Below are 70190 nucleotides of genomic sequence, written 5' to 3'. Positions count from 1 at the left end.
CGAATTAAACTTTTACAGAGAGGCTGTTATGAAAACAATATTTATAGAAAATTTTCTGGAACTATTCACGTAGGCAAAGTAGAGTGAACATAACATTTTATAAAGAAATATGAACTCTTCTATATAACCATGTTTTATATTTTAAAAAAGGTTATGCTCGCGTAAACTGCGGATTAGTCTTCATTTTAACGCTACATATATAGAGTTATCATCTTTCAAATATTTTTAAGCTTTTATTGTCACTTTCACCATGACACATCCAGAAAACAAAACAAAAATGTTTAATAATATGCCTACAGTTAGCAGAGCGAATCCGAATAAACATCAATATAACCATAAAAGTTTACTTTCACCCTCATGCGTACATGCTAGAATCCAAGCTTTTTCTTCTAATAAGCCATCTAATCACAACTATTTACAAAATTATAAGTTGTTAGTAAAGTTGCAATTTTGTTTATACAACTAAAATTGGTATATTAAAAGTACTAACAAAACTAAAATTTTGTTAGTAAGGTTTTAATTTTGTTAAATACAACTAAAATAAGTACTAAACGTACTAACTTAGTAAAGTTGTAATTTTGTTAATACAACTAAATATTCAGATTTAAAAAGGTCAAGAAGATAGCGTAGGCGAGATGAGTTACAACTACGCTTGTGATTATTGGTCTTCATTAGTCTTAGAAGTAGTCAGAGAGTATTAAAATAAATTTGACAAATGTATTTCTTTTTCTCCCTTTTACATACATATGAAACAAGACGATTCTTTTTTTTTTTGGACCAAGCACGATTTCGCAGATGAATCTGAATCAAAAATACGAAGTATCTTAATGATACTTTCGCGAAGTCTTCCGTTACATCGTTATCAAGAAAGGTAATGCTATAAATCTATAATAGTGTATATTCTACATAGAAATATCAAATATGTTACACCGTAAGTTTAACATGTGTTGTATTCGTTCGAACACTTTTTTGATAAAAGTTTATTGTTCGACTTATACGAACTCTTTTTAAAAAAAAAAAAGATTATTTTGAATGACATATAAAAATAAGTTTCTTAAATAAATTTATCAAAAGAGCATAATCTACCCCAATTTGGAAATTTCCCTTGTGTCAGTGTACTTTGAGAATTCTGCAATATGTACGGCCTCACACGCCTCCATCAAACTCGAGATAGTCATAAGTCATAACTTAATTAGTTGATATTTTTTCTTGTACGTATGTTAATATATTGGAATCACATTTATCGTTGATCAATAGGGGTGTTTATAAAATTCAAAGAAAACAACAATTCTTCAAATTCAAAGTAATTGACTTCAAAATACGATTTAATTTCACACATTAAACTTCTCTGTTTTGTCTGTGACATTAACATCTTAAATGCATAATAGCCATAGGTATTAGTAGGTAATAGTATCAAACAATTATACGTCTATTGAATGATAAAAAGTCTACGTTGAACATAAATAAACAGATACATAGATCTTTGGGTAATCCTAGAATATAAACAAAATACTCCATTTCCATTAATTTTACAATAATTATTCTTCCCCATCTTAGTAAGAAGAAGTTTAAAATAAAACACATCTATATATACATTTTTCAAGTACATTTAGCAAATAAATCCTGAAGTTGCCACCTATTTACAAAATTGCCATTGGTTAATTATTAATTTGTTTTTCATTTAATTAATTAATATTAAGTTTCTATATTTGGAAACAAGATTTCCCATCCTAAATAAATTTCCAAAAAAATTGGAACCACTCCCTTTAACATTAAGTATTAATTTTATAATTGATTTAATTAATATTAAGTTTCCAATTTTACAAAACAATATTTTCTGCATATACAAATTTCCTAAACAATCTGTCTAACCAAGAAAAAAATTGATTTTCGATATTGGAGGAGGATCTGTGGCCGAGATTTTTGATCTCAACGCATTGATTTCTCACTAAAATAAATGTTCAAAATCAAATATAAAATATATCATTCAAAAAAACTAACGGTATGATTTTAAAAGGTAACAAACATATTTACCATTCAATTTGATATCTTATTTAAAGAATAATAATAAAATATAAAAGATATTGCTTGCTCACAGATTTACTTTTATTTTGTATTATGTATTTAAAAATAATTTTTACTTTCACGGATTTCATATGATGAGTTTTTGCGGATTAAAATTTTTTGAATATGTTGCCTGACCCGCCTAGCATGGCGGTTTGGAATATAAAATCAACACTAAAACTATTAGTTTATCTCATATATACTATAGATTTGTAATCATAGTTTTGAAAATTTACTTATAAATTATTTAGTATATGAACTACAAAATATTACACATACTATAACATATTCTTAATATTCCAAAAAAAAAATACACATAAAAATATCACTAACATACTATATAGGCATATACCTTTGTTTAATTCTAGAGAACAAAACAAATCTAGAATTTTATATTCTATCTAATAACAAATTTAAGTAATTAGGTTATAAACTTTATAAAATGTTTGAAGAAGAAAAAAAATTCTAAACAAAATTCAAAATTAATTAGACAAAAAGTTAATTAATTGAAAATTTGAAAACTAAATAAATTAAAAATTATTATTTAAAATACATTAATTTCTAAATTAGTCCCCCGGTGTACCGCGGGTGAAATCCTAGTTTACTTATAAAAATTGATAACAGTATTTGTTAGGTTCATTTATTGATAACACAATTTATATTAGAAAAATACTCGACTAGTTGTCCTAACCTGTATAAAAGCAAATAATAAATTATTAAAAAGAATTTTATTGCACCAAAAAAAAAAATCTAAAAGAAAATGAGAAAGCTGACTATTCATCACAAAACTGTGATAAATATTATTATTAGTGAAAACTTTTTTTTGCTCAAATCGAAAAGACCATTTACTATTATTATTTAAAAATTCGTGTTCTTGAAAGCATTGCCTTTTTTTCTTTTTTACCGTTAAAATATTAGAATCAAACGGCCGCATAGATCATAGATACGAAACAAACAAGCGTCAGTTGTTATTGAACGTCGTGCTAATGTTATAAATGCAATATATAGTATAGAGTTTTAGAGTGGGGACTTTTGTAAAATCTAAGAGGACCGTTACGAAGAAGAAGAAGAATCTGATTTTTACTACTACCATAACTATAAGCTTTTAAGGATCTGTCTTTACGTTGGTGACAGACGCATACATCCAATCAAGTCTCTCCACCTGTTCGGTCCACTTCTTTAAAATAAATAAAAACTCAGTCACAGACGTGAAATGAAAGAAAGAAAGAAAAAAAGCTAAGGTGGATCCGTGGTACTACTACAGCTTCTGTGATTTAACATCCACTGAATCTCGTGATGTGTGAATCCACCACTTGAGCCAAACCTTTTTAGCTAAATCAGTTTTAAAATAAAGTTAATTATTAGTGGTGTGTAATCGTGTAATCGAATATGTGAAGTAGTAGTAGTATCCCTTTTAGTGTTATTAAGCTACGGTCCATGTTCTAAACTTCTAATACAACCAAAACTTTCTCAGTTATGATGATAGTTACATATTGTTTACATGAAAATTAATATTTTTGACTTTGTTTTTGGAACAAAATTGTTGATACAAACTTTCGTTGACTTACTTCTTTATGTTAGTTTATTTATGGGCGAACCAAATAAAAAGACAAGAAAACCACTTTTACCGTTTATGTACCTTCATTTTAACTTTTAAACTTGGGAAAATTATAAACAAGGGATCTTTTTCTAAAAATTTGGCCATCTACACTTTTTTTTGAAGATTGTCAATTGTGACGAAAATACCCCTACTAATAGAAATAGTGAAATTTTTAGGAGTTTGAACCAATAAACAAACAGAAAACCCATGTTAGTATACAACTGTGAAAAAAAAAAATTTGAAAAAAAAATGTTTTGGGTGTTAAAAATCAGTTTGTAAATTGCTGATTTATGGTCTAAATTGTTTAGAATAGACTTTCTACGATTTTTTCTCTTTCTGAAATATTTAGATTGTTCATTCTACAGTTTGTAAATGTTCTACGAAGTTTAGACAGAAAATTTGTTCTAAAAATTTCAGAACCTGAATTTTGTATGTTCTACAAAATTAAGAATATGTATTCTACGTTTTTCTTCATTCTACATCAATTCAGAATTCGTTTTCTACGTTTTACCCTATATACTAAAATAAGTATAAGATATATCATAGAAATTTTTAGAATTTGTAATCTGTAAACCTTAGAATACCCTAAAAATAGAAAGAAAATAAATTAAATAAGGAAAGTGAATATTTTTAAATATTTTTTAAATATTCTTAATTTATGGTTAAGATTTCGTAATTATTGTTTAGATTTGTTCTAATACATTTTAGAATGCATATTCTAAATTATTTAGAAGATAAACAAATTAAGAAAAATCGACATTATACCTTAACGTGATCGGTCACCATCTCTTCCACCTTCCACAAAAGCTTTCACTTACCTGTTTATGATGCAAATCTATGTTACTTGTGGTGTATGGACACTGGATGCCAAGAAGGAGTGGAGATTTATTGATGATGAAGAAAAACGTGCTAGATTACTGACTTTGCAACCCACTACATCTCTTGAAGAGTTGAAGGTTATGGTTTCAGAAGACTATGAAATAGAGCAAAATATATTTGATGTGGAATTCAGTTATCTACCCACAGAGGTTAAAATTGATTGTCCTCCTGTTGTATTGACAAATGATAGAGGTATGAAAAATTTTCTTGCATATCTGAAAAAGATAAACATGATTCGGTTGTTTGTTACATTCAAAAGAGTAGTTGATGGTGATAGGAGTAAAGTCCAGTTCGATCTGAATAAGTTCCCAGCTGATAGTAGCGATGGTTGTAATGTGGAAGTTGATGTGGGAAAATCAGTAGGTATTATTTCAAGGAATTCACCTAAGCTGACTAATGATTTATTAGAAAAGCGTACTGATGTTAATCTTGGTGATGCTGCTGTTTAAAGTTGGAAGATTCAATGGTAAAAAAGGGTGAATATTTTGAAGGGTTTTTTCTCAATTTCTCAATCCCTTTTGTTTTCTTAATTTGTCGAGACAAAGTCATAATTTCATTATTTTCTCAAGACCCATTACGAAAAATTAGTCCCACTAGACTTATTTTCTCAATTTCCTTATTTTGATTTTTACTGATTTTAAAATTTCAGAAGACAAAAAAACAACAAATTTTATCTGAAAATATAACTAAAGATATAATTAGCTATTTTTATATCCAAAACTCTATATAACCAAACTTTTTAAAAAAAAGTATAAATGATCAAATTTTTGGAAAAAGATCCTTTATTTATAATTTTCCCTTTAAACTTTTGTATTATTTATAATATATTTGTTTTGGCGAATCTTCATCGATTCTAAAGATAATGACAAGTTAAGATAAAACTATGTGTTATGTGTGTAAAGGTTGGCCAAGGAGAGATAGATGGGGCAAAATAGAACTAAGTCTAAATTGAAGTTGGGTCATTGAGATAAAAAGACATAAGATCGTATAAAATATTACAAAAAATCTAAGCTAATTTGTCCCATCTTTTGGCTTTATGAAAGAGACCATATAACATATGATATGTGTACCCTTTAATTTGTTTTTTGTTCTGCACATGTATATGTAGTTATATGTACCCACACACGCACATATAGATAGAAAATATTTAATTGTAGAACAATAAGAGTCCAATAATAAGATGACATGTGCACCTATATGTGTATGTGTTTATGTACATCACCATGTCAGTAACGTAAAGTATTTCATTAGTATTTATTTGCTTACAAGTCATATTGGCAAAAATCATAGCATTAAACTATAAAGTCCAAGTTCATTGGATTCAAACTTAATAATAATACCACTCTCAGAAAACATAACAATCATAAAAACCAAACAATTTAGAATTTTTTCATATATATAAAAAAAGAATTCCACCGGTCACCCTAATTTCTTTATCTTTTCTCTATTCATTTACAATTTCTCCACAATTGTTAAGAACACTAATACGAACCACAATTTAATTACATATATTTGTTCAAGATCCTAAAGTTACTTCTTGAACTTTTGTACATTGTTAGTTTAATCTGGTGTCGATACGTAAATCATGTAGTTTAGTGGCTACAAGATATTTTGATTATATATATATATATATATATATATATATATATATATATATATATATCAAACAGATCAATAATTATAATATATAAGATCATTTGGGCTTTGAACCATTTGAAACAATAATACCATGTTCCTTTGAGTGTCTTAGCGACATCTTCTGCAGAATAGTCATACCAATATTTGGGAAATAGTACGTAGATATATTTTTATGATGTTTTCCATAGAATCTGGAGAAATGTATAATGGTAATTTGGTATAATTGATTTGGAATATTTCGATTATTAAAAGTCTTAATAGAATCAATCAAACTCTTATCAGTTTGTAACAAATAGTAAACTATATCCAAAGGTAGATAACATGTCAATTGTTGATGTCAAATTTTTTTTAATCAACAACACGTGATAGAATGGACTTACGTGTTCTTTTGCTCTTGCATTATTTATATTTCTAAGTCAACCAGAGCGACTAGGGTATCCAATTAGCGAAACAAACAAAAAAAATGAAAAGAAAACCAAATACAAAAATAAATTTTCATAAAAAGCAAAGAGAGTTTTAATAACAAAATAGGAAAGATATGTATATATATACATCCGTAGACTTCATGCTATGTTCCGATCATGAATCTTTTTCTACTTGCTTAAAAAAAAAGTAAGAGTTGATTAGCGCACAATGTAGTCATGTAGAATTGATCCAATTAAACAGTAGTATTTACCCCATACTACTTTTGTTTGACTTTGATTTATAATGAGAAGTAACTTTAATTTAACAATAACATTCAAATTTGGGTGAATTTGTCAATATACCACCATTTTGTGCATAGTTTTTGAAAATGCAATCATTCTGTTTTCAAAAATACCACAGTTTTAGGCACAAGTTTACCAATTTGTATTCACAAATCAATTTTAATTTACAAGCCTAGATATATATATATATATATATAGCAATAAATTTTTTGAGGTAGTCTTATATTTTTCTTTTAATTGTGAAAATATTTTTGACATTTTATTTTTAAAACGGGTTTGCTTTCAAACTTTTAAACCAAGCATTCTGACTAAATTGAGAGCATGCACTTCCATAAAATGAAAACTATATTCTAGGTCAAACAAAGTTGAATCTTATAAAATCTGCTTTGGACTCCAGTATTACTATGTTACCTTAAATAGTACACACCTTATTCAAAATCCCAGAAAATTGTAATGCTAATAACAAATAAAGTGTGGAATTGCCCCAAGAATGAATGAATGAAAGTACAAAAACTTGAATAAAAATAGCGAAGTTTCTTAATTGAAATTGGGATATCAGCTATAGTTTTTCAGGTAAAATATTCCAAAAATAAACATGTGATCATGTGGTATTCGATATTCAGTATTCAGTCATAAGGATATCTTTAGGGTGATAAAAATAAGCTAAGAACCTAACATGCCATTTTAATGTATATGTAGCATGATGTATTATGTGATTGTATGTCCATACATCCATCAAGGAAGTAGAGACACATTGTCAGCTATTAAATTACAGATTGGCACCACTATATAGACCTAATTTTATTCTTGTTATATATATATATATATATATATATCCCTTTTTATATATAAGTAATCCAATTGTGGTATGATGCATGTGTATTCTTCTTGAATGTATTAGGTGTGGCCAGTGGCCATGCTTGTGTGCATCTGTTTATGTCCCACCACTTTCTCGCATCTCATTATAATCAAAATATAATTTGCCCATGTTTAAACTTTTCTAGATTCTAATTATCTATCGAAGTAAAAAAAAAATATACATACAAAAGAGTAGAAGATATCTTATGGTAGATTATGTGAGCCAAAGATTGATGTGTTTCAGAATGTTGTGCTCATTTCAAGGTCAGTAGATCTTCTCAATCGAATCACATATAATAGTTATAAGCTCGTTAATTGATATAGAATGGAAATTGGAATTCTCAAGGATGCATGTACTATTATTTTTGATTACTTAGTCTCTGATAAAATAAGTTTGCCAAAAAAAAGAAAAAAGTCTCGGATAAAATATATAGACCTCTATATACGTTCCGCATTCATCATGTAACTTACTCTGCTTCAAACATATATATATATATATATATATATATTTTTTTTTTTTTGTCAAACATTCAATTTCTCATTTCTCGAATTAAGGTTCATTACACAAAAAGGCTTCATTTGCAAGGGAATCAGCCTGTCGATTGAGGTCTCTAGGCAAGAAATTGAAAGAGCATAAAGTAAATTGCAGAGATAGATTCAGGATATCATGTAGAATCTCGTGGAGTTCCTTTGATTGAGTTTCCCGATTGAGTGCTTTGACAAGGTTTAACAAGTCAGAAGCGAAGATGATGTTGGTGAAGCCCGATTCAATGGCAACTCTTATTGTCGCCAGAGTTGCTACTGCTTCGGCCATCAACGGAGAGGTGACCTTCATAGAGGACGTCGCCCCTTCCAGTATTGTACGATCGAACGGGTTACTAAAAACCCATCCAAATCCCGCGTGTCCATCCGCTCTCCATGCGGCGTCCGAGCAAACCATAAATGCTGAATCTCGATTTGGGAAACCTAACCTCTGCCGCGAAATGGAAGGTACAGTCTTGGAGTTGCCCTGAGCTTCTTGCCATTCGCGACATCACACTATGGCCATGGTCAAGGCGTCTGATGCTAGGGTTCTTTCTTTGCTAAATAAGAGCCGGTTTCTTGCTGTCCATATCATCCATAGGATCCACGGTGCAAGTGGACCCAGGTTAATCCCCGTGGGTGGGAGACAAGTCAGTTTAGTGTAAGCGGTGATGCCGGATTTGATTGTAGTAACCTCCGCTGCAACCAAGCGAGTGGACAAAGGTGCTAATTTCCATAAACGATCAGCAAAAGGACAATGGAAAAACAGGTGAAGTGATGTCTCCTCCGCTCCACAATGAGGGCAATTAGCATTGTCAGCTATATGTTTCTGCACTAGTTTAGCTCCCAAAGGTAGTGCTTCTTGTGCTAGCTTCCACAGGAACATTTTGATTTTTGGTGAGCACTTTAGAGCCCAGATTGCTGAATGCCATTGAAAGTCTGTTACTGGTGGAGGTACTTGGGCAGCATCACCTCTCTCTCGCTGGTTTAGCGTCTCAAAATAACCTGACTTTGACGTATATGTTCCAGAAACTGTTGGAAGCCAAGCCCAGGTGTCTTCACCTCCTGTTGCACTTGGTCTGATTTTCAGGATGTCTTCTTCATAGTTTGGTAAAATTTCTTTGATCAGGGGCAGATTCCAATCTCTGGAGTCCTGCAGAATTAGATCTGCAACCTGTAGCTTGCTGGCTTGGGCTGTAGGTGGTCCCATGGGGCATTTGGGGGAGGTTAAGGATAACCAAGGGCTATACCATAGTGAGGTGGTCATTCCATTGCCTATTACGCGTCCCAACCATTGCTTTAGAAGGTCTCAACCTATACATATCCCTCGCCAACCATGAGACGCCGATCCTGCAACAGAGCATTCCAGGAACAGATCAGTTGAGCAGTATTTCCCTAGTAGCACTTTCGAGAGTAGGCAATTCGGGTTAGTGAGGATTCTCCAGCTGAGCTTAGCAAGCAAGGCATCATTGAAGGTTTTGATTTCTCTGAACCCCAATCCTCCATTTTTAAAAGATCGTGTCATCCTTCTCCAGGATATCCAGCACATCTTTTTCCTTCCTGAGTTTGAGTCTCACCAGAATCTGGTCAGAGCAGATTGAATTCTTTTACATAGGCCATTTGGGAGTTTGAAGCAGGTCATGGTGTAGGTAGGCATGGAGGCAATGAGTGATCTTAGCAGTGTAAGTTTTCCAGCCGATGAGATAAATCGTGAAGACCAATTAATGGCTCGTTGGTGAATGCGATATACTATTTGAGTAAAAAGGTCTTTCTTCTTTCGTCCAAACAACTCAGGAAGGTCCATGTACTTTCCTTGTCCTCCTTCCTTTGTAATTGCTAGATCTCTTTTAACTCTCTCTTTTGTTGCTACACTTGTATTTTTTGAAAAGGTGATTGCTGACTTTTCCGGGTTTATCTTCTGTCCCGAGGCTTCCTCATACTTACTCAATATATGTTTTAGTTTCAGACAGCTCTGTTGGTCCGCTCGACAGAAAAACATTGTGTCATCTGCAAAGAGTAAATGATTGACTCGGGGGCTAGCTTTGGCGACTCTGACACCAGGGAGACTGCCTTGCTCTTGAGCTTTGTTGCATAGGCCAGAGAGAACTTCACTTCAAAGGATGAAGACATAAGGAGAGAGTGGATCACCCTGTCTGATCCCTCGTGTTGGTCTTACCAAACCCAGAGCCTGGCCATTGATGAGGTACGAATATGATACTAATATGATGCATTTCATAATCCACTGAGTCCAGTTCCTGTGGAAACCCATTCTTTCTAGTACAGCTTCGATAAAGTCCCACTCCAGCCTATCATAGGCTTTACTCATGTCCGTTTTCACTACCATTGAGACCTTTACTTTTGCATTTGATGTTTTCAGGTAGTGGAGCGTCTCATGGGTGATTAAGACATTATCCGATATCACTCTATTAGGGACAAAGGCCGACTGGTTCTCTGAGATACAGGTATGGAGGATCGGTTGGAGACGTTTGGTCAATATTTTTGAAATGATCTTGTAGTATACTGAGCAAAGGGCGATCGGCCTGTAATCTCAAACTTTTTGTGGGCTTGTTATCTTGGGAATAAGTCTAACATGCGTGTGGTTTATGTGTTTAGGCAGGATTCCCGAAATGAAAAAGGTTTGGATCTCTGCAACTATCTCATTTCCCACTGAGGTCCAGTTTGACTGGAAAAAACTAGCCGAGAAACCATCAGGCCCCGGGGCCTTGGCAGAACACGCTTGTTGGATCTCCTCTGCTGATGGGATCTTGATTAGAGTTTCATTGTCAAGTTGGGATATGCAAGGTGATATTGCCTCTCGCACCACATTTGTCCTATTTCCCTCCTGAGAGGTAAATATTTGCTGGAAATAATCAGTTATAGCTTGAACAATTTATTTTTTTTTGAACACTGGAACTCCATTTGCTGATTCCATAACAGAAATGTTATTAAAAGCTCTTCGTCCTTTTGTTGCAGCATGGAAATACCCCGTGTTCTTGTCTCCCAAGGTGAGCCATAATTGTCTACTTCACTGCTGCCAAAATGCCTCTTCTTGTTTGTAAGCTTCAAGGAGTTTTTTGTTTATTAGGGCAATATCCTCTTGTTTGTCTGCATTATCAGTCATGTGCTCCTCTAGTCTTTCCTTTAGCTCATTAATTTCCTTTTGACTGTTTTCATGTTGCTCCTTACTCCAAGTGATTATGGCATGGTGACAGACATTGATTCGATCATTCACTGAACCCAAGGGAAGCGATTTCCATGCAGCAATGACCAAATTCCGGACCTCTTCATTATATTTTAACCGCCTATCATATCTAAATAAACTTCTTTGTTTTTTTTGATAGGGTCAAAAGAGGTTACCAGCGGACGATGATCAGAGCCTTCAAACCTTAGATATTCACTGCGGCCTGATGGATATTCTACAACCCATTCACTGTTTGACATGGCCCTATCAAGTCTGCACCTTACTAGGTGAGTATGTTTTTTCTCCCTCCAAGACAAAAAACACCATGTATGCTTTAAATCATATAAATCAAAAGATGACATAAATGACCTCAAAGCAGTAAATGATCCTTCAGATCTTGGTGGACCACCAACTTTTTCGGTGTCATTAATGATATCATTAAAGTCACCGGTAAGTAGCCAAGGCTCACTCCCAGAAGATGCAAAGGTCTCGATCTGGTTCCATACTGTAGCTCGTTTTGTCTGTTCTGGTTCACCATATACGAAGGTAGAAAAAAACACTTTGTTTTTTGAAGTTATCTTTGTGTCAATGAAGTTTGGGCACGATTGTAAGATCACAACTTCTACACTTGGTTTCCAGAAGAGAGCAAGTCCCCCAGCTGTTGATTGTGAAGGAGGGACCAGGTAAGAGGAGGGGTAATCCATCCAGTCTAGATGTTGCGATATAAATTATGATGAGTTACGTGTCTCCATGAGGAAAAGGATATCTGGGGAAATCTTTTTCTTGATTTCCCTTAAACGCTGGCCTGTTATGGGATTCCTCAACCCACAACAGTTCCAGCTCAAAACTCTTAAGGAAGAGGAGTTGGTGGATTCTGAAAATCCACCACTCTCTTTTTACTTGCCGGAAACAAGGTAACTTTGGGTTCTGATCCTTTTGAGTTTTTTCCTTTCCCAGTTCTTGAGGGCCCTGCTTCATTGAGGTTTGTTTTGTTCTTATGTTCTTTAGGTTTGCTAGCGCCCCCTACAGCGTGCCCTTTCCCAGATTGAACCTTGACAGCTTTCTTTGGTGAGCCTAGAGTAAGGTTTCTCTTCTGTGACTTTGCTCCCAAAAGTATATTATTTGTCCTTGATGTTCCTTTTGGTAATGGTGGGCGTCCTCGGCCCTGCTTTTGGTTCTCCATTTCTTGTGGTATCAGATTACTTAGGGAGCCACTGTTAGGATTTGTGGGATTTGACACTTGGGGGTAGCAGAAATTGGTTCTGTAGCTGCTGCGAGAATGCTATCGGCCGTATTTGCCATCAGGTTACAACTTTCTCCTTGGATAACACGCAGTTTCCTTGCTGCACTCTCAGTTTGGTCCACGCAGGATGTGTATTGAATTGTAACCTCTCTGAGCTCATTCATGACTTGTTTCCTTGACAGGGTTGGTATTGGTGGGGGCGTGTTTGGCTCTGGACTCGTTACTGATCTTTCTGAAGGAGGTCGTCGTGATCTGGAGGAGAGTGAAGCAGGGGAGGTTTCCTGCCTTTTTAGAGTCGTGGGCGTGTTTTTTACCCTCCATTCCAGGTTATGGCGCCTGAGGTAATCCTCATTTCCTCTTTGTGACTAGCTTTGTTGAGAATCTCGCTGATAGGAGCTTGATTGTCGTTCTGATGATCTTACAGGTGATCTGCGATGGGAGCTAAGGGGGTGGTTGTTAGATCGAGTTGTCGTCTGGAGTGTGACCTATCCTCAGAATTTGTTGCCTTTCTCTTCCAATAGTTAGACTCTTATTCGGGGCGGAGTCTGTGTTCAAGGATCCTTGAGTTAGGTTTTGGTGCAGTGAAGTTATCTTGTGGGGTGTAATAGTTTCTTGATATTGGTTTTGAGGCAGATGGTTCCGACTGTACGATGGATGGAGCTCTTCATTCATTGAGGACGGTCAGACCTGGGCAGTCCTTCTTCTCATGGGTTAATCTGTGGCAATGAAGGCAGTGGTTTTTGAGGTTCTTATACTCCAGGTACACTAAGGCCTCCTTGCCGTTTGCAAATTCCACCACAGTTTCTTTGGTTAAAGGTTGGAGTCTATTGATAAGCACTTTAACTTTGACTGTTGCTGGGGTAATCTCCATGTCTAGATACTCTCCAATCTCTTTCGCTATTGTTTTCAGCATAGCCGGCTGCCAGAAGTGTTTTGGGAGACCCTGTATGATGTGACCCGAGGACACGGTCACGGTACGTTCGCGGTATGGACGCGGCTTGAGCTCTCGGCCAACTTTCAGTCGGTGAAACTTTTCACGGCCGAGGTTCTGGGCTTCGGATCTAGGGGAGAATCAAACAAGGGAAACGGAGTTTGAAGGAATTCAAACGAGCCGTTCAGGAGATACTCCGGGAAGCCGCGAACGGTTCAATTGGAGAGTACGGATGCGGGACGAGCGGGTGGAAGTCTTCGAGGGAAACGATGGCGGAAAGACTTGAGGTGATTCGAGGGGACTCGAGAAAGATGAAAGAGGATATATGGAAACGTGATGAGAGAAAATACGGATGGATCGTTGGACGACACAAGAGGTTTGGCTCTCCTCTTGATACGGTCGCTAACAAGGGCGAACCCGGTTCGCGACTTGTTAGGGTTTTCTCAAGGTTCAATCCCAGATTGAAGAAAGAGAAGAGTGAGACAAGTTTCAAGAATCTCTCTTGAGGAAAAGTTTTATTTTCATACAAGTCTAAGGAGGAACAAGGGCTTAAGGAGAGTTTAAATAGCTAGGTCTAGATAGGAGCTTAAGGACACGCGGATTCATCTTGATCCGCACATCGTCCTTTTGACGTGTCCCCTTTACAAAGAGAACACATCGCCACCTTTTGACTAACACGCTTAGCCACAAACACTCTCCAACGTTCACAAACATAGGATCAAAAGAGAATATTCTCAAGTTCAAAATTAAACCAAAAATAAGAGGGAAAGAGAGATAACCGCCTTGGCCTTGCGCGTGAAGCAACTTAGCCTTTAGGCGTTTTGCGTTTTAGCTCCATGCCTCGTTAAAACCTCCTCCGGTAAACCCATTGGGACAAACCCGGAGTGAGGAAAAAGAGTACACTTCCTCGCTTAACGACTTGACCGTCCTCACTCTTGGGTAAGAGTGAAGACTAAGCGGACTGAGCCTTCGGAGTCTTCGTTGGGTGGCTGGTGTCGGACGTAGGTTCGGACAAATAGGTTGAGCCGCTGTTTGGCCGCCTTTGCTGAGCTCTTGGAACGTGTGGTGGCTCCGGGGAGGATCGTTGGAGCCTTGGCCACGTCTGAAGAGGTTGCCCTGGTCGCGTCCGGCGTGTCTTGGTCTTCTTGGCTGAGGTCGCGTCCTGCGATCACATCATTCCCTCCCCCTTGAAAAGGTTTTGTCCCCAAAACATCTTTGTCTTCACCTACATCAAACGGAACGAGGTCAGTGACATTGAATGAGGTGGATGTACCAAACTCACCTGGAAGCTCAAGTCGGTAGGCGTTATCGTTGATCTTCTCGATGACTCGGAATGGGCCATCTCCTCGCGGGCTGAGCTTGTCCTTGCGTTTCTGCTGGAACCTCTCCGGCCTTAAGTGTAACCAGACCCAATCACCAGGTTTGAACAGCATCGGTTTACGTCCTCGGTTGAGGAAGCGTGCATACTGCTCGTTCCTTCGCTCTATGTTGGCTCGGACCTCCTCGTGCAAAGCCTTGACCATTTCTGCTCGTGCGACTCCGTCTTGATTCTCGGCTTCATTCGGTGGTATAGGGAGGAGATCCAGGGGCGTCAAAGGCTTGAATCCGTATGCGACCTCGAATGGCGACCTTTTCGTAGCTGAATGCACCGCTTGGTTGTATGCAAACTCGATGATCGGAATGCACTCGAGCCAGGAGCCTTTGTTGCTGGCGATAGCTGTGCGGAGTAAGGCGCCTATTGATCTGTTGACGACCTCCGTTTGGCCGTCGGTGTGAGGGTGAGCCGCGGTGGAGTACAGTAACTTCGTCCCGAGCTTGCGCCAAATAGTTCGCCAGAAGTGACCAAGGAACTTGGGATCCCGATCGGATATGATGGTGCGCGGAACGCCATGAAGCCTTACGACCTGACTAAAGAACAAGTTCGCCAATCGCACAGCATCATTGTTTTTATTGCATGGAATGAAGTGAGCCATCTTCGAGAACCTATCAACAACCACCATGATACTATCTTTATGCGCCAAAAGGGGTAGGCCGAGGATGAAATCCATGGAGAGATCGATCCATGGTGCGGTGGACACGGGCAAAGGCATGTAGAGGACATGCGGGTGAGTTGTCGACTTGGAGGTGCGACAAGCTATGCAACGGCCGACGTGTTTCTCTACCATACTTCGCATCTTTGGCCAGTAAAAATGCTCCTTGAGCACGGCCAAGGTCTTGGTGATGCCAAAATGACCCGCTAAACCTCCACTATGGGCTTCCCGCACTAGCAACTCCCGGATAGAACCATTTAGTATACACAGCCTTCTACCTCTGAACAGGAAACCCTCGTGAATGTAGAACTCGGTGTAGATTCCTTTCCCATGGTTCTGGAAGCAATCTCCAAACTCAGCATCTCCAGCATAAGCATCTTTGATGCTTTCAAAACCCAATACGCGCGCGTCCATTGTAGTGATTAGTGCATGCCGTCTTGACAAGGCGTCGGCGACTACGTTCTCATTGCCCTTCTTGTACTTAATGACGTATGGGAACGACTCAATGAACTCCAACAATTTCGCATGACGTCTCTTGAGGTTGGTCTGGCCGCGGAGGTGCTTGAGGGTTTCGTGATCAGTATGAATCACAAACTCTCTCGCCAATAGATAATGTTGCCAAACCTCCATGGCACGAACGAGGGCGTATAACTCCTTGTCATACGTAGGGTAATTAAGCGTAGCTCCACTAAGCTTCTCACTAAAGTACGCCACCGGTTTGCCTCCTTGAGTCAGGACAGCTCCGACTCCAACTCCCGACGCATCGCACTCAACCTCAAAATTTTTGTTGAAGTCGGGCAATGTAAGCAAGGGTGCTTGCGTTAGGCGTTTCTTGAGCTCGGTGAACGCCTTGTCTTCTTCCTCTCCCCATCGAAACTCACTGTTCTTCTTGATCATGGAGGTGAGAGGCGCGGCGATCGTACTGGAATCTCGCACAAACCTCCGGTAAAAACTGGCTAGGCCGTGGAACGACCGGACTTGAGTGATGCTCGTTGGTGTGGGCCACTCCTCTATTGCGCGTATCTTCTCTCCATCGACCTTGAGGCCCTGCGAACTCACAACAAAGCCTAAAAAGACCAATTCAACAGCAGCAAACACGCACTTTTTCAAGTTTGCGTATAGTTGCTCTTCGCGGAGGGTAAACAAGACAGCCTCTAGGTGTTTTACATGATCAGTCAAACTAGAGCTATATACCAATATATCATCAAAATAAACCACTACGAATTTATTGATAAACGATCTCAAAACGTGGTTCATAAGGCGCATAAAGGTAGAGGGGGCGTTAGAAAGACCGAATGGCATTACCAGCCATTCGTATAAACCCTGTTTTGTCTTGAAGGCCGTCTTCCACTCGTCACCCTCCTTCATCCGAACTTGATGGTAGCCGCTCTTCAGATCGATCTTTGAGAAGACACTGGCGCCGCTAAGCTCGTCTAGCATGTCATCGAGGCGTGGAATGGGGTGGCGGTATTTGATAGTGATGTTGTTGACGGCTCGACAGTCAACGCACATCCTCCATGATCCGTCTTTCTTCGGGACTAGTAGCACTGGTACAGCACACAGACTCAAACTCTCTCGGACGTAACCTTGAGCCATGAGCTCTTTGACTTGTCGCTCAAGCTCCTTCGCCTCTTCGGGGTTGACACGGTAGGCTGGCCGGTTGGGAAGCTGCGCTCCTGGGACTAGATCGATCTGATGTTCGATACCTCTGATCGGTGGTAGGCCTTCGGGGAGTTCTTCGGGGAACACATCGGCGAATCGCTTGAGGACGCCGCGTATGACCTCCGGTAAGGCTTCGAGTGAACCATCAAGACCTGAAAGCAATGCATCTCGAAACAACATCAAAATCACTTGGGCTGAGTCCTTAAGGGACTTTCTAACATCACCATATTGAATCAGGAAATTCATTTTATCGTTCGAGTCTTTAGACAACTTGTCTTGCATTTCATGTACTTGCGTGGGGCTCAAGGGTTTCAAGCAAATACGTTTGTTGTCATGAACGAAAAAGTATTGGTTAGTATGGCCGCAGTGTGTGGTGCGCTTATCAAACTGCCATGGGCGCCCCATTAAGAGGTGGCTAGCTTGCATAGGCACCACATCACAAAGAACTTGATCCTTATACGGACCGATACTGAATGGGACCGTGACTTGTTCCTTTACTTGGATCACGGTCTTATCATTTAACCATCTCAAGCGATAAGGGCGAGGGTGGTTTGTGGTTTCAAGAGAAAGTTTCTTGACAAGACTGGAACTTGCCACATTAGTGCAAGAACCTCCATCTATTATCAAGCCACAAACGCGACCACTTACAGTGCATCTCGTGTGGAAAATGTTGTCACGTTGGTTGGCGTCATCCGTGGCTACACCGGCGTTCAGGATGCGGCGTATCATGAGCAGTTCTCCGACCTCGGGTTCCGCAACAGCTTCTTCCAGCTCAGTTTCTCCTCGCACCATTTCTTCAGTGGCCTCATCGTCGGACTCGATCTCGCCAGCCTCAGTCAGTATCATCGTCCGTGCGTTCGGACAATCACGAGCGTAATGGCCTCTCCCTTGACACTTGAAACATACAATGTCGCGGCTCCGGACGTCGGTGGTGTTGCGTCGCGGATCTTGGCGCTCATTGGTGGCCGGCTCCCTAGGTTTGAACCTTGAGTCCGCGCTGGTCGCCTTTGGTTTTTCCGGCAATCGATTTGATGGCGACGCGTTAGGAGTCCAATTGGTAGCTCCTTGAGTTCGGCCACGAGGCGCAGAGGCGCTCTTCTTCTTGATTTGAGTCTCAATTTGCACCGAAAGATGCAATAACTCCTCAAAGGTTTGATAGGGTTGGCGCTCGATCTTGCGTGCAATGCGTTCTTGCAATCCGTCCAAGAACTGAGCCATGAGTGACTCTTCGGAGTCATCGACTTGCAACCGGTTGCGCAAGTGTTCAAATTCTTCGTAATATTCCTCCACGTTCCGTGCGCCTTGCGTTAGTCGCCGAAACTTCTTCTGGAGCTCGCGGTGGTAGTAGGGAGGCACGTAGCGCCTTCGCATCTCTGCTTTCAAGACCTCCCAAACAGTGATAGGTCGGTCGCGGTTGCGTCGTTGTTCAGCTTCCAGTCGATCCCACCAGGTAAGGGCGTGATCGGTGAATTGTGCCACCGCATATTGGACATTTCGTAGCTCCGGATAGGCATGGCACGAGTATAAGTGGTCCATGCGACTTTCCCATTCAAGATAGGCCTCGGGGTCTGACTTGCCTGCGAACGTTGGTGGAACCATCTTGTGGCTCGGCTCATAACGTCTCGGACCTTCGTCGTCTTGATCATCATAGCGGTGTCGTCGTCTAGGCCTCGGTTCAAAGTCCTCATCGGACTGATCACTCGCCGGCTCGCGTCGTGGTCGCCTCGCGGGTAACGGATCTTCGCGAGGAGGATTCATAAGTTCAATCCTCGTGAGGCGATCAGCTAGTTGTTCTAGGCCGGTTCGTAATGCGGCGAGGGTGACACCAATCTCTGGTGGCGCTGGTGGAATTTCTTCGGCCATCGTACGGACTGGTTGTCGGTGACGTGGTGTGGCTCCGCGGTATAGGTTTGAATTTAAACCTCGCAAAAAGAATACCACACGTGAGTCTCACACGCTCAAGAGGACCACACAAAGATTCGTTTCACTAACAATGATTGAGGACAACTATGACACATGCAATCCTATGACTAAAACAAATAAAGCAAAAGCAAAAGTAAAAGTGCTACGCGACAAGAATTGCTTTATGCCTAAGACCGGAAACACAAAAACTAATCGCGAAACTAGCTTTATGGATCTAAAAGTGAGCTCGCAAGAACACAAAGGAACAGAGATATGAACACGAAGAACAAATGCGAATTCTAACAACCTAAGCGGACGAAAGACAATCCTAAGCATGCACCAAATTAAACCAAAAAGAACAAGCGAGTCCTATGGAGCTAAAAGATGCAAGCTTTAAACTCAAAGACTGAAACTTTAAAGGAACAGAGAGTTCTGGAAAGAAACAACCTCGTAGGAGCTTTGAAGCTCTGATACCAAGCTGATGTGACCCGAGGACACGGTCACGGTACATTCGCGGTACGGACGCGGCTTGAGCTCTCGGCCAACTTTCAGTCGGTGAAACTTTTCACGGTCGAGGTTCTGGGCTTCGGATCTAGGGGAGAATCAAACGAGGGAAACGGAGTTTGAAGGAATTCAAACGAGCCGTTCAGGAGATACTCCGGGAAGCCGCGAACGGTTCAATCAGACAGTACGGATGCGGGACGAGCGGGTGGAAGTCTTCGAGGGAAACGATAGCGGAAAGACTTGAGGTGATTCGAGGGGACTCGAGAAAGATGAAAGAGGACAGATGGAAACGTGATGAGAGAAAATACGGATGTATCGTTGGACGACACAAGAGGTTTGGCTCTCCTCTTGATACGGTCGCTAACAAGGGCGAACCCGGTTCGCGACTTGTTAGGGTTTTCTCAAGGTTCAATCCCGGATTGAAGAAAGAGAAGAGTGAGACAAGTTTCAAGAATCTCTCTTGAGGAAAAATTTTATTTTCATACAAGTCTAAGGAGGAACAAGGGCTTAAGGAGAGTTTAAATAGCTAGGTCTAGATAGGAGCTTAAGGACACGCGGATTCATCTTGATCCGCACATCGTCCTTTTGACGTGTCCCCTTTACAAAGAGAACACATCGCCACCTTTTGACTAACACGCTTAGCCACAAACACTCTCCAACGTTCACAAACATAGGATCAAAAGAGAATATTCTCAAGTTCAAAATTAAACCAAAAATAAGAGGGAAAGAGAGATAACCGCCTTGGCCTTGCGCGTGAAGCAACTTAGCCTTTAGGCGTTTTGCGTTTTACCTCCATGCCTCGTTAAAACCTCCTCCGGTAAACCCATTGGGACAAACCCGGAGTGAGGAAAAAGAGTACACTTCCTCGCTTAACGACTTGACCGTCCTTACTCTTGGGTAAGAGTGAAGACTAAGCGGACTGAGCCTTCGGAGTCTTCGTTGGGTGGCTGGTGTCGGACGTAGGTTCGGACAAATAGGTTGAGCCGCTGTTTGGCCGCCTTTGCTGAGCTCTTGGAACGTGTGGTGGCTCCGGGGAGGATCGTTGGAGCCTTGGCCACGTCTGAAGAGGTTGCCCTGGTCGCGTCCGGCGTGTCTTGGTCTTCTTGGCTGAGGTCGCGTCCTGCGATCACATCACTGTATTTCAACCCAGAAGGGAATCTTGTCCGGGAAAGTTTCAGAGATGACAGGTTCCCACTTTTGAAGTATTACCATCCGTTGGTCAAAAAAATAAGGTCTGTTGTCCATAACCTTCTGCATATCCTCTTCGTATTCAAAGGAGAATTGGAAACAGCCTTTACCAAGATCTGCCCCTGTTGCAGTGCCACGCAAGTTCCATCTGTTTGAGATAAAGGGAAATAGAGACCATAGGCGCTGGACAGCCGGGTTGGTAAGTCTTCCTATCAAGGTAAGAGCATTTACTTCTATAAGTTCAGCAGTATCTAGATCTGGAGCTCGGATTCGTTTCCTTGATGGTGGTGCAAAACCATGGTCTACACCTTTGCCTTTGAGATGATACGGTATATTTCTGCTCATTTTGTAGGGTTTGGGGTTTTTGGGCGAGATGTGGTTTGACAGAGGTTTTAAAACAGGTTTCAAGAGTTTGCAACGGTTTCAAACGGTTAGCAAGGTTAATATTGCAGATACAGGGAAAGAGAGATACTAGTCGTGATGATGACAGCCCGAAGAGTCCAGCTTACCACCAAGCTTTAGAAGATTTGTGATGTTGAGCTGCCGGAAAAAGCCATCCTCTCGCCGAAGTTCAAAATATTCATGCTGTGGTGGTTGAGATCTGGATAATAGAAGGAGTCATACTTCTATTAGTTCTCTCGATATGCGGACCTGGGAGCGTTTTGGGGACTAGCCTAGCTAGCATTTACCTGCGTAACATCTTATATATATGTATATCCATCCTTTTTATTTGTCAACAAAGTTTAATTAATCAAAACAGTTTGCATTTGTACAATACCTATATATGTAACATCGTATAAAAGAAATCGATCTTACAGTACATGTTAAACAATCAGCGTTCAAATATACACTTAGATAAGTAAATCTGCTTTGTAAGATTTTTTTTGTGTGTAAAGACATAAAGAATTAGGTGTTTTTTTCCTAACATCATTTGGACTATATACGTACTGAATTCGAAAGATATTTTTAAAGCATCTTCAACATGATCCTTTCTCCATATCTAACCTTTTAATTGATCTGATTTTAGTTGCATATGAATAAGTTCCTTAGGTATTTCTCTACAAATTGTGACAAAGATCAAACCGTCGGAAAGTTTTCACCGAAATCGATATTGCAAATCATGTGGATAGGTGAGTGGTTTTGTTAACATACTAAATTGAGTAGAATAAAAATAGTTAAAAATAAAAATGGAAATATCAAGATTTAAAAATTATCGTATGATAATCCATTACCCACACTGGCAAGGCTATTTTAAAAATTCGAAACTTCTATTCTATTATATCGAACGTATCTATATGACATATATATATATATATATATATATATTCCACCTGCTGAATAGAAATGTTCAGTCCCAAAAAAATACTCAGATGCTATACGGAACATGAATAAAAAAATGGATCCTATTTTAAAGATTACGAAAATGACAATGATATCAACTCTTTAGACGTGTCGCTTTGGCACATTAAAAAGTGTTATATTTTCTTTTTAGGCTTTGTGAGCAATGGAACGGTTGTTGCCAACCTTATGTCTTTAGGTGAGATTCTAGGTCGCTATGTATAAAAGACTTATTCCATTTTTTTTTTTTTTTAATATTTATCTAAATTAATTTCTTTGAAATCTTCATTTTCCCTATTTGCTTAATTTTAGCATATTGCTATCTGGCTAATGTGAGTTTTGCTAATTGTTTTATTCTAAAAGTTTATTCATTACAATCCTAATGAGTCAGTCAGGGAGGCATTGTCTATGCTCCAGTTTTAAAAAAGTTTTAACACGAAACCTAAATAATCATTTGTTTTTCCAAATGTTAGGATGTCTAACGACCTACAGCAGCTTTTTATACAGAAATGCTGATATTAATTTCTTGGGAAAGAAATTATCATAATCAAGTGACATTGATGCACTTAAAACAAAATTTGGAGATTGGAATAGATTGAAGTGACTCGGCTAAAAAAGTTTATTACTACTATAGACCTTAGCCTCATTGTATGTTGGAGCTTGAAAGAAAATTGTGTCAATGGACCCAAAAGGAGAAAAGAGATTATTATAAGCAAAAAGCAAATGGAATATATTATGTTTATTTTTTATCTTATAAGAAATTATTGGTTCTTAAAAAAAAGGAGGTTATATGCTATATGGAGCATCTTGAGAACTTTGATTTTATGTTGGATTCTTTGATTGTAACCAAAGATGGGCACTTTTGTGCCCACTTCTCACTTTCGAAACTTTTGTTGAATTATTGGTGAGTTATTTTTTTTATTATTATTATCTTATACATAAGAATTTAATTATTTTCTATTATTTCTTTTGATCAATGATGAAAGTTATCTCACAAATCGCATATATTCTTCAAAGGTTTATGTGAGAGGAATAATCATAACATTCTTTTGTCCATTTCCTCCAACTTTCAATGGACTAGCTTTCTTCTTATCCTTTATTTTCTTCACTTCAGTTTCCTTTTTCTCCCATCCCATGATTTGAAATTATTAGTAAAAGCTTCAATCGCTTATTAACCATTCATGGTACAAATAGTTTGAATCAAAAATCTATTTTGCTTGCTATGTCGAATTGTTGATACAGTTAAGTTTGGCACCTTCATTATTATGCAATTGCACGAAGTTAGTTCAACTAGATAAAATTTTTTTTTTATAGCGATTTTCTCATACTCAAATTTAAAGATAAAAAAAACAACTACATTTAAAATTTAGTTAGTTCAACTAACAATATAACACGGCGGCAATAAGGTTAAACATGTGGTAAGTATTTAGATGGTTTCTTTATAAAGAAATTGGAATATTAAAATTTTAATAACGTCTACCATATAAATATTATTGAGAATTTGTTAGAAATACTTTTTCCGGATATTTTTTCCAAAAATAATTTTTTTTTTTAACATTTTCAGTTTTACCCTCTTTTACATAATTACAATATCTTAAATTCATTTTTATAATTTTTTTTAAGGTTTGGGTTCTCTATTTTACGTTTAGGATATAATTTTGAGGGGTTAGAGTTTAATATTTTGAGCTTAGAGCTTAGAATTTAGTCATTTTATACATAGAAAATGAGTATTTTTGAAAATGAACAATATGAAAAGATATTTTTGAAAATCTCCCAACATTCTTAAGGATTTATAAATATAATTGTTCATTTTATTTAATATACTATAAAAAGAGTAGTAATTTAAAATGACTATAAAAGCCATGGACTAGGTCTCTACTAGAGAGTCACTCCAACCACGGGACAAACGAAGCGGCTAAAACATAATACTAGCTAACTAAGGGTATCTCCAATGATCCTCTATTTTTGCCTCTATACTCTATTAGAGTAATTTTTGCTCCAATAATACTCTATTTTCACCTCAATAATAGAGATTGCTATTTTTTTCTCTATTTATAGAGAAACTCTATTTTTTCCTCTATAAGTAGAAGTGAAATATTTTATTTACAAAGTAGTCTTCTTAATCTTTAACTTCTTTTATTTATGACCAAAATAAATAAAATAAGTATTTTTAAGAACTAATAATATAAATTTAAGTATAAATATTTATTCTAAAATATTGAGACTACCATTTGCAAAAGATAATTTTATAAAAGTGTTACAAAATTTAAAGTAAAATGGGTTAGTTTGTAATTTTTATAAACAAAAGGTGTTATTTATAGAATAAAAATAGTATCTATTTAAAATATTTTTTTATAGAAGAATAAATAAGGAAAACCATTGGAGTAAAACTCAACTATATTATAGAAATCCTCTATTATAGAACAAAAAATAGGAAAAACCATTAAAGATGGTCTAAATCATACGCTAATTGTTACGTTTTTTTTTCTATTTTGTGCAAACGTTAACTGTTACGTGTTACCGGGAAAATAGGCCCATTAAAAAATTAAAGCATTGTGTTTAAAAAATGCAATCTCACTGACAACTGCCAAGTTGTTTGGTTTGGGAAATACCCGAAACTGAACCCAAACATGAACCGAGAAATCCAATTCCGATCCCAACCCATTAATGACATCCGAATGGGGGCTAGTTCTTTGGTAGTTTGGGTTTGAGTTCCGTTTGGGTAAATACCCGAAAACCCGAATATACCTAAATGAATATATTATATACATTAATACATATATTACTTGTGTTCTTTGTTTTGTATTAGTTTTTTTTTTTTTTTTTTTTTTTTTTTTTTTTAACATACTTCATCATTAAAAAGTTTTAAAAAGTTTTACAAGGCAAAAAGCCCATGACGGCCATAGGCCCAGAACAACCTAGTTCATGGTTTGAATCTTTGTTTGATTACGTATAAGTGATTCATTCGTTTAGGCTTAAGGAGTTCCGAAACTTAACAAAACTGTATGAAAATTCGTGACTTTATTGAAGTAGCAAACTAGTAATAGCCAATACAAATAGTTGGATAAATTATTAGTTTATTACTCTATCACACAACAACATGTACCATCCATACATTTACCATATAATTGATCGTTTATCTCTTTAAGACAAAATTGGGTGCATCCATCGTCTCCTCCCATTTTACATGGAGCTGGTTGGTAGCATAAGAGACTTCCCTTTACTCCAAAACCTATTTTACAATTAATAATCATTAAAAAAGTGTAGATTCATAAGAGAATAAAATATATCTATAAAAATAAATGAATAGTGTGTATAATAATAAACTAGTACCGAGAGTGTTATCATCACAATGAACTGAAGATGTGAAAAAGAGAATAATGAGAACAAATGCGAGCAACATTTTCTTTGTGATAGCCATTTTTATGATATTATTTGTTGTTGTTGTTTTACATGTTGTATGTGTTTATATATATAGTAACACAAATAAAAGGGTGTTATTGAAATCTAATTTATAAAGAATTTTGAAGATTTCAACAAAATCATCAAAAGTGAATAAGTGAAAGATTTTTAAAGATTGCTAGAAAGTATTATATGGTTTTGTTGATTAGTTTTCTAAAATCTTCAAACAATCTCTGTATTTTTGTGATACTTTCCATGATTTTATTTTGTAAAGAAAATGTATAAAATCATGAACCAACAACATAATAATTGAATTCATTAACAATCTAAGATTTTTTTGTTTTAAATGAATAGCACAAAACTTTTAATGACTTTATAAAAATTTTAATCCAATAACCCAAATTTGTTAAATTTTTAAATGAATTTTTACAAATCACAAACTAATAACACTAAATTTTAGCAGAATTTAACAAAATCTTGATCTAATAACAACAGATTTTACATAACATTTAAAGTTTTTAAAACTCTATTCAAATCTCAGGCCAATAACCCCAACTAAATGTTAGAGGTATTTTTTTTTAGTTAAATGTTATAAGTTTAAAATAATCGATCTATTTTATATATATAGTAACAAAAACAAACGCAAGAGGTATCTTTTTTCTAGTCAAATGTGACAAATTAGTTCTGTTGATTACAGTTAAAGAAAATAAAGATGTAGATTAGTTTCCTTTTGTAAAATGATTAAGATAAGAACAAATATAAAATGATTAAGATATGATATCTTTCCTATCTCTCACATTGTGGCTGTTTGTGAGTAGATGAATCCCAAGATACAACTGTGATGAAATCGTATCGTAACATTTGACAAACCTTAGGTTTGACGATTATATTCTTGAGACACTGACGCTCTTGTGAGAGAAAAAGACGAGAGCGAGAGAGTTGTTTGCTTTGCAAAAATAAATAAATGAATCGTGAAAAGGAGATCCATATCCAACCTTTCTTGTTCCAATTCATGCTTTCTAACAGAATTCCATATGAGCTTTAGAGCATATGTATGTCCGTTTTCTTTTTCAAAATAATGTTATTTTTATTTAAAGAAAAATAACTTTTTAACATTAGATGCATCGTTTTTTTGAAGAAATAGGGTCAAAATTTAAAAGTTAAAACTTAATAATATTAGAGCAGTGGTTTAAACTTAATAATTTAAAAGTTAAAATTTAGAAGAAAGCCAGAGTAGAAGACCTTCATTGTATCTATTGTCCCCAGTTAGCTGTATGGCCAACAATTGGTTTCTTATCTATCTGACTATCAATCCAAGTAATAAGTTGAGCTGGTGTCTTTTGAATTGTCCCATGTCGACGATCATTTCTCTCCCTCCAAAGTGTGTACCAGAATCTGCAGGGTATAACGGGCAAGCAAAGCATCCACTCGTTTGTGGCCAAGAGTAGAAACATAGTTAATGATGGTTTGCCAATCCGTAGAAAACCGAGCCTTGTAAATGTGAATAGCCAAACCTTTCCAAACCTCAGCAGAGAAATCACAAGAGAAAAAAGGATAGTTTCTTGTTTCAACAGCATTATTGCAGAGCACACATGTTGCATCCACACAACTGTTCCATTGCTGCAACCGGTCCCCCGTAGAAAGGCGATTCTGAACTGCAATCCAAACTGTAAAAGCTTACTTTGGAGTTGCGTGTGTAAACCAGACAGCCGTGTGCCAAGCAACAAGACTCGAATTGTGGCGAATGTTATTCCAAGTATCCTTTGTGGAAAAACAAGGCCGATAACCATCATTTTCTCTTTCCATAGAACCAACTCTTTAATGGTCTTCCTGTTATTCCACTTCAGTACTAACTCCTCCTCCATCTTGTTAAGGTAGTCCACACGATGTTGTCTCCGTTGGCGCGTGGTACAGGCCTCTAGAACAGAGGCAGTACGACTAATCCCCATGTCTATGACCCATCTTTCCCCCGCAACATCCACAAGCCAACCCATACTTGACCAAGCATCATACCAAAAAGAGGTACTAGAACCATCCTTAACTTCAACTCGACAGAGGTGTTTGGCAACATCTCTGTGTTTAAGAATTTTCTGCCATATCCAGGAACCAAGCCAAAAAGAAAATATGCTTTCACCCATCTTACTCACAAAGAGTCACCATCAGAGGCTATGCGCCAAACCAACTTCAAACAACACAAATCATTTACTTCTTTTAGAGATCTCAACCCACGGCCACCTTCTTGCTTCGGTTTACAGATTGTTTCCCAGGAAACTTTGGCTTTAGTCGAGCTCTTATCAGTTCCAGGGCATATGTATGTCCTTGTTTTTGTCTTGTCTGAAAGAGCAGATGTAACTAGGTGCAGGTCCTGAGCTAACTCCTCTTGGTGTAGGTCGTGTGTCGGGACGCCTCAACAAAACCGTCGTGTAGAACGGAAGCACCAACATATTCTTAATGTTGCTCGTGCCATATTATTTCAAGCTAGTCTTCCAGTTCAATACCTAATTCTACACTTAACAAATCTGTTCATGATCTTACCCCGACATCTCCACTTGAGCAAGAGACAACACCTTTTTTGCCTAATGGACTGGCTTCAAAGCTGACGAAAATTGGCTTCCCAACTTTTGACGGCACCAAGATCAATGACTGGATTTATAGGTGTGAGCAATCTTTCATGCTTGACAACACACCACCGGAGCAAAAAGTTTGTTTTGCGTCTCTTTATCTCGAGGGGAATGCTTTGCAATTGCATCACAATTACATCCATGAACGATGTGGTGGTTATCCTTTATGGCCAGCATACATCGTTGCCATCTCTAGTCGCTTTGGTGAACCTTACGATGATCCATTGTCTTCCTTAGTCACCTTGAAGCAAGCTTGTGATACTTTGGATGTTTACTTAAATAAATTTGAATGTGGTCTTACAAGGTTGCCGCTACCAAAGTCATATGCGCTCAGCATCTTTTTGGCAAATATGAGTCCACATCTAGCCTTACATGTGAGATATTTCGAGGTGCAAACAGTCTCAGAAGCAGGTCGTCTTGCCAAATTACACGAAACTTACCTCCTCCACTTTCCATCCAAACAAAATTGAGTTTCTTTCAATCCATACTACAAACCCCAGCCCATCCTCAATCCGACCACTGTTCCCATACTCCCATCACCCAAACCAACCTTCACACCCATAACCATTACTGAAAGACCAGCCCGTAAATTCTCTTACCAGGAGATGCAAGATAGGAGAGCCAAAGGCTTATGTATGTTTTGTGATGAACCTTTTTCTCCAGGACATCATTTGAAACATAAGAGAGGACAAATTCTTTACATGGAGGGTGAAGAAGATATTATATCGGATGAAGAGGAAGTTAAAGAACTAATGTTAGAGGAAGTAATAGAAGATCATCCTGATCAAAAACCAACTATATCTGTGAATGCTCTGAGCGGTTCTACCACATTCAATTGTATGTGGATCATTGGTCAGTATGGGAAGAAGAAGATTCATATCTTGATAGATCCTGGTAGCACACACAGCTTTCTGGATTTAAATGCAGCTCAAGCATCATCTCTTCTTCACGTCTGATACCATGTTATTTGGGAAAACTCCGTGAGTCTTATCATTCATACACATGAGGTATATATAGAACATAAGATGTAGGTAGAATCATATCTATGCTAACTATATATTCGAGATTGACATATATCCAAGATCCCGAAGGATCTTAACCTTCTAACTAACACTTTTCACGTCTACTATTATGATCCAGCGTTAGACAGTTTTAGAAGAATTATAATTAAGGGTAATACACAGCGTAGGCATGGCTATGCTACTGACATTTTAGGCGTGTCCGATCATGTTGAGAATACAATGCATTTGTAATTAAGATTTTGTTGCACCACTTGGCCAAAGAAGTCACCATTTCGTCAAGAGAGGAAAGAGAGAGAGACTCGAAAAAGAAAAGGGAACAAAATCAGGAAAAAAAAAATTTGTCTTATATATTTAATGAAAACCCAATCAGATTTTGCTACATACCGTTGCTTCATAGTTGCTTCATCTTCTCCTTGTAGAAACGATGCTAAGCTTTGTGGCCAATTTTTTTGTTTTTGTTTTATTTTTGGTTCAGAAATTCTTTGAGCAACGTTAATAGAACACCATTGGACATGCTCTCATGGCGACTTGGGATCTATCTTGTTGTTGTTATTATATATTCAAGTAATTTAACTTTCTATTCTTTATACATGAATATATATACATATATATATACCCTTATAAAGGTGTAGTAGTGATTCATCCATCTCTAACCTATCTTGTTCTAAATTCAGGGCTTTCTAACAAAAATCCATATGAGAACAAATGTAAATGTCCTTGTTTTTGTCTTGTCCGAAAGATATAACCAAGTTCATGTCCTCCATATGAGAACAAATGTAAATGTCCTTGTTTTTGTCTTGTCCGAAAGATATAACCAAGTTCATGTCCTCCTGAAGGGTATATGAAAGTCCTTAATTTTTTCCTCTTATCTTATATTAGTTCCATCCCTCAGTCCAGATGCTTTGTTAGAATCTTGATCTCCAGGAAACCCACATTATGTTTGAAATCAACTCGAAAATCTTTGTTTAAAACTTATACTGTTGAAGGTTTGGAGGAAGTACTAATCGTTTCGAGGTGTACTATGCCACGGCTATCTCACATAAACAAGGTAGTGTACCATCATCCTTAGGAAGCTTAAAAGGATCACAATTTACATCAGAAGTGCAAACCGAACACGAAGGGGTATCCGCAGTTTGGTGTTTCACGTTTTGGGTTTACAGAAAACCGTAAAATGAAGAAAATGAAGAGAGACATAGAAGAGAATGATGATGATAAGAACTCAAAATCTCCAACATAAGACAACTGATTAAGTCCCAACTATGTATATGCTCATCATGAGAGCTGCAACAACAGCCTGACAACAAAATCAAGTTGTTCAAACAGAGAGACGAAAAATACGTATCTTTCCGATGCGCTTTTTATCATAGAAAAGATCCATATAACCCTTTTAATATTTATAAATTTAATATGTAATACTTTAAATTTCTTTTTTTGGTTTGTTTGATTATGTGTAAGTTATTCATTCGTTAGCCTTAAGTATTTCCAAAACTTCGGTATAAATGAACAAAGCTGTATGAAAATTTGTGACTTCGTTGAAGTAGCAAATACAAATATTTGGATAGATTATTACATTTTTATCACACAACAACATGTACCATCCACACATGTACCATATACTTGATCGTTTATCTCTTTAACACAAAACTGGGTGCATCCATCCTCTCCTCCCATTTTACATGGAGCTGGTTGGTAGCATAGGAAACTTCCCTGTATTCTAAAACCTATTTTACAATAATCATTAAAAAAATATAGATTAATAAGAGAATAAAATATATCTATAAAAATAAACGAATATAATAGTGTGTATAATAATAAACTAGTACCAGGAGTGTTATCATCACAATAGACTGAAGATGTGACCAAGAGAATAGTGAGAACAAATGCGAGCAATACTTTCTTTGTGATAGCCATTTTTATGATATTATTTTTGTTGTCGTTGTTGTTGTTGTTGGTGTTGTTGTTTTACATTGGATGTATTTATATATATAGTAACACAAATAAAACGTAAGAGGTATTTTTTTTTCTAGTCAAATGTAAAATAATCGATCTATTTATATATATAGTACCACAATTAAATGTAATTAAGAGGTAATTTTTTTTCTAGTCAAATGTGATAACGATAAACGAATCGAACTATTTTAAACAAAAAAGTGACAGATTTATTTCTTTAGATTGCGGTCAAAAGAAAATAAAAATGGAGATTTGTTTCCTTTTGTAAAATGATTATGATAATAGCAAATCCAAACTAACTGTCTCTCACAGTGCCATTTGTTTAGGAAGTTTATAGGAACACAATTTACATCCAAGAGATTTGACCTTGTTGCAGTTAATAAAAATACAACAATAAACCACTTGTCCTTCAAATTTAGTATTAGCGCCATTCCCATTATACGTACCAAACTGCGTTTCAAAATTGACTTGATTATGTCAACAAAATAATTTGGTTCCCTCAGTTCACCTGAGTCTTAGTGCAATTTGTTCCTAAGGAGATCTTACTAGGCTGCTAAGAGAAGAAAGCTCGGTACAAGCCATCAGCATGAGCCACCTTGTTGTTATATATATCTTCTCAAGAAAAAATTGTTACGTGGCTTAACATCATCATTAGTGTCTTGGTTAAACTGGATTACCATTGAACCATTTGGTAATTTTCTTGTTCGTTCAGATGGTCCACAAAATTTAGTTTGAGATGGGTTAATGTCAATGAATTGGAAGAGCTTGAAAGCAAAGTAGCACCGCCAAGTTACACAAACACAACAAAGCTAATCTCTTCATAGTCATAAGCAAACAAGCCTTACTTCTTGAGACAAAAGAATGGAATCCCTTTTATAACAAGCCCACAAAATTATTATTTTCTTATGTGAAACACTTTGCAAGGCTGTTGATGTTTCAGAATAAAGTACCCTAATCTCTACCAAAACATAGTGACTTTGCAAGTCAGTGGGGATGCAGCTGCTTATGTGCTGGCCCAAAATGCGGTAAACACTTTGATGAATTTGTCTGAATAAAAACAGAAGCATAGTGATGACTTCTTCTTCTTCTTCTTCTTCTCCTTCTTCTTATAATGTCACTTCAAAAAAGGTAGCAGCAAGTACTCTGCATAAAAGAGCTGATACAGAAACGGAGAAATTATCCGTAAGTTCATCTACAGACTCCAAATTGGAGAGAAAAAAAGGCTGTAAAAAATATATTTATAAACCAATCTAATCTTCCAAATGAACATATAACATGAAGTTATTTCAGTTTTGCTACTCAGATCAAGAAGAGTATAATATATAGATATTCCTACGTCACTTTAGGTGGTAATATATTTTTATACCAATGTAGACATTATCGTAACAACTCGTCCCGCGGACCCCACTAGCCCCCCGCTAGCTGCCCCAACGGACTGTTCGTGGATCCTGCTAGCTCTCCGCTAGCCGTTCAACCGGACCCCTAGCTGGCCCTGCAGGGTATCAATCCTAACCCATCACTCTGCAGATCAATTGGTGGCAACTTGTTCTGTGGGAAGGTTGTTAAAGGGTGGAGACCAGGCTTTGAGGAACGCCTAGTGCACCAATAACCTACTGGTGGATTGGGATATCCACAGTGATAGATTAGGATCGATGCTCTGCCGGACCAGCTTGGGGTCTGTTAGGCCGGCTAGCGGAAGGCTAGCAGGGTCCACGGACGGTCCGTTGGGGCAGCTAGCGGGGGCTAGTGGGATCCACGGGATGGATTGTTACAGTAATGAACCTTCTCACGTCTACTATTATGATCCGGCATTAGACAGTTTTAGGAGAATTATAATTGAGGGTAATACACAGCGTAGGCATGGCTATACTATTGACATTTTAGGCGTGAAGATTTTGTTGCACCACTTGGCCAAAGAAGTCAACTATATATTATGGCGACTTGGGATCTAGGATGACACATAAACACCATTTTGGCGTTGTTGTTGTTATTATATATTCAAATACTTAAACATTCTATTTAATTATCTATTCTCTATACATGAATATATATATATATATATATATATATATATATATATATTTACCCTTATAAAGGTGTAGTAGTGATTCATTCATCTCTAACCTATTTTGTTCTAAAGTCATGGCTTTCTAACAAAAGTCCATATGAGAACATATGTAAATGTCCTTGTTTTGGTCTTGTCCGAAAGATATAACAAAGTTCATGTCCTCCTGAAGGGTATATGAAAGTCCTTAATTTTTTCCTCTTATCTTATATTAGTTCCATCCCTCAGTCCAGATGATTTGTTAGAATCTTGATCTCCAGGAAACCCACATTCTGTTTGAAATCAACTCTAAAATCTTTGTTTAAAACTTATACTGTTGAAGGTTTGGAGGAAGTACTAATCGTTTCGAGGTGTACTCTGCCACGACTATCTCACATAAACAAGGTAGTGTTCCATCTTTGTTTAGGAAGCTTAAAAGGATCATAATTTACATCAGAAGTGCAAACCGAACACGAAGATGTATCCGCAGTTTGGTGTTTCACGTTTTGGGTTTACAGAAAACCGTAAAATGAAGAAAATGAAGAGAGACATATAAGAGAATGATGATGATAAGAACTCAAAATCTCCAACATCAGACAACTGATTATGTCCCAACTATGTATATGCTCATCATGAGAGCTGCAACAACAGCCTGACAACAAAATCCAGTTGTTCAAACAAAGGACGAAAAATATGTATCTTTCCGATGCACTTTTATCATAGAAAAGATCCATATAACCCTTTTAATATTTATAAATTTATTGTGTAATCCTTTAATTTTTTTGTTTTGGTTTGTTAGATTATGTGTAAGTTATTCATTCGTTTAGTCTAAAGTATTTCTGAAATTTCGGTATAGATTAACAAAGCTGTATGAAAATTCATGACTTCGTTGAAGTAGCAAATACAAATATTTGGATAGATTATTACATCTTTATCACACAACAACATGAGCCACCCATACATGTACCATATGCTCGATCAAACATCTCTTTAACACAAAACTTGTTGCATCCATCGTCTCCTCCCATTTTACATGGAGCTGGTTGGTAGCATAGGAAATTTCCTTTTACTCCAAAATCTATTTACAATAATCATTAAACAAATATAGATTAATAAGAGAATAAATATATCTATAAAAATAAACGAAAATAATAGTGTGTATAATAATAAACTAGTACCGGGAGTGTTATCATCACAATGAACTGAAGATGTGACAAAGAGAATAGTAAGAACAAATGCGAGCAATACTTTCTTTGTGACAGCCATTTTTATGATATTATTGTTATTGTTGTTGTTGTTTTTGTTGTTGTTGGTGTTGTTGTTTTACATTGGATGTGTTTATATATAGTAACACAAATAAAACGTAAGATGTATTTTTTTCTAGTCAAATGTAAAATAATCGATCTATTATATATATATATAGCTAGTAACACAAATAAATGTAATTAAGAGGTAACTTTTTTCTGGTCAAATGTGAACGATAAAAAGAATCGAACTATTTTAAACCAAAAAAGTGACAGATTTATTTCTTTAGATTGCGGTCAAAAGAAAATAAAAATGGAGATTTGTTTCCTTTTGTAAAATGATTAAGATAATAACAAATCTAAACTATCAGTCTCTCACAGTGTCATTTGTTTTGGAAGCTTATAGGAACACAATTTACATCCACGAGATTTGACCTTGTTGCAGTTAATTAAAATACCGCAAAACAAAACATTTGTCCTTCAAAATTCAGTATGAACGCCATTCCCAAACTGCGTTTCAACATTGACTTGATGAGTTATGTCAACAAAATAATTTGGTTCCCTCGGTTCACATGAGTCTTAGTGCAATATTAATCCTAAGGAGATCACTAGGCTGCTAAGAGAAGAAAGCTTGAGCCATCAGCGTGAGCCACCTTGTTGTATTATATATCTTCTCAAGAAAAATTTGTTACGTGGCTTAACATCATCATTAGTGTCTTGATTAAACTGGATTACCATTGAAGCATTTGGTAATCTTCTTGTTCGTTCAGATGGTCTACAAAATTTAGTATGAGATTGGTTAATGTCAATGAATTGGAAGAGCTTGAAAGCAAAGTAACACCGCCAAGTTACACAAACACAACAAAGCTAGTCTCTTCATAGTTCATAAGCAAACAAGCCTTACTTCTTGAGACACAAGATTGGAATCCTTTTTATAACAAGCCCACAAAATTATTTATTTTCTTATGTGAAACACTTTGCAAGACTGTTGATGTTTCAGAATAAAGTACCCTAATCTCTACCAAAACATAGTGACTTTGCAAGTCAGTGGGGATGCAGCTGCTTATGTGCTGGCCCAAAATGCGGTAAACACTTTGATGAACTTGTCTGAATAAAAACAGAAGCATAGTGGTGGCTTCTTCTTCTTCTTATAATGTCACTTCAAAAAAGGTAGCAGCAAGTACTCTGCATAAAAGAGCTGATACAGAAATGGAGAAATTATCAATCTACAGACTCCAAATTGGAGAGAAGAAAAAGGCTGTAAAAATCTATTTATAAACCAATCTAACCTTCCAAATGAACATATAACATGAAGTTATTTCAGTTTTGCTAGTCAGGTCAACAGACTTAGCTCGAGTCCACAAAGTTGTTGCGAGTATAACATGACCGACAACCTAAAAGAGCAACAGAACGGAACAAAAATGAAACATTAATCACTTAAAACGATCAATTAGCACGCTTTTGATGGGGGTAAAGTAAGATTGGTACCGAGATGACTTTGCTCCAAATGAAAGGAGACGTGGCTCCAACCAGAATCGCAACAGCGTAAGCCATTTGAAGTAGTGAAACACATGTCCAAAACACCTGAATTTTGCAAGAAAACAAAAAAAATGTTTTATGTTGTCTGTAATCTTATTAATCCAGCACTAAAGCTTCTTTAAGTTTCAATATTATACCTTTTCCTGACCCAGAGTTACAGAGAAGGAACGGATTCCAAAGATCTTATCCCCCTCAATGTCAGGTATATCCTGCATCAAACCAATATAGAAACCATCTCATGCATCCATAACAGTAGAATGCTTTACTTTTGAAGTATAGACAGAATGAACTTTCTCCATCTTTGTTTACCTTAAACAATGCAATAACAACAGAGAAAAAACTCATAAACGCAGTAGCGAAAATAAGAGGCCTTGTGAACAAGATTGGTCTTCCAAACACATGGGTCTGCAACAAAGTTTTCAAGTAACATAAAAACTGATTCTGATGGAGAACATCAAAACATAAAGAAACTGGTCTAGCTAGTACCTGAATATGTAGAAAAAAGGCGATTTGAACAATAACAGCTCGGACAGCGAGGATACACATTGCTGCAACCAACGCAAATCTTTTCCACCTTAAAAGTGGCAACTGTATAGCAGTAGGAGGACAATGTTACTAAAAACCTCATTGAGCCAAATCCTAGTGGTGAATAACTGAATGAACTTGCTTACATTGATAGAATATGCAGTACCGAGCATGAAACTCACGGAAAGAGCCCAGAACAATGGCCACGAACCAACAATCCACCCCAGCCAGAAACTCTATAAAGCAAATCAAATTACTTTTTGTGTATAAAGACTTCTAAAAGTTAGAACTTTGTGAAAATGGCATATCATACCATGATGGAGAAGGAAGCTACTATCGCAATGCCGGTTGTAACAGAATATTCCCCTGATGCCAATGGAAGATAAGGTTTGTTAACCTGCAAAAAAACACAACATAGAGTAAGATTTAAGCACTAGCAACAATTCATCTCATCAGTTTCTCAAAATCTCATAGAAAAGAACACACACATGTTAATGTTACCTTATCTATTTCAACATCAGACAACTGATTAAGCCCAACTATGTATATGTTCATCATGAGAGCTGCAACAACAGCCTGACAACAAACCCCAACTGTTTAAACAATGTATCTTCTCGATCAGTCATTATGTGTTTATATATATTCATTACCTCCAAGATGCCAGTGAAAAGTAACGGAGATATGTCAGAAACCTTCTCTACTGCTAAGAAAGATACAGATAAAATGCTAAGTACCTGCAAATCCAATCACAGAGAGCTTAATGTTATATACTTGTAAGATTGTTGCGGTTATAATTAAAGAAACACACTTCTTAAGTGAAACTTAACTGTGCCGATAACAGTATGAGGCCTAGAAAACCTGTAAAACGCATCTAACGAGTCTCTAAAAGATTTCGGTTTGCTATTCGGCTCGAAAGCCTCAGGCTGACTCGCAGTGGCATTCACACGAAATCTCGACTTATGTTTCGGATACAGCAACAATGAAGAAGATTCTTGACCATCAAGCCTAACAAGATTGTTCCTAAACTTCGGTTTTGCAAGAACTTTACATGAATCACTACGCAGAACTCGGATTTCTGCAAAAAAAACTTGGATTAAGACAACTAGACAAGTGTAAGGAGCCTAAACTTAATACCAACACAATGTGGATCGAATACAATAAGCAAATACAACCAGATTCCGTAATTCAATTGTTTAGAACAGTGAGAATTAAGTTACAAGTTATCAAAACCCCATAAAAACCCTACTAAACGCACCTGATAAAGATTGGAGCTTTAGATTCTGCTTCCTCCAGCCAAATCCACCAGCTGATGATAAGTTTGCATGCATGAGAAAACAAAGATTCAAAGTCAAGCCCAGAATTAAGCTTCTCCACCACATAAAAAAAAAAAAAAAAACATTGTCACCGACCTACTTCGATCTATTAAACAATTCATAAAAAAATCGAACCTTTTTTTTTTAATTTATATTCATAAAAACTCAAACTTTTGTATAGTTTAGTACTCTCAATCACAAAACAGAACATAGTAAAGAACGAAATGGGAGAAAAGATCCAGACGAGAGTTACCAGCGGAAACAAGAGAAGAACTAGAGAGCAGAGACTCCATCAAAGCAATCCTTTTTTACTTTACCTAAAAGTACAATTACATATATCCCAGGAGAAATATATATCAAAAACAAAGAAATGATTTTTTTGAGAATCAAACAAGACAAAGAAACGATTTTTTTAAGAACAGAGAGCAAAAGAGAGAGGTTTCAGCATGAGAGAGAGCTTTGGTGGGATTGTGTGTGGGTCGAGGATGATTGTGATTAATTGGTGTCATTATTGTTCTTTTGATGTGTGTGTGTTTTTAAAATTTTAATTAGATTTGAAAATCTTATTTATACCATTTTGGGAAATTTTAGGGAATGTACTTGGAAACAGTTAATTATTCAAAGTCTCTGGTAGAATTCACAAGTTACAAGTTAGAAAAGGTATCTATAGTCAAGTACTCACAAGGATACTCAACCACAAACATCATGATACATCGATTGAAGGAATCATACAAGATATTAGATGGTGGCAGACTCGATTTCAATCTGTTGAATTTATATTCACCAAACGTTGTAATAATTCAGTAGCTCACCTCCTAGCAAGATATGGATGTCTAAATAGTACATATTATTTTGAATGTTTTAGACCACCTGTTTGGTTAAAACAACAATTGTATCAAGAATATTTCAACTCAGCAATATAATTCACTATTCGACGAAAAAAAAAAAAGATTAAGCAAAAAGAAAATGTGGTGTAGGTTTGCCAAATTTGTTTCAAGTAAAATAAAAAAAATCTGACGGTGCGAGGGACAACAATATCACGTGTTGCGTCCTTTAGTTTTCTCACCCAACAAAAGTATTAGTGCCTGAAATTAAAAATATTGAAACATATGGGGAAAAAAAAATATATGTTTCCTGTCTTTTGGACATGGGATTCACGGTACTACTCGTAGGCCTGGATAAAAAACACCGAACCAAATACTTAAACCGGAACCGATCCGAAAAATCCGACTCGAGTATCTTTCTGAATACCCGAAATTTTATCTGGAACCCAAAATTTTACTCCAAAAAACCGGTTATTTACTCATCATTTCCAGGATAAAATTTTGGGTATATGTGTATCCGAAAATAATTTAGGTTTTATCGATTTTGAGATTTCAACCCTGAACCAATCCGAACCTGACAGTACCTAAACTGAAATTTTTCATTTACCATATTGGATCCTAAACTCCCTTATATCTGCAAAACCTGAACCCGAGCCGAGTATCTGAATGCCTAGGCTAGTTTGACTTAGTATGGTTTGGTTGGAATTTGTTTGGTTTGGTTCGGTTCGGTTTTAATTGAGATTAAAGTCATACGGTTTGGAAACAAAAATGTTGGCAAGACACTCTCGTAACCCATCGAAAGGCCAATCTTGTTATGCGATAAAGACGAGTCCTTTTTACGGCCATTCAAAATATCCCAACTTCAACCCCTAAAGGAACCTAAAGGCGCTAACTTTATTTTTAATCTTTTGCTTCATCACTCTCTCTTCTCCTTCATACACCATTATCAATCACAATCCCCCAATTCGGATAACATCATCATCTCCCCCAAAAAAAATGGATGGAGCACTCTTCCCTCACAAACCTCCATACCCAATTCAATCCAAGAGATCTCCACAACCTCATCAATCCTCTAACCAATCCATCAAATTCAGTTCCGCTACACTTCACTTACCTCCTCCTTCTCCTCCTTCTTTCCCTCTCGATTCTCTTCTTCACCATCTCGTTCATCTCTCTTCCACGCCTCCCAGACATGCCGCTGCTCGTTTCCCTTCTCTCGAAGTCTCGGCTGATTCATCGTCACCGACTCATAAATGGCGGCAGGACTCGACGAAACCCATGTCGACGAGTTCTGTTCTGGGTGTTGAGATTGAGAACGAGAGAGGTGGGTCTTTGAAACTCTTGTGTAAGAAAGAAGTTGTCTTGGTTAATTCAATCGTTGAGCAGCCTTTGCCTGGATTGAATAGGTTCTTCGATTCTGTGAAATCTGAGTTGTTTAGAACTGATTTGGTTAGTTTGGTTAAGGGTCTTGATGAATCTGGGCATTGGGAAAGAGCTGTTTTTTTGTTTGAGTGGTTAGTTTCGTCTTCGAATTCTGGAGCTTTGAAGCTAGATCATCAAGTTATCGAAATCTTAGTTAGGATCTTAGGTAGAGAATCTCAGTACTCTGTTGCAGCTAAGTTGCTCGATAAAATTCCTCTACAAGAATATCTTCTCGATGTTCGTGCTTACACCACCATTCTACATGCTTATTCACGGACGGGGAAGTATGAAAAGGCTATCAATTTGTTTGAGAGGATGAAAGAGTTTGGACCTTCACCAACTCTGGTTACTTACAATGTGATTCTCGATGTTTTTGGGAAAATGGGTCGGTCTTGGAGGAAGATTCTAGTGGTTTTAGATGAAATGAGAAGCAAAGGGTTGAAGTTTGATGAGTTTACTTGTAGCACTGTGCTATCTGCTTGTGCAAGAGAAGGTTTGTTAAGAGAGGCCAAGGAGTTTTTCGCTGAACTTAAGTCGTGCGGCTATGAACCTGGAACTGTGACTTACAATGCTTTGTTGCAAGTTTTTGGTAAAGCAGGGGTTTATACAGAAGCATTAAGTGTTTTGAAGGAGATGGAGGAAAAAAACTGCCCAGCTGATTCTGTGACTTACAATGAGCTTGTTGCTGCTTATGTTAGAGCCGGTTTTAGCAAGGAAGCTGCTGGTGTCATTGAGATGATGACGCAAAAGGGTGTAATGCCGAATGCAATCACATATACTACAGTGATAGATGCATATGGAAAGGCGGGAAAGGAGGACGAGGCTTTGAAGCTGTTTCATAGTATGAAAGAAGCTGGTTGTGTTCCGAATACTTGCACCTACAATGCAGTGCTTAGTATGTTGGGGAAGAAGTCGAGATCCAATGAAATGATAAAGATGTTATGTGATATGAAGTCTAATGGGTGTTCCCCTAATCGAGCCACTTGGAACACAATGCTTGCTCTGTGTGGGAATAAGGGTATGGATAAGTTTGTGAACCGGGTGTTCCGTGAAATGAAGAGCTGCGGATTTGAACCTGATAGGGACACATTCAACACGCTGATTAGTGCTTATGGGCGATGTGGTTCAGAGGTTGATGCATCGAAAATGTATGGTGAGATGACAAAAGCAGGTTTCAACGCTTGTGTTACGACTTACAACGCGTTACTTAATGCCTTGGCTAGACAAGGAGATTGGAGATCCGGCGAGAATGTGATTTCAGACATGAAAAGTAAAGGCTTCAAACCAACTGAAACATCTTATTCGTTGATGCTTCAGTGTTATGCTAAAGGAGGGAACTATCTAGGGATAGAGAGAATCGAGAACGGGATAAACGAGGGCCAAATATTCCCAAGCTGGATGCTTTTGAGAACATTACTTCTCGCAAACTTCAAATGCCGAGCGCTAGCGGGATCAGAGAGAGCATTCACACTGTTTAAAAAGCACGGATTCAAACCGGACATGGTGATTTTCAACTCAATGCTCTCCATTTTCACGAGGAACAACATGTACGATCAAGCAGAGGGGATTCTTCAGTCTATCCGCGAGGACGGGCTAAACCCGGATCTTGTGACCTACAACAGCCTCATGGACATGTACGTAAGAAGAGGAGAGTGTTGGAAAGCCGAAGAAATCCTCAAGACTCTAGAAAAATCGCAGTTGAAACCGGACCTGGTCTCTTACAACACGGTGATCAAAGGTTTCTGCAGAAGAGGGTTGATGCAAGAAGCGGTTAGGATGCTGTCTGAGATGACAGCGCGTGGAATCAGACCTTGCATATTCACTTACAACACGTTTGTTTCGGGTTACACGGCGATGGGAATGTTTGAAGAGATAGAAGATGTGATTGAGTGCATGGCGAAAAATGATTGCAGACCAAATGAGCTGACTTTTAAAATGGTAGTGGATGGTTACTGCAGAGCAGGGAAGTATAGTGAAGCTATGGATTTTGTGTATAAGATTAAGACCTTTGATCCCCGCTTTGATGATCAGTCTATTCAACGGCTTGCTCTCCGAGTACGTGAGAATTTAGAATCCTAAATCAATTATACATATTTGTTTTTTTTTTCTGTAGATTTGGGTTTCTTTTTTTTTTTTCTTTTTTTTCTTTGTATTGAATTTACATTTCATTCACTTTAATTTAAGCAAAACTTTGATGATGAAGGACGAATAAAAAGGTTACATGTTTCTTACTCTTTAGAGAAATAGGAAATCGGAGGAAATAGGAACTCTCAATTAACAAAATAGAAATTGTCTAAATTTAGAGAGAAAACAAAATTAATAACATGTTTCATAATAATCATATAGCATATACATTGGTGAAATAGAGTCTTAAACCTTAGCCATAAAACCTCCAAAGTTTTAGCGAGTGTCAAAATCATGCAGTGTTTGGTGGCTACAACCACCTTACCGTGTCTCTCATACATTCCTCGGTCGCAGGTTATTGTTTTTGTCCTGTTTTGCTCTCTGTTTCCCGTTTTGGATTTTCTCCTTCGTTGTATGTTCTCTATAGACTATAGATACTCTGGAACTTTAAAATGACGATTTGAATCGTCAATTTACACACTTGAGGTTGAGGTTTGCTTAATTTCTGATGCCAAAAATGATTTTGTCCCTAGGTCAATCGATTTTGTGCGTTAAGATTTAACCTAATAGAAAAGAGAAATCTAAAAAAGGACAATAGTTCCTGTTCACCTTTCTCTCTCTCTCTCGAAAAGCTTTTTTTCAGATCGCGATCTCTTTTTTCTTTTTTGGCTCAGATCTTCATCGTTGGTCTGTTTATACAAACCGCATCAGGAGTAAGGTAAGCTATCTTCTCTGTCACCGGAGCGGTGTGGTTTTTCCGACAAGCGTTGCGGTTGTGGCCCTTTCCCGGCGGACGAAAGGCTTCGGTTTCTGGTTCCTCCTGGTTTGAAGACGCCGCTGGAGATGCAGAGAAGTCTTTCACGGCTCAACCGCCTGGTTGGAGGCTGCGGCAGCGGCGGAAGACGCTTGTGGATAGGTGGGTTTTTCCGGTGAGTGTTGTGGTGGTTAACGGTAGGTTCTCTTTTGGATCTTAGATGGCTTTCAGGGACTCTGGTTTTTGAGAGGTTTGTTGAGCCTCTTCCTCTCTCTCGTCACCCTGTTTTGCTTCCACCGAACCAGATCTGAAGACTGTCTTACCTCGGGAAAGATCTCCGGCTTAAGGATTCGGAGACTAGAGGCTTGGATCTGAGTATGTCGTTTTGCTAGGAAGGGGATTCGACATTCATTGGGTGGCGGAGTGTCGGAGAGTTGATTTATTCCGGAAGGCTTGTGGCGGGTCAGACTCGCCGTTGGGGACGGTTCTGCGACGGGATCCGAATACTCCGGTTAAAGGACCCATCCGGCGGCATAGTCGCAAAGCTGTGGGCCTTGTATTCGCCGGTGCTAGTAAATCTGATTCTCTGCCTCCGCTTAACCGCCCGGCTTCAACTCTACGATCTGTTTCCGGCCGCCGGTAGTTTCGTTCCGTTTTGTAACTGATGCGTTGTTTGTATAACAGGCCTTAAGGCCCATTTGGGTTTAAGCCCTTTTAATAAAATTTAAATTAAAAAAAAAAAAAAAAAAAAAGATTTAACCTAATATCAACTAATTATGTCAATTAAGAACAGGAAAAAAAAAATCCTTATTGCTTGTTTGTTTTGTAGTAGAGTGTATAACTTTTGTTTTCTCAGAGAGAAAATATAATTGTTAGTAATATTTGAATCATATACCCTTCATTTAGGGGAAGAGGGTCATTTCATACCCACATTCTGGTGGGTCGAACTTGCGACCTCACACTTGCTTTGTATAGGACATAATCAGTTGATCCCACAACAATACTCGATAGTATCATACAAATTTATTCTTATAACGTGTGTATTGATGTGTCAATTCTTATAACGTGTGTATTGATGTGTCATCAAAATTAAAATTGTCAAAAATCCACACTCCGGTGGGTCGAACCAGCGTTCTTGACATTATTAGCGTAGGACGTTACCAATTGATCCCATAACAATACTCGATAGAATCGTACAAATTTATTATTATAAACTTTAAAAAATTCTAATTTCCGATAAAATAAAACGTCATCGTTTTGAATTGGGGAAAAAATTAAAAAATCATAGGGTTCTTCTTCTTCTTCTCTCAAATCCTGATTTCTGTTTTATTTGGGTTATTTTTCTTCTTTTTCTTCTCTCAAATCCAATGGCATAAAAAGGGCCATTGTAATTGGGTTCGATAAACAATAATAATATTTTTCTTCTTCTTCTTCTTCTCTGATACCGAATTACAACCATTATAATTAATTTCTTCTCTGTGATTTCTGTTTTACAGCCACTGGAATTTGAGAGAAAAAAAAAAAGAAGAAGAAGAAGAAGAAGAAGAAGAATCCAAAGAAAACAGAAATCGGGATTTGAAAGAAGAGGAAGAAGAAAAGCCCTAAGATTTTTAATTTTCTCCAATTCAAAACGACGACTTTTTGTTTTATCGGGAATTAGATTTTTTTTTGGGTTTATAAGAATAAATTTGTACAATTCTATTGAGTATTGTTGTGGGATCAACTGGTTACGTTATACGCTGATAATGTTGAGAACGCGGGTTTGACCTACCGGAGTGTGGATTTTCGACAATTTTTGCAATTTCGATGGCACATCAATACACATATTATAAGAATAAATTTGTATGATACTATCGAGTATTGTTGTGGGATCAACTGGTTAGGTTCTATGCTAAGCAAGTGTGAGGTCACGAGTTCCACCCACTAGAGTGTCGTTTTTCAACAAATTTTTGGGAAGAAAACATAACAAAATGACGCCGTTTTGAGATTTCGATGGCACGTCAATACACACGTGGATTCTGAGTCAGCATTTGTAACGGTTGACTTAAATCTGTTAACGTTAATTTTGAAATTGGCTCAATTTTGTAAGTATAGGTATGCAAATTGAATTTTACTGGGGTGCAGGTCTAAATTAGCACTCCTTGTTTGTATAGGAAGAAATTCGCACTTTTGGTAGATATACGGATATGAAATGACCATTTTCCCCTTCATTTAGATATATGGATACACATTGATCAATGTGTTTTGTACTAGTAGAAATGAGAGTCCACAACAAGAGAGACATTTGAAACCAACAACAGTTTATTTCCAACATGCTCATGTTCACGAGAACCGATTGTTCACTTCATTCACATTTAGGTATATTAGTATGTTATATTATTAATGAAAGCTAGCTTGTTTTGTAACATGACGACTCTTCGCGCTAAAACACTAATAACTTAAATATGCATGCATCATTAGCCCTCGCTAGTGTCGTGCTTACTTAATAAAAAATGGGGCAATAGCCCTAGGCTGCATCCTCAGATTATATTTTTTTAGGCCACATTTGAGAAATATTTTTTTAGATTTATTCAGTTAATTTCAATATTTAAGTAATTTTAACTACAAATTTGAACTTTATCATCATTATCATTAATCTTATTGTTATCATCTTTTATAATTTTTATTATTTGATACAAAAACTCTATAAATTTTTAATTTTATTTTCATATATATTGTTAGTTAAGTTTTCTAAAATTTTACATTATAAAATTTCGCCCAAATCCTCTCGAATCATTGGCACGACACTGGCTCTCGTTTCGAGAAAAATTAACCAGATACACATAAGAGTATCTAACGATGAGAACATATCGGAAATCAAATGCTCGAAAACCGAAGAGAGACCTTATTGGTGGACTTATGTATGTGAACCACGTAATAGGACTTGGCTCGACCAGCTTGTTCATTTTTTCGATGCACTTGATTGATGGGGGTTTTAACTTTTGTATTTACTTTATTTTTTTTAGGTGCGGCCTTGTTTGTTTCCGTGTTGGTGGCTATTATGACCAACCACCGTCTCTAGTGAGACATCAATAAGATTGATCATTTGCTGTTATAGCGATTTGCCATTGGGTTGTTCGTTTACCGCGAGACTAGTAATTGTGATTTAGTATTATATATATTTTTTGAATAACATGTAAAATTTATTTGAAAAAATGTTTTTACATCAACATATAGTTAAGAGGTTTGGTAGTTTAAATAGATATGTAGTCTACAAAGAGAGAAAAGCTAGTGTAAACCAGATTGTCTACTCGGCGCGATGCCAGCCACTTTGCCAAGAAGTTTCATTTATCTTGAAGTGAGAGCAACGGTTTCGGAATAGCCGATCAAGACGTTTTAGAAGCAGAGTGGGTAGTACTGGTGCCTCCCCGTGTCGACGATTATTTTGCTTTTTCCAAAGGGAGTGGATCAAGGCCTGGGATGCGTAGCGTAACAAAAATTGAGTTGTCTTCCCCAAGGATGTGTCCGTGAGGAGAGCTAGTTTAGTTGCGCAGTCAGTGGAGAACTGGGGTGCAAGTAACTTTGAGATGAAACCTGTCCAAACTTCTGTCAAATAAGGGCATGAAAAAAGAGATGATACCTCGTTTCTTGCGTCGCACGACACAAGGAATAGGAGGTACCGACCCGTGTGTTCCAGTGCTGCATCCGATTCCCGGTTGTTAATCAGTTGAGTGTGGCTAACCAGACCATGAAGGAGAATTTTGGGGTGGCGTGGGAGAACCAGACACCAGCCACCCATGGCCACCCCTGCCCAAGGATCCGAGTACTCTCCCATGTTTCTTTTGTGTTGAATTTTGCCTTGAATTGATCCCCTTTACCTTTCCAGAGGGCTACATCCTCTGCTTCCACTAGTCCTCTGCTACGAATGATCGCTAGTACTGTCTCGAGTTGGTTCAGGTGGTCCACTTTATGTTATCGTTGTTGATGAGAGAGTGCATCCGCTACCGTGGCATGGACACAAACTCACATATCTATAGTACCTCTCGGTCCTGCAATGTCAAGTAAGCATCCCAACGACGACTAATTATCGTGCCAGAAAGAGACTTTCTCTCCATTCTTGACCTCATACCGAACAAAACCGACGACTAAAGTGCAATATTTAAGCAATTTTCTCCACATCCAAGAGCCGGAGGTAGTGTTAGTCTTAATAGACCAAAAAGAACCTTTTCTGAGTAGGTAAGTTCGAAGCCATACAATCCATAGAGAGTTTGATGGTAAGATTCTCCAGATTAGTTTCAAAGAACTCACCTTGTTGGCTTCTTTTAATGAAGGCAAACCCCAAGCCAACCTCTTCTTTAGGGAGACACACATCATTCCATGAAACCTTTGCTTTTTCACATTTAAGGAAGGTCCAAACCACAAGAATGCAGAGCACATACTATCTATCGCCTTGATGTAGGCATTTGGCAACCAAAATGCAGACATCCAGAAGTTTTTCAAGCTATGAATGACCGAGCTAATGAGTTGGAGTCGACCCGCAAAAGATAAGTATATCCCCGTCCAGCTGCCAAATTTTTCTATGTTCCTTTCAAGGAGCGGTGCATAGTCTGATGTTGTCATACGCTTGGTTAAGAGAGGTAAACCAAGGTAGCAGGCAGGTAGAGTTCCTGATGCAAACGGAAACGAGTTTAAGATCGTTTCTTGATCACATACTTTAACCCCAGCCATATAGAGAGTATACTTCTCTAGGCTAATGTTCAGACCTGAAACCCCTGCAAACTCATTAAAAATCTGAAGAATACCCTCAATTGACGTTTTAGTCCCATCCGTGAAGACCAATAAATATTACTCCTTCCGTTTCAAAATATAGGATGTTTAAGGTAAGGCACACATATTAAGATAGTTTATTTTTCTTTTAAAAAGTATCATATATATTTAAATTAAAAATGATCCAACCAATACTAAAGAAGACTGTATAACTAATGATTACAAATTATTAAATATATATTAAAATTTGCATAGAAAGTTACAAGACATCTTATATTTTGAAACAAAAAAGGCCAAAACATCTTATATATTGAAACGGAGGGAGTACTATATCTTTTTCATGTTTGATGATCATTAACGTATTTTATATATCCAATTTTTTTGCGATAATTTTAGTTAAAATATGTCACACAAGAGAAGAGGTAAAAAAAACATATTCTCTCTCTAAAAGACGATTAAGTTAAGCCGCCGCTACAGTTCCGATTTCTCAGCTTTGCCTCTCCGGCGGCCACCACGGCGCTGCGAGAGGGCTCTCTAGATCCTTTCATCTCTTTCCCTTGGTTTATTATTAGCTATGTTTGCGGAAATTTGGCCTTCGATTGAAGAGTTGCTGATGAACTCAGGTTGTGAAAGAGTGGTCTTTGCGGAAGCGGTCGAGGGTGGTCAAATCTACTCGTTTTGAGGTTAGTTGAGAGAGGGTGATGCCGGATCTGGTAGATCCACGGTGTGGTTCGTCTAATAAATCCAGCTTCTTTGCTCTCCTCGACCTAGTTCTGTATCTGCTTTTATGTTTTTCATCATCTCTATGCCGCCGATGTGGTTTTGGGTGGTCTCTCGTTAGTTTCCCTCAAGGTTTCATTTTTCAGTTCTCTCTTTCTCTCCTTGGTTCAGCTTTTGGTTTCCATCTGGATTATTCTAGTTGCTTTGATTTGTCTGAAGTTGATGCTAGTTTCAAAGTTTACAGATTCTCCTATTTGGGGTGGAGATTGCAGTGAATGATAGCTGGCTCGTTTTGATGGTGTTCTTGTTCGCAAGAAGGGTTATTTCGAGTGGTTAGGCTTGTCTCCTTGTCTTTGCTTTGCAGATCAGGTAGAGATCTGAAAGTGTTTTGTTGACTTCTATCTAGGCGTAAATTGGTGGAGCAAGGGTCGTCATCGTCGTCGCATCCGGAAGTGGTTGAGGTTCAACAAGTGTCTCGCTTGCCAGGTTATGAAGGTCTTGGTTTCTTGGTTTGGAGAGGTCAGCTCTCATCTTGACAGGAGGAAGTGATTGTTATATTTGGTTTGCCGAGGGCATCATTGATAAATCTCATTCTTAGGATTTTCAGAAGAAGAAGTTGATTTGTGGAATTTGAGATAGCGTTCTTTGAAGATTGAAGTTTTGTTGCTATTGTTCTTAAACTTTGAGTGCAATTTCTTTTGATTTGAGGTTTATAATTTCTGCTTTATATGTTTAATGGTTCTTGTTTTCAGTTTAGTTTCCGAGGACTTTTTTTCGTCCGTCGGCTTAGCCTCCTACGTTTGGGCTTTAGATTCAAGAGGTATTCATGTTTCCACCCACTTAAGTTTGTATTTCATGTATCCTTTCGTGTTTATTATCAATAATATTAGATGACAAAAAAAAAATGTCACATAGAGAAGAGAGCTCGTTGAAACATGTTACGGCAGAAAAAGTTACATTTCGCGTCATTTCAATTAGTGAAATGTGATACCAAAAGAAAATGTGATACACACATGCATTTGGTAGAACCACCAAAAAAATCTTATCAAAACTCGCAAGATATTTTGTGTAAACCGGAAAGATAAATTAAACCGGGAAGGTAAAATTGAGAAACCGGTCCGGTTAAAGATGGAAAAAGGAGAGGCACTGAGAAGATCCGAGTCATCGACCGACCCAATCATCTCTCTCTCTCTCTCTCTTTCTTCTTCTTCTCCTCCTCATAGAAGTGGGCGGTGGAGACTTCCATTACCTACAAATATCAGATTCCTCTTTCTTCGCTCGATTCAATTTCAAAAATTTGTTCTTTTCTCGGTCTCTCTTCTCCTGTTGCTCACAAATACGATTCCTGGGTTTGTCTAAAGTTTTGAGCTTTTTTCATTTGGTGAAGACTTCAAGTACCTAAAAATATCAGATTCCTCTCTTTCTCTTACTCTGCTCGATTCAAAAACCAAAATTTTGGGTCTTACTCTTCTGGGTCTCTTCTCCTGTTGGTGGTGAGGAAGAAGATTCGTGGGGTTTGTCTAAAGTTGTAAGCTTTTTTTTTCTTCTTGTGGGTGTGTGTATGCAAAATCAAATGGAGTGGGATAGTGATTCCGATCTCAGCGGCGGAGATGAAGTAGCTGCAGCAGATGGATGGTTCGGCGGAGATAACGGAGCGATTCCGTTTCCGGTAGGTAGTCTTCCTGGAACGGCGCCGTGTGGGTTTGTGGTCAGCGATGCTCTTGAACCTGATAACCCTATCATTTATGTCAACACTGTTTTTGAGATGGTTACTGGGTATCGAGCTGAGGAAGTTATTGGTCGGAATTGGTGAGTTTGCTTCTTCCTTTAGCTTTACCCTAAAACTTGTGGCCATGATTTTGCTACTGTAGCGAATCTTTGCCCTAAAGTTTTACCTTTTTATTTGATTGTGTGATGTGTATTGGTAGGATGTTACAATAGAGTTTTGACAGACGTTTATGTTTCAATTCGTTCTTATGGTTCTTGTTGATTATATATTGACATATCATTTGGTATTTTTAGCTAGAGCAAATTTTGGAATCATGGACTTGTTAATGAATTAGAAGTTGCTGATAGAGGAGCAAATCTATGATGTGAGGATTAGATTTAAGCTTCTAGTGATTTGTTTAGCTCTGGTTACTGTTTAAAAACTGCCAACTTTGATAGTTTCTCGCACATGTCCTAGTTTGGTAGACTTGGGGTATTGTTCTTCGTCTAATTATATATGTTTCTGTGGAATCCATTACTTTCGAATTGTAGTGGTTTTAATCTGGTTTCTCATGTTAATTATATGCATATAGTTTGATAATTGTTCAGTTTATTAGTTATTTACTTTGATGAAGTGAAAAGAGGGTTTTGTGTATCTGATTTTGTGCTGTTGTTGGTTTTTTGGCAGCCGGTTCTTGCAATGTAGAGGGCCATTTGCTAAAAGAAGGCATCCAATGGTAGATTCTACGATTGTGTCGAAGATGCGACAATGTCTAGAAAATGGCATCGAGTTTCAAGGCGAGTTGCTCAACTTTCGGAAAGATGGATCTCCCTTGATGAACAAGCTGCGTCTAGTCCCTATCCGCGAAGAGGATGAAATCACTCATTTCATAGGTGTTCTTTTCTTCACAGATGCAAAAATTGATCTCGGCCCTGATTTATCTGCAAGAGACATCCCAAGAATATCTCGCTCGTTTACCTCTGCTTTACCAATTGGAGAGCGTAATGTGTCTCGTGGACTCTGTGGGATATTCGAACTGAGTGATGAGGTCATAGCTATCAGGATTTTGTCACAGTTGACTCCTGGTGATATTGCATCGGTTAGTTGCGTGTGTCGGCGGCTCAATGACTTGACAAAGAATGATGATGTATGGAGAATGGTCTGTCAAAACACATGGGGTACCGAGGCAACACGTGTTCTTGAGAGTGTTCCTGGTGCAAAGAGGATCGGTTGGGTGCGACTGGCTCGAGAGTTCACCACTCATGAAGCTACAGCATGGAGGAAATTTTCGGTTGGAGGTACTGTTGAGCCTTCCCGGTGTAATTTCAGCGCATGTGCGGTTGGGAACAGGATTGTTATCTTTGGTGGGGAAGGTGTGAATATGCAGCCGATGAATGATACGTTTGTGTTGGACCTTGGCTCTAGTAGTCCCGAGTGGAAATCTGTTCTGGTCAGCTCTCCTCCTCCAGGTCGCTGGGGTCACACGCTTTCTTGTGTCAACGGATCCCGTCTAGTAGTGTTTGGAGGTTATGGGAGTCACGGATTACTCAACGATGTGTTCTTATTAGACCTTGATGCAGACCCGCCGAGCTGGAGAGAAGTATCCGGATTGGCCCCTCCAATACCAAGATCGTGGCACAGTTCATGCACACTTGACGGCACTAAGCTGATAGTATCAGGTGGTTGTGCTGATTCAGGAGCTCTACTCAGCGATACATTCTTGCTTGACCTTTCGATGGATATACCAACTTGGAGGGAGATACCGGTTCCATGGACTCCTCCATCTCGCCTCGGACATACTCTAACCGTCTATGGTGACCGTAAGATCCTCATGTTTGGCGGTCTTGCGAAAAACGGTTCTCTGAGATTCCGCTCTAACGATGTATACACGATGGATCTTAGCGAGGATGAACCGAGTTGGAGACCTGTGATTGGTTATGGATCTAGCCTCCCGGGAGGCATGGCAGCTCCACCACCGAGGCTGGATCATGTGGCAATCAGCCTTCCCGGTGGTAGAATCTTGATATTTGGTGGTTCGGTTGCAGGGCTTGACTCAGCTTCTCAGCTTTATCTTCTTGATCCAACGGAAGAGAAACCTGCATGGAGGATACTGAATGTTCAGGGAAGTCCACCGAGGTTTGCGTGGGGACACACAACTTGTGTGGTGGGAGGAACTCGGTTGGTGGTCTTAGGTGGCCAGACCGGAGAAGAGTGGATGCTAAATGAAGCTCATGAACTGTTATTAGCAACTTCAACAACTGCAAGCAGTTGATCAAGTGATGAAGTTAGTGGCTTTTTAGATGTTTTGGGACAAAAAGATCTATACATTGGATAAAAAAAAACATGTTCATATTGCTCTGTACATGGTGAGTATGATACGTCCATGTTTTGTTCATCTGTTTATTGTAATGGGTTTTTTGTATATGCAAAATATTATGAATTAGATTGTACATACCGTCTTCTGTAGTGAATTTTTTGTAAGTGGCCAAATGATCTAAAAACCAAAACCCTATTAGTACTTCCATATATTTTTTTCATTTCTTCGATTAGAGTTTTGGTTATACTATTATCCACCATCACAAAAATCCATGTCCAATCCGGTAATGATAAAAGGATCGGCATGTTTTGCGATTATATCCGCAACTTGGTTTATAAGTGACACAACGTTACAAAATAGCAGTAAATAGATAACAGTAAAAAGGAAAAACTAGTAATGTAGTAGTATCATTTTGATACCTTCAGTAATATCACTTTGCGATTAATTTCAACGAAAGAGTACAAACTACAAAGTTACCAATGCGATTAATATCACTTTGCGATTAATTTTGATACCGTGGTCACAAGACTCACAACAAAAGGAAGCTGTAAAACAACAAGTAACACAATCAAACAAGACAACAAAAAGATTTAGTTATGAGGAAGTTGACAAGGTTTTAAATGATTATTTAATAGAAAAATATGAAGAAGTTGACAAAGAAGAGGAAGAAGAAGAGTATATAACAAAGAATCGGACGATAAAAGTAATGATGACAATTATCATGAAAATTTGACAATGAAAATGACGAGAAATAATATTAAGAGTAAGAAAACAGTGAAAAAACACATAAAGAAATAGTTTGGTGGCGGTCAATTAAATATGAGAAAACAAGATTAATTCATAATTCTAAAAATGTTTTGTTTGTGTAGTGGTCAAAGAAACGATTTAGGATATGTGAGGTCACCAGTTCAATCAACCTCGCCTAAACGTCCAGTTAAATTCATGATTCTTTAGATCATATTTGATATTGTAACACAACTGATTTTTTATTTTTTTTTGTGTATCTGAAATAAAAGTTTTGCCTAATTAGTAATTTAAAGTTTTCTATAAGATATTGTATTTCATAACTTTCAACAATCATATATAATTTTAACAAAACAATATCAAATAAACCCAGGCGTAGAAATATCTTATATTTTGGTAAATATGTCTTTCATTTTGAATGGGAGCTGAAGTTGGATGGCAGTCGCCAAAACAGGCTGTTGTTGTAGATTCTGACGTGAATCATGTGGCTGTTGAAAAACCCAAATCAGAGTAGTCAAAATCTGACAAAGCGTTGTCCATATTCATTTCTCTGGTACTTTCAACAATATTTGGTGGTGTTTGCCGAGGTAAGTACTCATTGATTCGAGGACATTGCGATATGTTAGTGGGGGTGAATTGTGACACCAAGGTTTCAGAGACTTGCGGAGAGGTTTAAAAGAATTGATTTGGCCACCTATATCACCCAAGTGCAGTTATTTTTTCGGTCAAGCTTGCTTGAGCTGGAGTAGTTTCAGGATGGGTGACCTTTCGGGAAGTGATTGCTGGAACTGTGCGAGTGAGGAAAAACCACAAGGAAAGATCATGTAGTGATTTGTAGGGATGATAAGAAGTCTTTAAACCTCCCGGATATAGCAAACCGGCCATCGGATATGAATGGGCTCACGGGTCTAGTGAAAGGGCGTGAGGCCCATTAAAGAAAGTGCACCCATGGACTGGGAGTGAACATGAGGTCCACTAAGAGGTGACGATCAAGACGTTACAATTGTAAACACATAAGCCTCCTCAAAGATCTTTATCAAACCAGAGTTTCAAAGACTCGAACATGACAAAGCTATGTAAGTTGTGTATATAGATTTATATTAGGTTGTGTAAAAAATTTATAGTTAAAGTTGTTAATACATTTTCCATATTTACATCTCTGAATTTGCTAGCCGCTATCACATAAACTATGTGATGAAGCATGAGGGTGAATCTTAAGGAACTCAAACAGAAGCAAAAGAAGTCTAAAGATCTATCTGCGTATATGAAAAGTTTTATTTAAATCTTAGAATGAGGTCCTTCTAATGTGAATGTTTATAGTAACAAGTACTTTAAATCCATATATGGGTTTCCTTTATCTTAAATTTGTAACTGAATTTAATTTGATACCAAATTCTATGTTTTCTTTTTTTGAAATTGCTTAGACTTTTTAAAATATTGAAGGAACAAATGAAATTAAGATTATAAAGTTTTTTTTTTTTAAGAAACTGTTGATTGAGGCAAACTATTTTATTGAAGATAATTTATTTCACAAATGTTTTTAAAAAATTAAAATTACTACTATATCAAAAAAACTATAAATTATTAAATACTTTTAAAAATAAATCTAAAATCTAAAAAATCTACAATTAAACTATTTAAAAATAATTATTTATGAAAACTATTTGCGCGCACAAGCCTGCGGGTAACTTTCCTAGTTTGCTAACTATTTTGTCCATAGCTTGAAATACCTTTTCACAAATATTAAGATGTATCAATTGATTCTATTCATAAAAAAAAAAAAATGAAATATGCAATATATGTTGTTCGCTAAAATAAAAAAAAAAGATATAATAGATATGGCATCACATCATGGCATGTTGTGTTTTCTTTGTATGATAAGTAAGAATTCTACAAAGAAATTTTTGTAATTTTTTAAAAACAATACAAACTTATCATTATTAGTTGTGAAAATCGTCATAACCACACTTAGTGATATAATAATTATCAATATATATATATATATATATATATAATTATCAATATATATATATTGCTTATTAAATAAAACGGAGTAAATGTGACCACCAGGGTTCTAGCAATCTAACATAGTTTCTCCGGATCTAGAATTAGTGTCTGCAAGCCATCAACACCTGCGTTATGAAAAAACCGAAGTAAACGAAATAGAAAATCTGATTTGAAATGTGTATCTATATATTTAAAATATGACAAAATTACTTCAAAACTGTCTTATGTTAGTAAAAAATACACGCACATAAAAATAAAAGGAAGACTCTACGCATGCTCCAAACACATTTCAAACCATTGCAGCAATAAATAATCATACATTGATATTTTCTTGTATACTTTCTAAAATGTCTTCTTCAAGAAATACAATTTCTCGTCAGATTTTTATTCATGATTACGCTTTTTGGGGAGGAGGAACCATACCACAATAACCACCAGGCTTATTACCACCACGGCAGCGACGCCCAACACAATTATTAGTCCCAAATCCATTTTCCCTTACTTGTTTTTCTCACTAACAATTCTTTATGTGTTTCTTGTGTAGTTTTGTGTGTGTTATAAATCTTAATATTTATATATCTAAAAGTTGGAAGTACTCATAGCAATATAAAAAGTAGTATTTTATAATTAAAGAGATCTTAACATTGTATTCACATACCCAACTTTGCAGATCATTCATGACATTTGTCTAATATATCTAATATTAAAATATGTGTCATATGCAATTTAGTGATAACATATGTTTTAAGTGTATGTGTATCTAATAATAGAGAGATGTGACAATATTATATAGATTGTAACATTTGTCAAAGAATTTCAGTAAAACTTATAAAAAGTAATATATGTGTATATGAGAGAAGATTTAAAAAAAAAACTTTAGTGGAGGTTATTGATTTGAGATTTGAATAGAGTTTTAAAAAACTTTAAATGTTATGTAGATTCTTTTGTTTTTAGATTAGGATTTTGTTAAACTTTGTTAAAGTCTAGTGTTATTAGTTTGTTATTTATAAAAATTTATTTCAAATCTTAACAAATTTAGGTTATTGGATTCATATTTTTTATAAAGTCAAAAAAAGTTTTGTGTTATTCTATTAAAACAAAATTATTTAGGATTTTAATAAACTCAACTATTATGTTATTGGTTCATGATTTAGACACTTTCTTTATAAAATAAATTCATGGAAAATATCACTGATATATCATGGTTTTTAGGTGTTTTTAGCCATGATATAAGTCTTATTTATAGAGTCTTTTTGGTATTTTTAGAGTCTTTTGAGTCTTTATAGGATTTAGCATGGATGGGAGCATTATGGAGCTAAATAGGAAGATTTGGAGCTTAATTAAGCATTGAGGCTGAGCTACGAAGTTGGGAGACATGTTCAGAAGAGTGCATCGGTCGACACAGCATATGCATCGATCGCTGCTAGGCCAAAGTCGAAATTGGAAGTTTTCCCACAAGTTTTGAAGATTTAAAAATCTGCCCCAAAGTCTTCTATATTTGCATCATTAGTCCCTGGACGTGTTTAGGAATATAATAGGATTTTTATGGTCATTGTTTAGACCTAAGCTTTATTTTTCCCTGCAACTGTTGAGAGCAAAACCCTGAGAGATTTTTAGAGAGCTTTTGAAGAGAAGAATCAAGACTCCTTCAGAGAAGATTCAGAACTCCTTTATTTCTTCCTTTAATCTCTTAATGCAATTTATTCAGAAGATGTTTTGTGTTTCATTGATTATGTCTGAGTAGATCTGCTTGTTAGGTTTAGGGTTTCTCATTAGGGATTTCATGGATTATTAGATCTATTATTATTTAGGATTCATTATCTTTCTTGTTCTTCATCATAGGTTGTTCTTAATGCTAGATCTTAAATTAGTCATCTGGATTTAGATCTTAGGTTTATTAATTGATATGAGAATATAATTGATTTTCCTGATAAAACCTTTGGTGAGCAAAATTACTTTCTGCAAAGAGATTTGATTTAGTAATTTTGTGAACTTATCTAAACCTGATTTTATTGCTGGTTTTTAACTTGAATTTTGCAAAGAGATTTGGATTTTCTGGTTTTAAAACTTAGATAATATTTGCAGTGAGAACTGATTTATTTTATAATTGTGTTTAGAGTTCAAGAACGGTGCTTAATTGTTGAATCCTGCTTGTTTAATTAATTGATTTGATTTTCCATGATTTCCTGAGAATTTCCCTACGCCTAGCGTTTATTCTTATTGATTAACAACTCTTTTATTTTCTGTTTTGCATTGCTATTTAAATAACAATTTTGGTTTAGCATAATTAAAAGAATAATAAGTCTATTGTGTGAATCTAGAGTTCTTGTGGATTCGATCCCTAAGTACTACAATTGATCTCTTAATTTGAGAGAGTAGCTCAGGGTTAAATTTGAGCATATCAATCACAAAAATACAAAGATTTTGTGACAGCCCGGTTTCAGAGACTTGCCGAGAGGTTTAAAAGAATTGATTTGGCCACCTATGTCACCAAAATGCACTTATCTTTTCGGTCAAGGATCCCGAGAGAACTCCAAAGTTAAGCGTGTTTGAGCTAAAGTAGTCTCAGGATGGATGATCTTCTGGGAAGCAACTGTCAGAACTGTGCGAGTGAGGACAAAACCCAAGAAAAGATCATGTGGTGATTTGTAGGGACAGTAACAAATCTTTAAAACTTCCCGGACGTAGCAAACTAACTGTCGGATATGGATGGACTCAAGAGCCTAGTGAGAGAACGTGAGGCCCATTAAGAAAGGTGGGTCCATGGACTGTGATTGGACATAAGGCCCACTGAGAGGTGGTGGTTGGGTTGTTACAAGTGGTATCAGAGCCGAAGCCAGACGAGTGTGGAGTCGGGTGGACTCACACCGTTGGGGGTGACGGTCTTGGTGCGCAATGAGGACGTTGCAATCTGTTAGTGGTTTGTATTGTATTGATTCATTGTGGTTTATAAGTTCTTTGTGTGTGGTTTGTATTGTATTGATTCATTCTCATTTCCTACATTTTTGTCTGATATTTTTGTGTAGCAACTCTTAGTACAATAGCTTGATCCAGAGTATTGGATATGATGTGATTGAGTTGTACATTGCTATGGTATGTTACAGTTGAGGTTCTTTGAGGGTTATGATTAGGGTGTATGCAGGTAGACTCATCGCATATTAGAAGCAACCTCTCTTTCTCAGTCTAAAGTCAAATTAATAACAAAACACAAAAATTTCACAAATCTTTTCAAAAGCCTATCGATGTTGGCCGGGTTCAAAGGGGTGGCGGGAGAGGCAAAATCCAAGGGTCCACTCCAAAATTCAGAGAAATCTTTTGAACAAAGAGGACCCAAAAAAAAATTACTGTGAAAGAGGACTGTTGGTTAGTGAAGTTTGTTTTTGTTAGAACTCTTTCTTATTATTTTCAAGTGGATTATATTTCTTTAGATGATGTATTTTGTATTTGGGTGTTTTTTGTTATGCTTTTCTTTTTTTGTAATTTCAGATAATTTGATGATGGTTGGACATTACTTGCTTTGGATTTATAAGCTCCCACCCAATTCCACCTTGAAGACCTTGATCAAAAATACACTAGATAATTTCTAAGCTCCCACCCAATTCCACTTTGAAAACCTTGATAAAAAATACACTTGATTCTATCTGCTACGACTTTAGTCACGAACCAAGCTGTAAGTGTTTATATTTAAACATACTAATTATAAGTCACAGAGAAAGTTATATTGACCAGTTTAGAGTTCGATTATGACATGTAGGTTTTGTTCTTTTGTTTAGTGGTCTCTTAGAGTCTTAGTTATATGTAACTTATTAATCCACCTATTTGATTGGTTTCTATCTCTAAGTTTCAGTGTGTGAGCTTTATGTACCTTGAGAAATATATGAAAGAAATACCCTTTTGAATTTTCGAGCATTGAGATGCTATATAAGACATACAATGGTGTGAATGTGTGTCGGTATATCATATTTGTAGCAATATGATAAATATTGCTCCCTCCGTTTTAACTACTTGTCGTTTAAGGTTTTTTCACACAGATTAATAAAACAACTCAATGTTCTATATTACCCTTTCTTTAATACATATTCTAATTTTTTATTGGTCAAATCAATAAAATAGTTGGGATAAAATTGATATTTTTACCAAATATATGCATTAGAAATCTAAAACGACAAGTATTAGAAAACAAATTTTTTACTCTAAAATGACAACTAAAAGAAACCAGAGGGAGTATTCTTTAATATTAGATTAAAATAATATTTAAATTCCTCTTTTTACATTGTAGTACATTATGTTTGTGTTTGTTTTCTTCAGAAATATTATGTTTGTAGTACATTATGTTTGTAGCACACGTGGTTATCGTGGAAGTATCATGAAATATTAAGACTTTTATGGTATTTTTCTTTAATTATATGTATCTCTTTTGTGATACAACAGTACTTACAATAAACTTAGGGGGTGTTATTGGATTGAGGATTTTAATAGATTTTAATTAACCCAGGACATTAGTGGATTTAAAAGTCTAATGCATTTGTGTGGACTTTATAATGCATATAAGGTGGATTTGAAAGTCATTGATAATGTATTTTTGGTGATTGTTATGGATTTTTTAAAAAGTTATTGTTAGAAAAAAATATATATATATCCATAAACTGTGTTATACACCAAAATTATATTAAATTAATAACACCCAGACTTTTACGCATGTCATAGAAAACTTGAATTAAACTGTATTTGTTTTCAATCCAGATTTTTGGTGTAATTAAAGAACCCAGATGTCATGAACCCAGAAAAAAAAAATTAAAGAATACAAAAAAACACAGATCTGATGAATAAGTGTGATTATATACAAAGGGTTTGAGGAGGAAGAAACAGAGATTGAACCCAGAAAAAAAAAAGTGTGATTATATCATAAACCAAAAAAAAAGTTATAGATCATGAACCCAGAAAAAAAAGTTAAAGAACACAAAAAAAAAAAAATTCTCAAAAATAATACATATCTGATGAATAAGTGTGATTATATAAAAGGATTGAGAAAAAAAATCAAACAATAATATGTCAAAGGCTAGAGATCCATCTAAAGAGAGGAGAAGAAAATGAAATGATTGAGAAAAGTGTGGTATTGTGTTTGTTCATATTTTAGAAGCAAAGTACGTTGAAATCCAAAATCACACAAAATCCAGTAGATATTGAATAACACTAGATTTTAATGGATTTTTAAAAATACCCAATTGAATAACACCTGATTCTTAAATACATCAAACTCCTTTAAAAACCACAATCCAATAACACCCCCTTAGTCTTTTACTTTGTTTGAACACAGGTCAACCACACAATACATTAAAACCATACCCAACAAGTTAACCATAAAACCAAAGAAAACGACACAAGATTAACGAGGCTAAAAATGAGCAACGAGATTCGATTCATCAAAATGCAAAAACAATTCAAAGCCCAGAAAACTCAACTACAAAGGAGGTCCACAAAACAGAACAATTAAAAAAAAGAAGCAAGAATACAAAAAATTCAACCATATCAATATTGGTAATAAGGATAAACCGTCATAAGAAACCAAAAGTATTTATATTACAAAAAGAACAAAAAATAGTATTTGTTTGTTAATTTTGTTTCTTTTGTTCAGTATTTAAAATTGTATAATAGTATTTCTATTGTTAATTATAAAATTCGACCAACTGAATACCACATACACGATGGAACAATTATTTAGTATATTTATATTAATATTACTTTTTTACCATATCAAATATCTTATGGTTATAAAAAAGAAAATTTTTAGGGTTTTTTACAATTAAACCGTAAGAGAATTGTACTTACACTATTATTTAAAAAAAAATTAAAGTGAGGTTAAATTTATCTTGTAAGTTAAACGATTTTTAGATATAATCCGTGAAAGAATTATATCCTTAAAATTCATAAGATGGTATATCGCGGATTAAATTATATTATGAATAATTAAATTATTAGATTTAGCCCAAAAAAATAATCAACCTATCAATAACCATAGAAAAAAATAATTTTTTCATACCAAACAGTATTGTTATTATCGACTATTAGAGTTTTAAAGGAAATTATAAATATATTGTATATAGATTTTTGAAATATTTTATTAAGTGTAATAAATTTCTAAATATATAAATTGTTTTGGGAAATTTTAACCCAAATTGGTAGAGATACTTTAGGAATTTTTTTTGTGCAATTTTAACAGAATTAAATTTGTAATTAAGTATACTTCAAAGGTTAGAGCATCAAATGTACTTAAAAATGTTAATATAGATAATTCAAAAAATTATATAACTTAGTGTTTTATTTACTTCCATTTAAATACTTTTTAACTTCGGAAAATAATTTTGGGTTTTTTAGCAAACAAAATAGAACTTTAAATAAACTATGTGGTTAGATTAAGTAATTATAATTACAGTCTCACTTTACCAAATTATAAGTCTTATGGAAAAACAAATTAATAAATGATGTTAGAAAAGTAAAATAGTATTTTTTCAATTGTCTTTTTAGTTTCTTCTAAAGTTTTTCATCGATTATTATGAACCAAATTCGCAATACAATCAATTTATTTGACTAATCTATACTAGTATTTTTGCAGCAGTTTTTGCACAAAAATATGTTTATGGAAATATTTACCATTGAATGTCATTTAATGCTTATATTCATATCCAAACAAGTTTAGTTAATTCTCTCTACTATCCTCATAACCAAACAGAATTAAAATATTTTAAATATCCATATATATATAATATTTTATAATTAATATAGATATTTAGAAGATTTATTCCATATTAAAAAAATATATTCGCCTATCATCTTTTTTTGATTTTAAATGTAATGTAGTGAATCATCATATAATACATAAAGTTAATAAAATGTGTTTTTTCCTGCATATATTGTGATTTAAATTTTTTAAAACAAACATATATTACTCAATTAATATAAAAGTGTGTGTTAACATACATATATAGTAAATTTACTGTATATAGTAAATTATAGAATTTTAAGAAGTTTATAATTTATAACTGATATATCTAAACTTAATAAAAAGTTTAAAATTATGAATATTTAAACATATTAAATGTTCAAAATAACACAAACGAGTTATATTACATGACGCGTTATATAACATTACATGATTAAATTGATAATACTAAAAAAAAATATATCTTTAATATGATACTTCGATACGGGTTAAATCCTTATTTTACTATTTTAACAACACCAATATAAAATATGTCAAATCAAACTAATTTAATTAAGATTGTATTAAACAAAAATTGTTGTGCGGTATACTACGAATTATATACTAAATCATTAAAATTAACAAAAAAGTACATTAGCAAAATTAGTATTAAAATAGTACATAAAAAAATTGTCTCGTGGTGTACCACGGATCATAATCTAGTTACTATTGTATAACTTATGTCTCATTTAAATCAAATACAGTTGTTCTACAAGTTATTGATTTAATAGTAGTTGTTGTTGTTGCAACTGCTCGAGATGGAACTGTTACAGTTGAAAAGAAGGTGTTTGATATCGTTGTTCATGCAGTTGTCGAGAAGAAGGAATTGGTACCCTAATACTCCTCAAACATCTACATCGGTTAGATTACTATTATTAAATCTACATAATTTAAAAATTTACACAAAATACAATATAAACAAACGTTAAAATACAAAAATACGAAAGAAAAAAATAAACAAGTATAATTAATTATCCTATTTTAATAAAGCAAACATTAAAATTACAATTAAAACTAAGATGAACGTTACTCAAATAGTCAAATTAAACATCCTTAATTATTGTGTGTGTGTTCGAAGATTTAAGAAGAAAAAAAGAAAGATCCGTCGGAAAAAGCAAAAAATAATTATTAAAGAAATGAAAATGGTGTTTGGTCTCTGACTCTTTTTGGTGTGTGTGAAAAGTAAAAGTACATTTACACTTTCAGAAGAAAAATAGAAACACAGAGACGAACGAACCAAAGAAGACCTCATCAGTCTCTCTGAAACCAATCTTTCACTTTATCACTCTCTCTCTCTCTCTCTCTCTCTCTCTCTCTCTCTCTCTCTGCAACTTGCAACTACAACTACAACTAGCATCAACCAAGAACCTTTACTTCTTCTTCTTTTTTCTCAGATTCTTGTCTGAATTTATTTTGTTCTTTCCATTTTCTCTCAATTTCACATCACCTTTTCAAGATGCCGATCAACAAAGACCCATCAACACCTCCTCCTGTCATCGGAAAAATCGGTCCTTACACTGTCTTTATGACTCCTCCGGCCACTCCTAAACCACCTGAATCTCCCTCTTCTCAGAAGCCTGTGATGGCTCCTCCTGTTCTTCCTCCCCCTCAGCAGTTTAAATCGGTGGCTTCTTCTGGAGAGGACGGCTCTGTTTTGGGGTTCTTCAAAAACGCCGTCACCAAGGTTCAAAATGGTAATGAAACTAGAGAAATCTGACTGATTTTTGAGCTTAAAAGTTTCCTCATTTTTTGGATCTTGTGTTTGAGATTGATACCCTTTGATTGAGATTAGGAAATTAAACTGAGAATTGGTAAAAACAGATGTAAAAGTTTCTATCTTTGTGAAGTAATTGGGATGTAGATTGTTTCTGATGTACCTTGAAATCTGGATTTTTTTTCATACTGTTTCGGTGATTTGTTTGGAGACCTGACATTGAAATTCTTGTTTTTGTGTGTGTGCTTAAACTACAGCTCATTCAAGCGTGGATGATCATTTGGTTAGATGGTTTGGGTTAAACCAGTCCAAGTATCAGTGGGCTTTGGATGAGTACTACGAAAGCAAAGGATCAGTAAGTGTTCCTTTAAATAATTTCTTTCATAGATTTGTGTTTATTCTTTCCTTTTTGATTCTCTCTATATGTTTTAGTTTCACGTTCTTGTGGTTCCTGAATCTCTCTTTCTGTTAGTTTCTTATCGATATCGACTCCTTTTGTCTGCTTGATTCATCAGCTTTTTTAGTTAACTTGTTGGTTGGAGTCGTTGGACAAAATTTTGTTTCATGTACATTTTGCTAAGCTTAGAAGCAAAGCTAAGTTCGAGTGTGTTTTTTTCTTTTCTTTTTGGTCCTTTACTTCTTGTTTTTTTGCTTCTAAGTTAATGAACACAACAAAAATATGCAACCAATAGAAGCTTGTTTGATCTTCACCCCATATCAATGATAAAAAAAATGCGTTTTGGTAGTCAAAACAATGTCATGGATTTGTTTTGGACTTGCTCACATTAGTCATTGATTTAGTGCATATGTTCCTCAATTAAATACATATTGTGGTTGTAGCACTCATCTTGTTGAAATCAAATGCAGGATATGAAGGCTGTCAAAGCAAAGGAGATGCCTGGAAAAACACAGAGCGTATAAGTAAACCATATATTATAAACATCTTTCCCATTTGGTTCAAATTCCAAAACATGTTTTCCTAAGAGAGTTAAAAAAGCTTTGAGTCTTTGAGGAAAGTTTTATTCAGATGATTGATCATGGAATCCATTTTAGCCTTAGAGGTCTCTTTTGGTATATTTTTTTTAAAAAACCTATGTAATGTAGCTCTTTGTAGTTTTATGTAACAATGGAGATGGCTGGCATTCATCCATTTGGTTTGTTGTAAGCTTAATAACATTATTCACTTTTTAACATATATTAATAATTTTTATATGTAATGTATGTTGCATGTCTCTGAATTCAAAATAATTTACTAAAGTTTTTTCTCTGTCAAGCAAATTTTTTTTCTACTTGCTATGATTCATCTGAAAATGAAAAGTAATTAACAAATTAAATTTGTTTAGCAGCGTTTCATAACCTCGTAATTATCGGATCAACTGGACCTCGCTATATTCAAAGCCCATTAAAAAGGCCCAAATTATTTCCGACAACAGCCCAACTTTCTCTGTCTGAGTGTCTGGTCATATATCATCTCAACATGTTTTAATATCTTTTTTAACGTTTTTAAAAATATTTTCCGGTTTAAAAATATTAGAATTTAAATTTAATAAGTTGGAAAAAAAAAACGAAGAAAGGGTTTAGGGCTTTTGCAAATTTGTGCGTCTCTCATTGTTTCTTCTTCTTTCTTCATCCCCAAATTCTCCGCCTCTTCTTCGCCGGAAAGTTAAGAAGAAAAAAAAAAACAATGATTCGCGGCGGAAGAAGCTACGTAACTTCACCTCCTTCATTCTCCAACGACGCTAAAAAGCTTCTTGTTTGCACAGGAAACACTGTCTCCGTTTTCAGCGCCGCCACTGGCTTACAGGTACCTAATTGTTTTGATTCTTCTCCAGAGTTTTTAGGGTTTCTCTTCGAATCGTTGATTTTTACATTTCTGTTTTAGATTACATCGCTTGAAGGTCATACAGCTCCAGTAACGACTCTAATTGTTGTTCCTGCTGCATCGAGTCCTGCTCAAAAGATCCTTTGTTATTGTTGGACTGCGTCTCTTGATGGTACAGTTCGTCATTGGGATTTCTCAGGACCTGAGCTTTTGAAAACCATTGATGCTCAGCTTCCCATTTACTCTATGGTGAGTTTTTTTTTTTTTTTTTCAAGTTGTTGGTTTTTTGATTAGTATTTGTGATTGTGAATGTATCTGTGTGTTGTTTAATTATCTAGGTTATTCCTTCTCTTTTGAGTGAACCTCAAGTACAAATTGATAAACGTCGTGAGTTGTCTGGTAAGTTGGTAGCTTATGTTTCGGTTGAGGATACAAGTGTTGTTAAAGAAGGTACTAAGGAGTTGCGTGGACATATCAGAAGATTCAACCTTGCTAAACCACGAATTCCTCGTGGAGACACTTTGAAAGAGGTCAGTTTTCATATATCAGAGTTATGGGGTTTAGACTTGGATTATGTGAAGCTCAAATCATTTGCTTGTTTCTTTGTGTAGACGGAAGAACCTGAATCTATTGTTATCAGTCCCTCGGGAGAGTTTTTTGGAATCCGTCACAAGTGTAAAATTCATATATGGGATGTTCCTTCTGGAGGAGGATCAAGGCATGCTGTTTCCAGGAAGATGACACTACATCATTCAAAGTTTATCAATGCTTTTGCTTTTCATCCCACTGAGAGAATTATAGCTGCTGGAGATGTGACTGGAAGAGTGTTGATTTGGAGAGGTTTCGGTAATAGAAAACTTGCCTTGGGTAATCAAAAGAAAAAAGTGAGAGCTATGGTTGATTTGGATAACGCTGGAGTGAGAGGTGAAGATGATGCTGAATCTTGTACTACATGGCACTGGCACTCTGCTGAAGTTAATGTCCTTAATTTCTCTTCCGATGGAGCATATTTGTATACAGGTGCGACCAAGTTATTTCTCACTTACTTTTCCTATGCTTGTGTTTATATGATGGTTGGGCTAATATCAATTAGTTTATCAGCCGTTATATGACTAATAGGTCATGAAAAAACTTATTGTCTTGAAAGTTAAATTTTCAGAGTTCTTACTCTCAACTGTGGGTGCTTTCTGTTTCTTTAGGGGGAAGGGAAGGGGTATTAGTTGTTTGGCAGCTAGACACAGGGAAGAAGAAATTCTTACCAAGAATAGGGTCTCCCTTGTTGTACTTCATGTGGTCTCCAGATCCAACTCTTTCTTCTGTAAGTCAGTCAGAGCTTACTGTTTCAATCTCAGCTAATACACAACCTGCTGAAAGCAAAAGTAAATGTTTTGCTGATTTAACTAAGAACGAGAGTTGCAGGTGGTTTGTGCAGATAATCAGATCCATTTGCTCAAAATGCCTTCCATGGAGATTTTAAGGACCATTTCTGGAATCAAGGTTCGTCTTGCAAACTAATTACTTAACCACTAACTGCTAAACCTGGGAAGTTACTAACCTCTCTTGGATCTTCCTTTCCTTTGGCATTTACTTCAATGTGTGTTATTTTTACAGCCTCCCCCATCGTTGCCTAGGATGTATGAAGGCTTGGCTAGTACTGTTGCCTTTGATCGATCTTCTGGCATAGCTGCTTTGTGCACAGAAAATTATTGTGTTCAGCTATACAATCTTCTTAATGACCGGGGAATATCCGAGGTTAGTGGCTCCAATATACCCCCTAATGAGCTATTTTCCACTTTCTGCTGTCTATAAATTCTCTAAGTTGATATGCTTTGATTGTCAATTAAACTTTTGTAACCAATGTTTTTGCAGATTCAAGTTTGTGAGAGAAACCATCAACCAGGCGATGAAATCACAGTAAGTACATCTCCTTTCTGTTTATTTGGTTGTATATCTAGTATTTTTTTTTACAATTGGTGATAATTTGAGAACACGGTAATAGGTTGTGGTGACAGCGGTTGCTCTCTCCCTCGATGGCTCAGTGATGAGTACAACTGAGGTGAAACTTCCGGAAGATGGCATAGGAGGCTTAGTGTCCCTCAAGTTTTGGGTGTCTGAACCACACAGCAAAACTTTTACCTTATCCACAATTGTATATGAACCTCACAGGTTAATTAATAATAACTCACCCTGTTAATGGATAACGCTTCATTTTTCATCATCAACCAATTTTCTTGTCATTTATTATCTTTTGTAAACCTAGCAAATCTGAATTGATTTAGTCTACAAACTGTTATATTCTGTACAGAGAGTGATTTTTCTACTTCTGTATATCTTACAGGGATGCCGGTGTCTCAGCCATTGCATTCCACCCTACCCGCTCCATGGCAGTTAGTACATCATTTGGTGGGGACTTCAAGGTAGTTCTTAAACTGATTGTACATACATCTCTCTGTGTATTATTATTTTTTTTTTGTTATTATTGATATCACTTTGGCTCTTTCAGATTTGGGTTTGCAACAGCGACAAGAATCAGGCGGATAAGGACTCTAGCTGGACATGTCACGCAGTTGGCTCTTACAAGTAATTGCTTCTGTATGGATTAGGAAACTTCAACATTCACGAATTATTTACTCGAACTTAATATTCTCTGCCCTTTTGCAGGAAGAAGCCAATGACTGCTGCTGCTTTCTCGGGGGATGGCACTGTTCTGGCTGTTGCGGTTGAGAATGTTATTACGCTTTGGAATCCAGACAAGAACATTCTCTTGTCTGTTCTTGGAGCGACACTGACGGTAATTTTCTTTTCAGTTTTCCTTTTATAAGTTGGAACCTCTTTCATAAAGATGGTTGCTTAAACCTCTCATTTTATTTCAGCCTATCACAAAGCTTTGTTTCGCTGGGACATCTGAGTTCCTTGTTGCTGCATCCCATTTTCCGAGACCTGAATTGTCTGTTTGGAATGCATCGAATCTATCTTTATCATGGTCATATGGATTACGCATAGAAGGTAAATATTTTAACACTTTCTCGAACTACTCCATGAAAATTCTTGGTGTGTTTTGCTTAGTCAAATGTTTCATCTCGTTTTGCAGCTGTCACATCTGCAGTGGATTCATCGTCTTTTGCAGTATTGGCTCTGATCCCAAAATCTTTTAGAACGGATGAATCTAAGGAGAATATCTTCCGCAGTAGAGATGGTGCGATTCTCTTGTTTAACGGATCAGATCCTAAGCCGGTATCTATATGGACTGTGATGAAGGTATGACAAAAGAAAAAAAAAACCCGCTAATATATATAATTGTAAAGAAGGAGAGACGAAACCAATGTGTTAAACAATGTCTAAATTGCAGGCTAAGGGTGGATCAATTTCATTTTTAGAAGGAGATAAGTCTCAGCTTCGCCTTGCATATGTAAATGGAAGCCATGAGTATGTTGTTTTTGATCCCAATAGTGATGAGTCACACGAGCGTAGCGCTGTTGACTATGACGGTCTTGCTGGCCAGGAAGAGACAGGTAAAAGAAACTCTTGAAACAAACTATGAAATAAACTATATTGATTGTACCTTGTTATTAATCGAAAAAGTCTCAAATCTTTTAGGAGACGCCGGGTACACATCCTTGTACGGGCAGTTACCTGATTATGACAAGAAGAGAATGGAGGATGCTGAGTCGTTGGCAACACCGTTTGTATCGTCAGAGAGACCGTGGGAAACAATATTCAGCGGTTCTACTCTAAATTTCCCGCCACTTCAGAAATTATGTGCTGAGTTCTTCGAGTCCCTAATGGAGAAAAGAACAGCCGTTGTGGAATGAGACCTTACTTACGCAAAAAGGGTTTTGTAAGGTTTATACAGAAGAGAAACCATCTTTGGTGAGCAAAGTTGTTGAGTTTTGTTCAGGAAATTTTGTAGCTTCTTTTTGTTGTGAGATTCGGTTCGGTTTATGTTGTTGCTACCATAGTGGTTCAAAATTGAAGGACTCTAACCAAGTATGCTCGGTTTGACTGATAGAAAAAAAAAAAAAAAAAAAACACGATCCGAAAACCTTACTACGATTTTTGTATGCTTTATTGGGTTGGTTTTTACTATTTCTACTCACCGAACATTAAATTTGATTACCTACAAAAACTAGTAATCTAGATGGGGTAACCAAATTCAAACCGTGATTTTGTTTACAATTCTAAACATATCAAATTAAATAGAGAGATAAGCAAAAACAAATTGGGGTTTTTACATTTTTTTACTTTAGATTCTCAATAATTGTGAAACGAGTCAGGTGCTCCTCCTAACCCACCAAAAGAAATTATTCGAAAATCCAAAATATTTCAACTAACATCTTTTGCATTATATTATTTTTATTTTTGCATTTTGCATTATTAAGTTGGGAATACAAATTGATATTTCATATTTTATTATATTCGTGGGCTATCTATATAGGTCTTTTGATGGTGGTCCAATATGTTGAGCTAATTTTATTCTTTTAAGTACATGAAAAAGGTAATTGCTTTGGGGACACTAAACTTTTTATTTTTATTTCCACATGCATGTAGGACAATAGTTTGTAAGGTTTGTGTTACGTATTGGAAAAGCTTTCTACTTTTTGTGAAAGAGATGTAAAAAAAA

General features: G+C 36.3%; 7 protein-coding genes and 4 long non-coding RNA genes across 11 annotated transcripts; 5 read left to right on the top strand and 6 right to left on the bottom strand.

The window, feature by feature from the left end:
* Nucleotides 1-20852: 20852 nt before the first annotated feature.
* On the bottom strand, nt 20853-21254 carry LOC147927339 (uncharacterized). Its single transcript, XM_087487412.1, has one exon. It carries the CDS (start codon nt 21252-21254, stop codon nt 20853-20855), a length of 402 nt encoding a protein of 133 aa, XP_087343538.1.
* Nucleotides 21255-27011: 5757 nt separating this feature from the next.
* Nucleotides 27012-27787, bottom strand: LOC147927338 (uncharacterized). Its single transcript, XM_087487411.1, has 2 exons — nt 27352-27787; nt 27012-27304 (listed from the first exon to the last, which is right to left on the bottom strand). Exons 1-2 carry the CDS (start codon nt 27785-27787, stop codon nt 27012-27014), a joined length of 729 nt encoding a protein of 242 aa, XP_087343537.1.
* Nucleotides 27788-30804: 3017 nt separating this feature from the next.
* LOC104747742 (uncharacterized) lies at nt 30805-31251 on the bottom strand. The gene is made up of 2 exons (XR_761223.2): nt 31116-31251; nt 30805-31013 (listed from the first exon to the last, which is right to left on the bottom strand). It is a non-coding gene; the product is annotated as an uncharacterized LOC104747742 (long non-coding RNA).
* A 2871-nt stretch (nt 31252-34122) lies between these two features.
* On the bottom strand, nt 34123-34672 carry LOC109129027 (uncharacterized). Its single transcript, XR_002035347.2, has 2 exons — nt 34465-34672; nt 34123-34364 (listed from the first exon to the last, which is right to left on the bottom strand). It is a non-coding gene; the product is annotated as an uncharacterized LOC109129027 (long non-coding RNA).
* A 706-nt stretch (nt 34673-35378) lies between these two features.
* Nucleotides 35379-38533, bottom strand: LOC104747741 (homogentisate phytyltransferase 1, chloroplastic). Its single transcript, XM_087488764.1, has 13 exons — nt 38161-38533; nt 37850-37900; nt 37422-37669; nt 37245-37328; nt 37096-37170; nt 36908-36991; nt 36741-36830; nt 36556-36657; nt 36379-36474; nt 36207-36278; nt 36019-36114; nt 35820-35924; nt 35379-35728 (listed from the first exon to the last, which is right to left on the bottom strand). The coding sequence occupies exons 1-13, from the start codon at nt 38198-38200 to the stop codon at nt 35687-35689; spliced, it is 1185 nt and encodes a 394-aa protein (XP_087344890.1). The 5' UTR covers nt 38201-38533; the 3' UTR covers nt 35379-35686.
* A 1042-nt stretch (nt 38534-39575) lies between these two features.
* LOC104747740 (uncharacterized) lies at nt 39576-42355 on the top strand. Its single transcript, XM_010469431.3, has one exon. It carries the CDS (start codon nt 39728-39730, stop codon nt 42230-42232), a length of 2505 nt encoding a protein of 834 aa, XP_010467733.2. The 5' UTR covers nt 39576-39727; the 3' UTR covers nt 42233-42355.
* Nucleotides 42356-42393: 38 nt separating this feature from the next.
* Nucleotides 42394-43783, top strand: LOC104747739 (uncharacterized). The gene is made up of 2 exons (XR_015582501.1): nt 42394-42631; nt 42952-43783. It is a non-coding gene; the product is annotated as an uncharacterized LOC104747739 (long non-coding RNA).
* Nucleotides 43784-49606: 5823 nt separating this feature from the next.
* LOC104747738 (adagio protein 2) lies at nt 49607-52695 on the top strand. The gene is made up of 2 exons (XM_010469430.3): nt 49607-50306; nt 50893-52695. The coding sequence occupies exons 1-2, from the start codon at nt 50059-50061 to the stop codon at nt 52475-52477; spliced, it is 1833 nt and encodes a 610-aa protein (XP_010467732.1). The 5' UTR covers nt 49607-50058; the 3' UTR covers nt 52478-52695.
* Nucleotides 52696-55154: 2459 nt separating this feature from the next.
* LOC104747737 (uncharacterized) lies at nt 55155-55910 on the bottom strand. The gene is made up of 2 exons (XR_761220.3): nt 55697-55910; nt 55155-55398 (listed from the first exon to the last, which is right to left on the bottom strand). It is a non-coding gene; the product is annotated as an uncharacterized LOC104747737 (long non-coding RNA).
* A 7277-nt stretch (nt 55911-63187) lies between these two features.
* LOC104747736 (hydroxyproline-rich glycoprotein family protein) lies at nt 63188-64964 on the top strand. The gene is made up of 3 exons (XM_010469429.3): nt 63188-63727; nt 64005-64102; nt 64615-64964. Exons 1-3 carry the CDS (start codon nt 63490-63492, stop codon nt 64666-64668), a joined length of 390 nt encoding a protein of 129 aa, XP_010467731.1. The 5' UTR covers nt 63188-63489; the 3' UTR covers nt 64669-64964.
* Nucleotides 64965-65237: 273 nt separating this feature from the next.
* LOC104747735 (uncharacterized) lies at nt 65238-69637 on the top strand. Its single transcript, XM_010469428.3, has 16 exons — nt 65238-65551; nt 65630-65818; nt 65908-66099; nt 66181-66589; nt 66769-66887; nt 66989-67066; nt 67181-67321; nt 67439-67483; nt 67569-67735; nt 67908-67986; nt 68073-68149; nt 68231-68360; nt 68443-68575; nt 68661-68827; nt 68919-69081; nt 69167-69637. The coding sequence occupies exons 1-16, from the start codon at nt 65432-65434 to the stop codon at nt 69379-69381; spliced, it is 2424 nt and encodes an 807-aa protein (XP_010467730.1). The 5' UTR covers nt 65238-65431; the 3' UTR covers nt 69382-69637.
* Nucleotides 69638-70190: the final 553 nt, after the last annotated feature.

This window comes from Camelina sativa, chromosome 15 (assembly GCF_030686135.1).
Source record: "Camelina sativa cultivar CO46 ecotype springtype chromosome 15, ASM3068613v1".
In the NCBI taxonomy this organism is placed as follows: Eukaryota; Viridiplantae; Streptophyta; class Magnoliopsida; order Brassicales; family Brassicaceae; genus Camelina; species Camelina sativa.
Note: the sequence above shows the minus strand (reverse complement) of the source record. Positions and strands in the feature narration are given on the sequence as shown.

Excerpts from the sequence above, each read along its gene's own strand:
- LOC104747735 (XM_010469428.3), top strand. The coding sequence starts at position 65,432 with ATGATTCGCGGCGGAAGAAGCTACGTAACTTCACCTCCTTCATTCTCC. Across the intron at positions 67,736-67,907 it reads ATTGTATATGAACCTCACAG|GGATGCCGGTGTCTCAGCCA; the intron begins GTTAATTAATAA and ends TATATCTTACAG. Across the intron at positions 68,150-68,230 it reads CACGCAGTTGGCTCTTACAA|GAAGAAGCCAATGACTGCTG; the intron begins GTAATTGCTTCT and ends GCCCTTTTGCAG.
- LOC147927339 (XM_087487412.1), bottom strand. The coding sequence starts at position 21,254 with ATGAGCAGAAATATACCGTATCATCTCAAAGGCAAAGGTGTAGACCAT.
- LOC147927338 (XM_087487411.1), bottom strand. The coding sequence starts at position 27,787 with ATGGGTGAAAGCATATTTTCTTTTTGGCTTGGTTCCTGGATATGGCAG. Across the intron at positions 27,305-27,351 it reads GCTTGGCACACGGCTGTCTG|TTCAGAATCGCCTTTCTACG; the intron begins GTTTACACACGC and ends TTTGGATTGCAG.
- LOC104747741 (XM_087488764.1), bottom strand. The coding sequence starts at position 38,200 with ATGGAGTCTCTGCTCTCTAGTTCTTCTCTTGTTTCCGCTG. Across the intron at positions 36,658-36,740 it reads GTACTGCATATTCTATCAAT|TTGCCACTTTTAAGGTGGAA; the intron begins GTAAGCAAGTTC and ends ACTGCTATACAG. Across the intron at positions 36,115-36,206 it reads TAACTCTGGGTCAGGAAAAG|GTGTTTTGGACATGTGTTTC; the intron begins GTATAATATTGA and ends TGCAAAATTCAG.
- LOC104747736 (XM_010469429.3), top strand. The coding sequence starts at position 63,490 with ATGCCGATCAACAAAGACCCATCAACACCTCCTCCTGTCATCGGAAAA. Across the intron at positions 63,728-64,004 it reads CGTCACCAAGGTTCAAAATG|CTCATTCAAGCGTGGATGAT; the intron begins GTAATGAAACTA and ends CTTAAACTACAG. Across the intron at positions 64,103-64,614 it reads ACTACGAAAGCAAAGGATCA|GATATGAAGGCTGTCAAAGC; the intron begins GTAAGTGTTCCT and ends AATCAAATGCAG.
- LOC104747738 (XM_010469430.3), top strand. The coding sequence starts at position 50,059 with ATGCAAAATCAAATGGAGTGGGATAGTGATTCCGATCTCAGCGGCGGA. Across the intron at positions 50,307-50,892 it reads GAAGTTATTGGTCGGAATTG|CCGGTTCTTGCAATGTAGAG; the intron begins GTGAGTTTGCTT and ends GTTTTTTGGCAG.
- LOC104747740 (XM_010469431.3), top strand. The coding sequence starts at position 39,728 with ATGGATGGAGCACTCTTCCCTCACAAACCTCCATACCCAATTCAATCC.